The sequence below is a fragment of the Stegodyphus dumicola genome, chromosome 7 (genome assembly GCF_044657685.1).
Source record: "Stegodyphus dumicola isolate Sdum_Otavi_A_Nest chromosome 7, ASM4465768v1".
NCBI classification, from domain to species: Eukaryota; Metazoa; Arthropoda; class Arachnida; order Araneae; family Eresidae; genus Stegodyphus; species Stegodyphus dumicola.
The window spans coordinates 112,646,958-112,719,046 of NC_140774.1; the positions used below are offsets into that span (position 1 = coordinate 112,646,958).

Below are 72,089 nucleotides of genomic sequence, written 5' to 3' on the forward strand. Positions count from 1 at the left end.
AAACAATTATTGGTAACTTGATTGTTACAAATCTTATTAAAAGGATTTTTTGAATATGTAGCATTGAAAGATCTTCTGATATATAATTCAGAATAAAAAGGAAGTTTCTTTGTGTGTCTTACGTTCATGCTGCGTGTAAGCTAATAGACCCAGGGCTACGAATTTGGTACATAGATGCATCTAGGCAAGAGCCAGTGTACCTCGAAGCGAGTATTTCAAAATTGGAATATGTTTTTTTATCGTATGTGTTTTCATGAAATCGCATCAAATCGATAATTCTCTCTCATTATATCAGCAATAATGCTATTGTATCACTATTGCCATTGTTTATTGTATCAGGACTGTTGCTATTCGGAAAGATTAAGGCGAAAATTACCGTTTTAAGAGATTTTAATTAATATCTCTGATCTTTGCTATTTTTTTGAATAAAAGAGGAAGCGGAAAAGCGGACAAAAGAACGAACGCTAAACTACCGCTCCCATAAATATTCAAATAAATATTTTTGGGGGGTTTCTTGTGATACAAAACATAAACGTAATCCTCATGTATATATATAACCAAAGATTATTATTATTAAAACGAAAATTATGGGAAACATATATTTCAATTGAAAAAATACTTTCAAAACTTGATGTTTTCCTGGTTTTATGAGTGGAAAGCGCAGACTATCATGTTTACCGTAGACTCTCATGCAAAGCGTTTCTTCTACCTTTGGTTAGGTGAAAATGAATTTAAATATAAACACAATATAAAATATATAAAAATGTTTTTAATTCATTAATAGGCACGTATTTAAGATAAAATCAACTGATTAGCATAAAATTAACTTATATTAGCGTTATATTCTTAGTGGGAAGGTATTCATGCCTAGGAAGGCCTTTAAATGAAAACAACAATATGCTCAACAATATGCTTCCATACAAAACCATCACAAGACACAATATTCTGACATCATACCAGGCTACGACAGTCATAACAAACATTCTGAACATGGTAAACCGAGTGAATAGAATATAACGTTCCAATTCTCTACATTCCTCAAAAATAAGATATAATAATTTGAGTCAACATGGAGTGTTCAGAACGCCTACATTACTAAGGGATTCAGCGAAAGGATTTAAGTTCGCTCGTGCGATGGTCACTTTCTCATCCAACAGATTATGACTAGAGAGTGGAAGGGAGAAAGGGACTTATATGTCATCTTCGGTGCACGAACAGAGCTAAAATATTCGCCTGCTTAAAGCTGTTAGCTGAATATCATTCTAACACTTACACACATGCCTGAAAAAATTCATGAGACTTAAAATGGAAATCTTTATTAACTTTATACTACTTAGTGGTTCACAATCACAGAGTTAAGGGAAGTGGAAGTTTAATTAAACTTTTCTTTTGTCTCTCCTCTAAAATCTCAGAATATTATAGTGGATATAAAAAGTCTCACATCGCTTTTCCTCCTACTGAAACCCTTTGATTCTTATTAATATAAATAGTAATAATTGTTTTCCGTCACTACTTACCTGACATGAACGTATATGTAATTTAGGCACACGCACCCAACAAAATATCTAATTTCGATACCACACGAATTCCCTGTAAGGACTATTAATTTATAGACATTTCTGCTTCAATTGATTTGCTCCTGTGTCCTCGAATTTTAATTAGATATATATTTGTATTTCAATTAATTCAGTTCTCACTTCGCGGCGTAGCAAAAATCAATGGAGATTCAAAACACCTTCATTGAAAACTGTAAAGTATATAAAAATCTAAAACATTAAATGCAGTTAAAAACAATTTTTACAATTAAAATTAGAGTTTCTGCGTCCAAACAAGCAACTCAACCAACAAGTAGACAGACCAAAATTTTTGGTGTACAGTTTTGAAAGTTAATGTTTAGTCTACCTTTGCAAAAAGACATGGAATTTGGCGCACCAAATGATTTAATCAACAGTTCTAATAACAATGTCTGGCCTCGTTACGCCTACTATCACTTTTACATTGCTCATAATTCGAGAGCTATGGCATACACGAAAGGTGTAAAATCCATAACCGAAATATAAGAACAACATAAATCGACCTTTTAAAGGGTTAAAAGGCAAAAATGCAAAATTTATTAATATATAAGAACAAAAATACAGAGCTAAACGAGCCGGTGTAAGAAGACAGGAATATATATATATATTTATACATGTTAAAGTGACTGATTGCAAGGAAAAAGCGAGGAGTACAACTAGATGTTATAGCACTCCCGTATACTAAAACATTCTACGGCTACTCATTCTCGAGTTATTCGAGATACGTATCTCACGAAACGAAAATACTTGAAAATACCGAAAAATCTCTGTGCTGAATCTATTTTACAATCCGTTTTTATAAAAAAGTGCGCCATATATTTTATGTCCAGATACTATGCCAAAACAAGTCATTCCAATTGATTTAAAGCGGTAGAAATGAATACTTTTCTTAAAATCTGCTACCCTAAATTTTTCGCAACTATACTCGTAGTTCTTCATTTAACTCGTACAGGGAACTAGAAGGTGACAGTTTTGTAATTTCAATTCTGCAGAGGCGATTAACGGAATTTAGCTTGCATTTTTCATACCGAAAAAGCGCGTCTTATGATGCATCTTATTAATCTGTAATGATATTTTTAAATCAATTGATTAAATTAAATTCTATTAATATTGCTTAATAACGTGTTGGCGATTCTCTACCTAAATTGCATCCCTGTTCCTAAATTTTGGCGAAATCCTTTCTTTAGTATAAAATATATTAACCTGTTGGCGCCTGCCAAATCGCCAAACTCATAAATCTGTCATATTACATAAAGTCCTTAAGAACACTCCTGATGAGAAGATAGCGTCACCTCGTGATTTCAATTAATATCGCTGATTGGAGGAGCCTCGTGAAGCACACATATGTATAAGTAGGGCTTCTGCTCAAGGTACGCGGAGAACGCTTGTGAGATGGATGCTAAAATAAACCTACCACTTTATATTCCAAAATTTGTCTCATTCCTCTTGCCCCGACTGCACAAAACAAATAATGTATGAGAAATTACATTTCAGAAAGCCGGTAGGATACCACCTTCAAAGGGATTATCTAAAAAAGAAGATACCCCAAGGATTATACGGATAAAATGTTACGCACTTAAGATGAATTTGCCGCTGTGCGACTTCTATGTTTCTACATTTTTCTCTAGGCGTTCTTGCTTCAAGAGAATCATCCTTCTGTTACCTGTATTCTGGTATTCTGCAGATTATTTTACGTCCAGAGAAGCACCCTTCTGCCCCCTGTGATGCGTTATCTGTGTTTCCATCGAAAGTTCGTCGTTCATCAAATGTGCTCTTACCGTTGACCTACTTTTGAGGATGGAAATCTTTCCCTACGTCTACGGCGTTCTGTGTTGCTCTCGAGAGCTTTGTGCTTGTGTGGTGATTGATCGTGTTTTGCGAAAATCTAATTAAGAGTGCACAAAAATGTGTATTTTCGTGTCGACTTCATCACTCGTATTCTCTTCACAATAAGTCAAACAGAAGCAATTAGTAAAAAGATTGGCGATGCAAATGATATTATTACTATTGAATTATAATTACTGATTTAATAATAGTGGTTTTATTTTGAAAATTTTAAAACGTATTACTTTGGTATAAATGTATTTTAAATTTGGTATTTAAAGGATGTATTTTGGTTTTAATATTGTTTTGGGAAAATTTCAAGAGTATTATTTTTGAGTTAGTTTTATTTATGAAAGTATTATTAGTTTTATTTATGAAAGTATTATTAGTTTTATTTATGAAAGTATTATTAGTTTTATTTCTGAAAGTATTATTAAAAGAATAATGGCTAATGAAAACCTCTCTGATCCTGAGGATTCATTAAGGGCAGCTAGCGCTGAACCTGAAACAAGTATAATTCCCTTTGACGCGCAGAATGATATGGATATAAATTCATGGCTTGAGTACTTTATCAAAACTCATTTAGATAAAGATGAAACGTGGAAGCTTAATAATGTAGCTCGATATCTAAAAGGTAATGCACTTAGCGTATATGTTAAAAACTGCCATAAAATTACTAAATATGTGGAATTAGTCCAAATTTTAAAAGAAAATTTTTTCGACTCCACTTTAACTACGTTTGGTGATTTTGCCAATTACAAGTACAATCATAAAGAGGACATAACGCAATATTTTCGCAAAAAATTAGATATTGGTAAAAAATTAAATCTAACTCATGAAATGATCTTGGAGGGTCTGACGGATGGCCTTCCTATACAATTAAAATCCTTAATGACGGTCAAAGCACCTTCTGACCCTATGTCTTGGCTTACTCATGTCCATAAGCTTATTAAGATTAGCGAAAATCAACAAATCAAAAGTGCACCTCCCAGATTTGTTACTCCGATTGGGAACAGTCCCCAAGATTACAATCGAATTAATAGAAGTAGAATTTCAGCTACTGTGAGACAAGATTCTCCTAGACCCAACAATTTCCAACGTTTTCAGAGACCAAGTAATTTTTATAATCGGTTCAGTGGTCCAGGATTTACAAGCCATCATAATTATAATTCTCAAAATAGATTGCCATTGCCACCCAGTCCCTGTAGACTTTGCACCCGGAACGGAATCCCAAATGCTTTTCACTGGTTTAAGGTTTGTCCTTTCAGAGGGGAGAGATCTGATACACCTAATGTTACGCCCCTTGCAATAGAACCAACCCCAGAAACCCCTCACAGTAGTTGACTATTAAAGGTGTCGGGATATTTGTCCAATAAGAAACGTCTAGAGTGTGTTGTAGACAGTGGTGCAACCATATCGATAATTTCTTCCAAAACGGCTAGACAATTACGTTTAAAAGTACAAACAATTACGTTTAAAAGTACAAAGAGTTACGTCATTTTCAGTAACCCAAACTAAAGGAAACATAATCTTTAACAAAATATGTTGTATACAAATGAAAATTGGACGGATTAGTAACCAAATTACCTTGTTTTTTCTTGATAATAATTTGAATTATGTAATTTTAGGACTTTATGAATGCAAATTATTTGAGGTGAGTATTGATTGTATTAATTTAAAAATTAAACAGAGAGCTATTGTACTTGACTGCCATTTTGACAGCCGACCCATATCTCCACACCTCCAACTTCAAGGTGGTACAACAAATGTTTATCCATGTGTTAATAATGATGATGATGTAAGAAATTTTCCAACCTGTAAATATCGAACTACAAATCCAAAGGAATTAGTTTCTCAGTCTAACATTTATGTGAAAAATGCTGTTTCTAATACTGTCGATAACAAAAAGTATAACTTAAAAAAATTGTTAAATGATTATTCATCTGTGTTTTCTAAAAATAAGTATGATGTAGGAAAAATTAATATTGAACCTCAACGAATTAATTTAAATTCTGATTTCCCTGTATCATTAAGACCTTATAGAACATCCCCTATGGAAGAAGAGGAAATTAAGACCCAAATTGATCAATTATTACAAGCAGGTATAATTAAAGAAAGTTGTAGCCCATATTAGTAACCCGTAACTTTAGTATTTAAACGTGAGGAAGGTAAGAAAACTAGATTGTGTATAGATTATCGAAAATTGAATTCCCTGGCTAAAACAGATGCAAACCCTCTTCCTCGCATTGACACTTTGTTAGACAAATTAAGTAAAGCAAAAGTATTTTCTACAATTGATTTGAGATCTGGTTTCTGGCATATCCCGATTCATCCTGCAGATACTGAGAAATTAGCTTTTTGCACGAGTTTTCGATTATTCGAATGGTTAAGACTCCCTTTTGGTTTCAAAAATGCACCTGCAATTTTTAACAGAACAATTAGACGAATATTAACAAAAAATAAAATTAATTTCGCTTGCAGTTACTTTGATGATATAATCGTTTACTCTTCCTCTGAGAAAGAACATTTAGAACATTTAAAAATTTTATTTGAGGTGTTTAAAGAGGAGCATATTAAATTGAATCGAAACAAGTGTGTGTTCGCCAGAGATCAGATCACATTTCTTGGCTATGAAATAAAAAATGGTAGAATAATTCCCGATAACCATAATATAGAAGTTATTAAGAAACTTAAAAAACCCCAGTAACACCAAAGATTTACAAAGAGTTTTGGGAAGTGTGAATGTGTATCATAGATTCATTCCGAATTATGCAACTATTAGAGCTCCATTAAACAGACTCTTGAAAAAAGATGTCAAGTGGGAATGGGATGACTAATGTCAAAAAGCTCTCGACGAAATGAAAAGAATACTGATTTCCAAACCTGTTTTACAATTGTATGATTCCAGTAGGCCATGTCATATTTTTGTTGACGCTTCTCAAACTGCTGTTGTAGCTGTTTTGAAACAACCAGATGAAAATGATGTCCTTCACCCTGTATCATATCATTCCCGAACTTTAAGAAATTATGAGAAAAATTATACGATTACTGAGTTAGAATGTTTGGCCATAGTAGATGCCCTAGACAAATTCTATTACTATCTGCATGGACAAAAATTTGTTATACATACGGACCGTGCGGCCCTCGTTTGGCTCAAAAATGTTAAAAATTTAAAAGGTAGACTCTTCCGTTGGTTACTCAAACTACGTATGTTCAATTATGAAGTAAAGTATCAGAAGGGCTCTACCAGTATTGAAGCTGACATGCTTTCTAGACATCCTGTTTCACAGCACCTCCAACAGTATGTACATTTACTTGATAGAAATGTAATAATCCAACAACAAAAAACTGATAATGTCTGCGGAAAAAAATTACCAAGAAATAAATGATATTATGGTAATTAAGAAAAAGACTTTTTATAAAATTGTAGTACCTAAATCTTTAAGATTAAAATTGTTGAATAAAACCCATGAAAATTTTGGTCACCCGGGAGTTCAAATTATGCTTAACTTAATCACCCCTCAATATTATTGGCCTCATATTAGCGAAGATATCGCAAATTTTTTTAAACATCGTCATACTTGTCAACTTAATAAAAAGAAAAAACAGAAAAAATTTGGTCTTATGCAAGACGTACCCCCAACCGACAAACCTTTCGAATGTCTCTCTATTGACACTGTGGGAGGATTTAATTATTATAATTCTACAAAAAAATATTTACATATAGTTATTGACCATGCAACAAGATATGTCTGGGCTTTTCCACCGAAAAGTGTAACTTCAGAAACCTATGCCAATTGTCTAAAACAAATATTTCAAATACAAGTCCCCGAAAAAATTCTGAGTGATAGGAATGCAGCCTTCACTTCCTCTAGATTCAAAAAAATTCCTTAAAAAGCATAATGTTAAACAACTTTTAACTTCATCTCACCATCCCCAGACAAATGGTAAAGTAGAAAGAGTAAATCAATCAATATTAAGTCGACTAAAATGTAAAGTAAATTCTTCTTCTAAAAATGTACCATGGACTAAAGTGCTAGAGCAAGTTGTTTGTTATCGAATATAACAACTCCCCTCATACGGTAACTAAGTTCACCCCAGCATACTTACTATTTGGTAACCTCCCTTTTGAATCTCCAATTGATCAAAATAAATACCCTTCTTTAACATTCTGAGCGTTATGACCGGGTTTAGGCGGTCAAGACGGCCTACCTCGAAAGCGTTACGGACGCTTCTAGGCGGTCACTGGAAAAGTGTTCGAAAGCGTTACTGACGGTTCTAGGCGGTCAGTGGTGAAGACCTCGAAAGCGTTATGACCGCCTTAAAGCGGCCGTGCAGATGTCTCCTGCCCCCCTTATTTCTGGAACCCTGGAGATCTCTAAATGACAGTTCTCAGTAGGAGGCAAAGAGGGTTGCTCTTTTTCGTTTTAGACAGAATGTTTAATCGCCAAGAAAACGCTTGAGCATGTAGTGGTTTATAAAAACAAACAAACGTGGACATTCTTTGCGAAATAAAAAAGTAGCATGTAAGCATGTTTTTTCAATACTCTCTTTAAACAGATAACATTTTCATAAAATATCCTTTAGTTTTTAAATTGAATGTTCAGAAACATGCAAAATGCTCGTGAATTCAATTAAAAAATAGCATTAGGAAATATTTAAACAAATTTACTTATGGATATATAGATACATAATTAAAACCGATAAGTTATAAATTTTAATTATTCGAGCGAAACGAAGCGCATTTAATTACTGCATTTAATATGAATTATATATAATTACATGTAAAGAATAACATAATTAAGCAATAATTCAAATAAAAATTAGCCATCAACAGTAATTTATAATAAGCGTATTTTGAACGGGTTTATGAAGCATAATCTAATTTGATAGTAAAAATAATAATGGCGAATTATTTATTCATTTTGGAACAATATTCGTGGCTTATACTGGTTTGATGAAGTTCTGTTCAAATTCATTTCAAATATTCCAAATATTTTTATGTACGTTGATTTCAATGCGATTTTTATTAGAAAAAAATTCAATGAGTTTGATTTTCTTACATAATTGTAAATACATTGTTCAACGCAAAATAACTACAAGCAGAAAGGCAAAGGTGTGTTAAAATTTCTGTATTTTGCTATATAAATTATTAAAATAACCAACCTCCAGCCTAACAACTGAATGTCCGAAATATAACACGCAACTTTTCTAAAAGTAACAAATTTCAGTTAAAAAAACCGCAGTAAATAAATAAAATGAAATACTATTAAGAGAAGAAGCACGAAAATTTATTTTTTTATATTTAATTACTTTATGTTTAGTTCAAAGGGGCAATTTGCCCTGAAGGACTTTTAATTTCGCTTTGGCATTTTTCATTGAAAACTATAAACGGAGAATCACTTTTCAAATTGTTGCCACTAAATATTATCGCTCTGTATTATACTTAAAGAAATTAAATATTGAAGAATTTGCATGAATGTACGCATGTTTCTCGCATTGTGATAAAACAACGGTACCTAGAGCTATCCAAATTTAAATAACGTAATCTTCCATACAATATGGGCATGTGGAAGCCCTAATTTGAATTTGAAATTTGCTTTATTATCGATTTCATATTTTATAACTCTTCAACGAATTTTTGATTAAAAAACTATACGATTTCAAAGCGACTAATGTCAACACCGTACGAAAAAAATCCTATTTTTATCTCCAGCGCGAGAGACTCTAAGATACGGTCATTTTAAAATAATTTTGAGATATTGCTGTTGAACTGAACTTTATGGTTTGAGTACGTAGAACATGATATTTATTGAGGTAACACACAAAACGTTAAAAACGCTCCTTTGGACGTAGTTTAAAATCTGAAAGCTTTCATATTTTTATTTATTAGTCCAAAGGGACGTATTAGTATTTAAAACAATAGTCCGTGAGAGACTATTGTTTTAAATACTAATACAGTTTTCGTTTTTGCGATTTTACGTTGAATCACTAAAAACGGCGAATCACTTTTCAGACTGTTGCCACCAAATGTTATTAGTCCCGCATTACATTTGAAGTAATTAAATAATGAAAATCTGCGTAAATGTATGTATATTTCTCGCATTGTGATAAAAAAAAGTTTGAAAAAAGGCCATCCAAGTTTGAATGACGTAATCCTCCTACGAATATGGGCATGTGGAAGACCAAATTTGAAATTTGGAATTTGTTTTATTATCTATTTCATATTTCGTGAAAATTTAACGAATTTTTGAGTAACAATCTCAAAGATTTCAAACCAAGCAATAGCAACACTCTACAGGGGTGGAAACCTTTTTATCACTAGCGCGCGGAATTGTGTACCGGAAATTCTAAATATATGCTCATTTTAAAATTATCGACATTGCTATTGAATTGAATTTTATGGTGTAAGTGCAAAGAACATTGTATTTAATAAATAAAGGTAGCACACAAAACGTTAAAGAAATGTCCTTTTGGACGTATTTCTTTCTTTTTTTTAATTTTTTAATTTTTATTGTTTTTTTGAATATATGTTGTTGGCGAATGACGCAGTAGTAGTGTATAATCTGAATATATAATAATTATTTGTGCTATTTTTTATTTGAAATGCATAGAATTCTCTAAAATAGTAGCATTCTTAGATTGAATATTGTCTAAGCAGGTGCAATGATATTTTAACTTCATTACCATATCAAATACAGTTTCTTTTTAATTTAAAAACTTCGGTCTGAAGCACCTTTTTGAATCATAGTATGAGTTTTAATAAAATTTGTAGTAGTACGAATTTTTAAAAGTATGTAGAATTACTGAAATAAAAAAAAGCTAACCTTTTTAGAATTTCTTTATCAAAGTATTACATCTTAGGCCAGCAAGACTTGATTAGTAAAATCTGGGAAAGGATCTATGATTGTTTAGTAAGAAGTAAAGAAAAAGTACTCTAGGTCTAAGCAGTAAAAAAAAGCTTGTCCCTCTATAGAAAATTGTCACGTATGTTAGAAAAAATTTTCAAGACATTAATATTTTAGCTTAAACATGATATATTTTTTTTTAATTTAGTCTCTTGTTTTGGAGATGGTGTTCAAGCATTTTACCATAATTTTATTTTCACATGTGCAGAATTTTTATATTTTTTATTGATTGCTGTATTTTTAACTTCCATAGCATAAATTAAAGAAATACACATAGCAACTTCAGCCATAAACAGATGACTTAAGAGACATTTGTTTTGACATATTATGTGAAAGACTAAATAAATATTAAATGCTTTTGCATTTATATTTATTTACATGACATGACAGTAATGTAATGACATGTTACATGACAGTAATTAGAAAACAATAACTGTAGATGCGCAAAAAACCTGTACTTATAACCTTCTGCATTTTTAAAGAAAGTACAAAATAGTTCAGAATAGCAGATGGCTTTCAGATCATTCAGTAATGTCATCGTAAGTATATTCTCTTCACGTTTCGGAAGAACTGCAGTAGTTCAGATTTGCATATAGTTATAACAGCATAACTAAATAAGCCCATTTCGAAATATGGATGATATTGCATTCATTATTTTTAATCTGAAACAATATGATGTTGTTATTACTAGATAAAATGGCTTAAAATAAGCTGACACATTATAAGAAAATTTTTTTAAATGAAAATTGGATTCACTTTCTTTCACATAATTTATGACCAGTTCTTCCAAAATATTTTAAAGCTTACTTTACTACATAATAGAAATGTCTCCACGTTCGTTGTTTTTAGTTAGTTAGCAATTGTAATTGGGGCTGTTATATAAGTAGGCTATTTATCGTTGTTGTTGTGTTACATTATTTATTTTATTGTATAATGCAAATTTTGATCAATTGGTTAATTTTATAATGTATAGAGGAACTTCAAAAAGAAAAAAAGTAACTTCCACCGTTATAATATGTCCTTAAATGGTTCCCCCAATGAAAAAATAGTTAACTAAGTAGTATACTACATTATATTAATTAATTTACTAACCAAATAGCAAAAACATTTCAAATTCGAAATCCATCTTTTTACCAAGTACTTTTTGCAAAGTAACAAAAATTCTAATCCCTTTGCTGTTTAAGATTATTTCTCACATAGTTTCACAAATAAACTCACAAAATAAAGAACGCTTTTTTAAATTTTTAATTTGTAGTATGTTAGATGCTTTATTGAAGAATTTGATTCTGATTTTCATTTTATCCAAGTTCTGATTTTCATTTTATCCAAGATTGCCATTATTTTTTCCTGATGAGCAACTTGCTAATTATTAGTCCAATGTAGAGTCCTCCTTCTGTTTTCTCATAAAATCGCCTTTGTAAATTTAGAGTTTAATTTAGCAAAACGTTTTCCACCTAAGTGGTAAAATGTCTTCGTAAAGGATTCCCTAAAGAAATCTGCCTTGTATTTATGTTCATTTAGGGATATTTTCAAAAACACACGCTGCTGATTGTTATTTTTAATAGGTAAACAAACGAAATATATTTTTAAGAAAGAATATAACTTAACTGCAGCGCTATATCTTATTCCTAGATAGCGAAGCTTGATTACAAACTCAATTTTTAAAATACATTTAATTCTCTTTATGCTTTAAAAAATGCCTTGTCTGGTAATTGTAAATGCATAAATCACTTGTTTTTTAAAACTAAGTAATCCACTCTAAGTTGAATAATTACAAATAGCATAATATGAACGATTAATGAAGCTAGAACCGCCAGTTTATTCTTACGTAATTAATAAAAATTTCATTGTTTCAGCATCCTAGTATCTTTCTTCTTCCATAGTAAAGCTCACATAGAAAATAATCATATTTCTTTCAATTACCATCCCTCAGTCGAAACTGATGAATAAGAGTTTTCACGCATAACAAAGGTGTTTACTGGGTATTTGGACAGAAAAAAAAGTTCTCGAAAAATCTGAGTTGTTAATATATTTTTGGATAACATCCTGAGTGGAATTCATTAATAATAATAAAGCCATGAAACATGTAAACTCAAAACGTCCTTGGAAGGATCAAAATCATGATCGATTCAGTTATTTAAATAACGCAAAGCTGCGAGGGCTACCTGCCTATGAGGAAGGATGCCTTCGTGGAGGAAATTCTGAGAGAAACTAGCATATTATACAGGGGTAAAACCACAAGAACCAAACATGCAGCCGGTCAGTTCGCTTGTGATCGAACCCAAAACAGGTCAAACTGCCAGTATTCAGAGGTGTATCTTAACCACTGATGAGGCTTGGATCACAATCATGAATCTTCAAAATTATTCATCTAGACGACCTGTCAATTTACCTTACAAGGGCACCCCCCCAAAAAAAAGATCATTCCTTATATTCTCCTCCCTTAAGGACCGGGATTCGAACCACAGATCTTCCAATTTTACTAGCTGGATCTGCTACTACTTGCACCACCACAGGACGCAAGGTAAACCAGTAAGTCTTTATAAATGTACTAGCACGACAGCATTAATTATATGAATTGTTGGGCATTTTAACTTCGAAAATTAGATAGAATAGTATTTGAAAATGAATATTATGTTCATTTATTTTAAAGTTTGTTTGTAAACTGATCGTTGCCTTTCCAATTCAAAAAATTTCGAATCATATCTAGATGTTAGATATATCATTAAAACATTTACTTGATTTGGCCACCCACTTAACTTACACGTTGACCATTTAAATAGAGCACTACCAATTGGCACATTCGCATCTCTTTTCTGTTTCGCATCTCTTTCTCGGAAACAAATATACCTCTGTAGTAGATTAATGTATAGGTAGCAGACATTGTGTCACTGTCAGCCGAGCGGTAAAGTCGCTGAATAGTCGCACAATACCGAGTTCTGACTTAAGTTCGATTCTAGGAGAACGGACTGGCTGCATGGGCGTTTTCATAGTTTTCCGCATATATAACATATATACGAGCAGTTTTTTTAAAAAGTCCTGTGGCCCACCAGCGGCCGAGCGATAAAGTCACTGAACAACACTGGTAGTTCGGTCCAAGGTTCGAATCCCGCGAACGGGCTGGCTGCATGGCTGTTTTCGTGGTTTTCACCATGTGTAACGTGTATACGAGCCAGTTTCCCTTAGAAAGTCCTTCACAAAGCCATCCTTTCCCTTAGGCAGATAGCCCTCGAGGCTTTGCCGTGATTAAATAACCTAACATTTAAAAAGTCCTCCACGAAGAGACCCTCCTCTTAGACAGACAGCTCTAGCATGCTTTGATGTAGTCAAATAAGCCAAAACATTCTGTTGGCGAAAAAGCAAGATTGCATTTATCGTGAATAATTTCTAATGCAAAAGTTATACTTGTTACTAAGGAAAGAATTTATTTTTGTGTAAAATTCAGATTGCCTGAATTTTAACAATTCTCAGAAACGAAACACAAATAACAAGAAACTAAAAAAATATTTATAATTAATAAGGATATATAAACGATGTAATCATTAAGCATATTTTTAGTAAGAAAGAATATTTTGTAATAAATAAATGAAAAATATATTTAATATTAAAGAATCCTCTATATATCTCTACAAAGTATAAAAATTACAAATATTTTTCAAGGTGCATGTGTATATGTACCTGATAAAAAGATTTACATTGTTTATTATTCTAGCGATATTTTTAACCAGATGCATATTTTCCGGGAGGCATTTTCCGGAGATTTTTTTCACCGATATACATTTTCAGGATATTTTCTTGGCATTCGTTTTACTCAAGTGGTTAGATTAAAGTGTTATTTTGTATGCTGTGAAACCTAACTAGAATTTATTTTCATTCCATAGTTGGTTCACATAAATTTTCGATTTGATGTAATATTCAGTTTCATAATGGCATTTTGAGATTTACTATACTTTTCAGTTTTTTTTTATTAAATGTCGTCTACAACTACTTTCAATAAAATACTGATATATAATAGGGAAATATAACATACACGCGCACTCATGCTCACAAACATACATCACCATATGTATACACAGTGTTTTGTTCTGTGTGTTTACATATATATATATAGTTTACATACAAAACCGTTTTAATAATTCCTACGAAAAATGTGATAAATTTTTCACGAAATAAACTGCGTGTGCTTTCTATAGTTTAACATAGATGAAGATTTTAAAGTCTGAATTTAAATAATGATATTGTGTTTATATGTACTGTAATTACTGATGAAAGGATGTTTCTGAATTTAAAGCCAGGGTATCTTAAATTACTAACAGACGGCAAATACACAACTTGAAATCAGAGTCTTTGGAAGAAGCAATAAATTTAGAATTTACGGCAGCTCCATTTCTCGTCATAGTTAGCAAAAGGAACAAACTGAGAAAGATCAGAATTATAGATTGTCCTTGCACAAAGGTAATGGTCTCCCAAACAAAGTAGAAAATGTACAAAGGTGGTAAGCTTTTAGTTCAGTACCCCCTGGAAGTATATTTACGTTGAAGTCAACTTGAAGATTCCGCTATTAGGTGTTTTCTTTGAAAAGGATAATATCTTTTTCAGCACATAACCAGAAATAAGAGTTTATGTTTTCATTACTTAATCTTCAAAGCTGTATAATTTGGAGCATCTGCTCGGAAAACTGTTAACATATTTTTCATCATTTATGAAAAGAATACACACCTGCGTAAATGTCTTGGAGAAATAATATCGTTAACAATTTCGCTACAAAGATTTTTTTTTTTTTGGTTTCTATTAACATCTCGATAATGCACGTAGTATATAAATACTTGCATTGTAACTCTTATATAGTTAACTACAAGGAAATTGCATTGTAACTCAAACTATAAAATTCAGTTCAACAGCAATATCTCAAATTACATATCTTTAGAATTTCCGATACAGAGCCTCGCGCTGGAGATAATTTTTTTTCCCCGTACAGTGTTGCTATTGCTCGCTTTAAAATCGTTTCGTTTTTTTAATCAAAAATTCGTTGAAGGATTACAAAATCTGAAATCTATAATAAAATAAATTTCAAACTCAAATTAGGGCCTAATTGCATCCCTGTTCCTAAATTTTGGCGAAATCCTTTTTTTATCATTCGTAATAGTGACCTCGTTCTCTTTTCCAGTAGTCTTATCTACAGCAGACACATTCAATATGCCATTGGCATCAATATCGAAGGTAACTTCAATCTGTGGGACACCTCTAGGTGCAGGAGGAATGCCAGTTATTCAACCTTTCCAAGAAGATTATTGTCCTTGGTCATTGCACGTTCACCCTCGTAAACTTGGATCAAGACACCTGGTTGATTATCAGAGTAAGTTGTAAATGTTTGTGTCTGACGAGTTGGAATGGTTGTATTACATTTGATGAGCACAGTCATTACACCACCAGCAGTTTCAATTCCTAGAGACAGTGGGGTTACATCCAACAGCAACAGATCTTGCACTTGTTCAGATTTATCACCATTCAAAATTGCAGCTTGGACTGCAGCACCATATGCGACAGCTTCATTTGGATTAATACTTTTGTTAAGTTCTTTACCATTAAAGAAATCTTGCAGTAGCTTCTGAATTTTAGGAATACGAGTAGATCCACCTACCAGGACAATATCGTGGACTTGAGCTTTATCTAATTTTGCATCTTGCAAAGCCTTTTCAACAGGTTCCAATGTGCTTCTAAACAAATCAGCATTCAGTTCTTCAAAACGGGCTCTTGTTATGGTTGAACAGAAATCTACACCTTCAAAGAGAGAATCAATTTCTATGCAGGCTTGAGTACTTGAGGAAAGGGTTCTCTTAGCCCTTTCACAGGCAGTATGTATGAGAAATTAAATTTCATATATATAGAGAGAGATATGGAAGACAGATAAATTTAAACACCTAAAACCAATATTAATTTGGAATCAAAGCAAGGCAATTCCTCAACAATATTAATAATCGCAACCTCGTATAAGAGTTTTATCACAATTATAAAAAATAATCGAAATTAAAATAAGAATTAATAATTGAACAAACTCGAAAAATAAAAATGCGAAAGGGAAAATATACAAATTGTTAACATGTAAGAACTAATCTCGTTTTAAAGAGCTCGGTTACCCAAAGAAAGTTTTCTCAGTTACATGAAATTCGAATTCATATTACAAGAATTTATCAAGTAAATAATTCAGTATTTAAAATCATTCTCTGGGATTTGGATATACTTATGGATTACGAGGAAATGACGACGCCCTTATACTTGTAGACTCCGCCCTAAGGGGGTCTGAAGTCTCGTAATTTTGCCTGAAAGGGCAATATTTTATGATTCATGCAGTGTCTCAGGAATAAAGCTTTGAATATTATAATGAATCATAAATAAATAATAATAAACGAAAGTCCTTAATACAAATGAGATGAAAAGACGACTGATTCAAATTTTATTGGAGAGCCAAAAGTGTTAATTTTACACTTAATTTTGAATAAAAGTCTAAACATTATAACGCGTTCGAAATTTTTTTTGAAATAATAATAATAAATAAAATTGTAATGAAAAATATAATCAAAAATTTTTAAATAAGTAAATCAAGTTCAAAAATATAATAATAATAGTAATAAAATAAATAATATAAAAATTAATGGTAAGGAAAGTAAAATATTAAGAAGAAATAACTATAAAATGTAAAAAGTAACAATAAGAAAATACAAAAAACACAAAAGTAAATATTAATAAACAAATAAGTAAAAATAAATAGCATTAAAATTGAATATGATATAAAAATAGTAAAAAAATCCATTAATTGCAAAAATATACATAAAAAAGTTCTTAATCTTTAATTAAGGGCTTTAAGTTTGGCTAAAATGCACAGTTTAGTCGCATTCAAGCCGCATCCTTGGCTCCTCACTTAATGTCTTTTTTATTAAATAAATATAATTCAGCTTATGAGCTCAATTTTTTATCAGTCGCAGGTCCGTCAAGGAGGTCCCCACTTAGTCACTCACTGGTCAATCAGCGTGCAATTTTTTAGCCAGCCACTGGTCAATCATCGAGATCGTCATTTAGGAAGTCTCTGGTGTGTCAATGAACAATTTTGGTCAGATTGATGTCATTTCGAACAAATTTATGACGAATATAACCTGAAAGTATGTCAACTTAGCTCAGATCTTGATAGGTTGCTTTAAAGTGTTATGTTTATTTTTAATTTTCTTAGAGCAAAAATATTTGAGTAACGCTTTTCTTAGGTTTGAAAATGTGAAACGCCGGCTACGATGTGAGGAAGGAGGCTGAGTATTCTCGTCATCAACGTAGATAACAGCGACAGTATCAACGATGATATCAATAAGGCGTTCTTGAAATTCTTGAATTGGTTTCACTTCTATTCTGTCTACATGATCCATTTTGCCTTTTATTTCTATTTCATTATTTGTGTTGATGAGATTGCCGAAATCGATGTCCCCTTGTGCTCCAAGATCGTTATGCGATACAAAGCATTCAGCATCGAATGATTTAATAGAGGTATTCAAAATGAGTTCTTCCTGGTTAAAGGTGGTTGTAGCGGTATTCATGCCTGTTTGATTACCTGAGTTATAAGGTTTTGGAAAATCAAAATTCTTTTCTGTTTCTTGATGAAGGTAACTAAATTCATTTTCATCACTGAAAAGGTACACATCAGTGGGATTATTATCGAAATCATTTTGAAAAAGGTCGATGTGGTCAGTGGCACTATCGATATGCAAATTAAGATGGTTCTTATCAAAAGCTACGTTAGAAACTTGGAGGAAATCGGTGTCATTGTCTATATCGACTTCAAAGGAATCGTCATTAAATTCATTAATATCAGCATATGAGTCAAGGAAATCTACATTATGTACCTTCTTTCCGGCATTAAGGTTGCGTTCATTACGGTTAATGGTGTTTTCATCATTACTTTTCCGAGTTTTCTCTTCTCTTCGAGGAAACAAGAGGAAGGCAGTCGCAAAACAAATAAGTATGCCCAATAGGCTGTCGATAAACGGTGTTGGTATAAAAACGTAACACAGTACTGTCAAAAAAAAGAAGCCCATTTTAAAAATGGCCCCAATTCGATTTTAGCAATAAAAATAATACATTTAAGAAAATAAGATCCACACGTAAGATTTTAACACCACTAGATTTGATATCTCTAATGATTATGGTTTATAAGCATTGTTAAAAAAGTATTCATTAACTTTGTTGTAATTCAACAGAAGTTGAAAAACAATTATTGGTAACTTGATTGTTACAAATCTTATTAAAAGGATGCTTTGAATATGTAGCAATGAAAGATCTTCTGATATATAATTCATAATAAAAAGGAAGTTTCTTTGTGTGTCTTTCGTTCATGCTGCGTGTAAGCTAATAGACCCAGGGCTACGAATTTGGTACATAGGTGCATCTAGGCAAGAGCCAGTGTACCTCGAAGCGAGTATTTCAAAATTGGAATATGTTTTTTGATCGTATGTTTTTTCATGAAATCGCATCAAATCGATAATTCTCTCTCAATATATCAGCAATAATGCTATTGTATCACTATTGCCATTGTTTATTGTATCAGGACTGTTGCCATTCGGAATGATTAAGGCGAAAATTAGCGTTTTAAGAGATTTTGATTAATATCTCTGATCTTTGCTATTTTTTTGGATAAAAGTGGAAGCGGAAAAGCGGACAAAAGAAAGAACGCTAAACTATCGCTCCCATAAATATTCAAATAAATATTTTTTGGGGGTTTCTTGTGATACAAAACATAAACGTAATCCTCATATATATATATTATAACGTTGCGCGCCTCTAACTAGCACGCAACCTAGAGGTGACTGTGAAAGCTTGTATAAACCACAGAGTCTTATAAAGGGTTTAAGTCCCTTTTTATTCAACGTACTAAATTACAATTGCGTCCTCTTGACGCTTACAAACGGTGCCAACTCGGCAGTCAAAATAAAAATAAGAACCTGAAAAGAAAGTAAAGACAATATTCTAACTACGAGGCTCTCTAAAATAACTAACTCACCGCGTTTTACAAAAGCCGCAGCTAATTCAGCGGACTTGAAGCTCACTGGAACAATTGCAACTACTTCCCGCCAAGCACATAGGCCGCAACGCGGGGTTCTTTAATTCTCTAACTACCTCCGCGCTCGCTAAGTAAGAATAACTCTCTCTCACCGAACTTGTTTCTTCTATTTAAATCATACTACTTCCGCTGATAATTTGAATGCTTGCGCGTTCTACTCAAATTTACATATTCTGGCATTGGCAGTTCCAGGGGAAAGTAAGGATTGACAGGAAAGATAGTTTAAACTTAAAATAAATGTTAGTTAAAATAAATATAAACCCTACATTTGCCGCTGCCAGAATTTGGAAAACTTGGAAGCAGGTCCTACAAACGACCTGTTGTAAGTTTATCTAATTCTGAACTAACTGGCGAAAGCCTCGTTTACACAAAAATAATCTTATGTAACAATTAAAATTCTGTTACTCTTTACAAAGGTTTCTTCTTACAGCAACTTTTCCTGGACTTCATCAATCAATCTTGGTCTTTCCTTCCAGCATCTGGAAGGAATAAGTATCAGTATCTTTCTACATACATTATAATTTACACTTTCTTGACACAATAAATTTTTGTTTTTAACGTGCCGTTTTTCTTAGTTATTGCTTACTTCACATTCATTCAATTTTTCAAGCATTAATTTAACTTTACCCTGGCTCTCCACCGTGTGTGGTGTCAAAGGGAATATTCGTGTTTTAGTCTTACAACACTTCCCCTAACCACCATGATTTGTTAGAATTCAACAACCAAATAGACACACCTTACTCGACATTCTACAACTCAATGAGCTACTTTAATATTCTTAAAAATTCAAATGTAGGTGGAGAACCCTACAAAACACATTTATTCTAACTTCCCCCTCATTCATCTTTTAAACATGCAGGCTTTCGCTCTAAAGCATGACTTTACAGTTTAATACTTAAATTTTGACTTCATTGCTTTTAAGCATTCACTTTTAGCATCTACAATTTTATGCTTCTAGACTAAATTCTACTTTTACATAACATGCAAGTATTTACATACATTTACAAAAGTTTAATACATATGCTTTTTACAATTTACCATAAAATGAATAAGAGAAAATAAATTTTTACTCTACTCATCCTTCGCCAAGCTGGCGGCACTGAAACTAAAGTTCTTATTAGTACATACAAGAATACGAAGTTATTTTTATCTCCGGCCAAATTTTGGCTTTAACATAACAGAATTAGTCTTTCGACCAACAGAAAATGCTTGTTTTTAGCTTTTACACTTAAAGAAAATAATACTTTTGCCTTAGCTAAATAAAGTAAAACAAAACTAAGTCTCAACCGAGACATATTGACTTTCGTCAAAACATAGAACTTCGTACTTATGCATAACATTTCGGAACAAAAGAGAAAAATATTTATAGAAGGTTTTAACTTATCTTTGAGTTTTCGATGCTTGAAACTCCGTCATCCGTTTTTGACAAAATTGATCCCAAGTTAGAGGTGTCATGGATGTCAATCTTCTCCTTGTTGATCTCCAATTGTCGTCCCCGTTGTTCTTTCTTTTGCGTCCTCTACATGCTGGCCTCTTGACGGAGTAATCGTCTGGTTGTTGGCTTTTGCGTTTCTGCCTGGGACGGCTGGTCTTGACGTCCTCCGGTCTGGAGTCCTTGAATTTCTTCTGTTCCTCGTACTTCTGTGCCTCCTGTTGGCGTTTCAGTTTCCGGAACGGCGGCCTTGCTGGCACCTGACTCTGTGGCCGTGTGCGCGTTCTTCTTGATGTGTAATTCCTCCTGCCATCCTTTGTAGGTGGTGTTTTTCTTTTTACCACGGTTTCTTTACCCGGTTCATCTGTATTTTTGTTTTTCTTAAACGCCGGAGTTTGATAATCATTTTTTCTTTTTGATACCGACGTCCGGGTTGTAGAAGTGCTAGGTCTCTCTTCAGTTCTCCGTTTCTTGGGTGGTGGAATAGTTGTTGCAGTCTCTGGCCCTTCTATTTCGTTTAGACTTGAGTCCTGCAAGAAACTTTTAAGGATTTCAAAATCATTTGGATTATAGTATTTTTTCACCTGGTCGGGACTTGCTTTACAGATTTCCCCTCTCTCGTTTTTAAGATATAAAACTACTCCTTTGATTTCCTGAATTACATAGGGGCCTTCAAACTTTGGAGCTATCTTTGCCATAAAATTGTCTGGGGCACTTGATAAAGAAAATTTCCGTTTCAATACTTTATCACCAACTTTAAAATCTGCTTCACGGCGTTTTTTATCGTAATAAATTTTCTGCCTATCTCTTGCCGTATCCGAGGTTTTAAGCGCCTGATCAATTAGTTTTTGCACGTCCTTTTGTTTGAATTCCTGCTCTCTTTGTTGCACAAAGAATAATTTATCTAAAGGCGTAATTAACTTTCTGCCTAAAAATAATTCTGCTGGAGTTTTTCCCGTAGTATCATGATGTGCCGTTCTTAAAGCATAAGCTAATTCATTTATGTAGCCATCCCAGCGCTTGTGATATGTGCTAACGTAACTGCGAATTATTTTTACAATGTTTTTATTAACTCTTTCTGCTATGTTAGCCTGTGGTCTATACGGAACCATTTTGATATGGCGTATATCAAGTCCATTGCATATGTTTTCAAATATTTGACTAATGAATTGTTTTCCGTTATCGCTAATGACTTTTATCGGTGCACCGTATTTTAAAATGTATCTGTGTGTAAGAATGCATCTGCGACTGTTTTGGCTGACGCGCGTTTAAGTGGAACAATTTCTATCCATTTTGAAAAATGATCTACTATTACTAAAAGAAAACGATTTTTATTTAACTCGCTCTGGGGGAAGGGACCAAGGAGATCTATGCCTAAAATTTCATTCGGAAATGTAGCGCGAATGCTATTTAAGTACCCGGCCGGGCTGTAATTAATATCATTTATTAACTGACATTGATTGCAGGACCTGACATACGCCGTTACTATTTTGTATAATTGCGGGAAATATACCGCCTCGCGTACCCTTTTTAAAGTCTTTCTGACCCCGAGGTGGCCCGCTGTTTTTTTTTCGTGCAACTCCCTCAAAATGCTTAATCGAAGCGAGGCTGGGATGACTGGCTTATACTCAAGATTTTCGTTCGTTGTTTTCGTATAGAATAATAAATTATCTATTATTTCATAGTTTTTTGCTCTATTTCTTATCGCATCGATATCTGTATGCTCAAAGCCTTCGGGATCCTTCAAATAAGCATAGATATTTCCAAATTCAGGATCAGCTTTCAGTTCAGTAATAACCGTATCTCTAGAATCTAAAATTTTTGAAGTCAACACAGCGCATTTAAGTTCATTACCTTCCTCGTCCAGTTTTATACGAGAAAGTGCGTCAGCTACATTGTTTTCCTTACCCGGTTTATATTTTATTGTGATATTATATTCTTGGAGTTTTAAAGCCCATCTTATTAACCTGGGCGTTAGGTTTTTTCCCGAGTAAAGTCTACCAACAGCCGCATGCTCCGAAAAGACAGTTACTTGCGATTTGCCGAAATAAACTCGAAATTTGTGTACAGCCATTAATACGGCTAATGTTTCTCTTTCTGTAGCTGTATAATTCCTTTGTGTTTGATTCAATGTTTTACTAAAAAATGCCAGCGGATGGTTATTTTGCATAAGAACCGCACCCACCGCATAGTCTGATGCATCTGCCGCAATTTCCAGGTTTTCGTCCCCCTCAGGGAATTTTAAAACAGGGGCATTAATAAGCGCTTCTTTTAATCTTTCAAAAGCCGTGTTAGCTTCCGCTGTCCACGTAAATTTACTCTTTTTTCTTTTGATTACTAAGAGTGGTTCAACAATATTAGCGAAATCTTTTATGAAAGATCGATAGTAAGAACATAGTCCAAGGAAAGACGAAAGTTTCTTGGCGGTGTTGGGCGGTGGGAAATTCTTAATAGCTTTTATTTTTGAATCTTGCGTTTCTATACCCTTTTGCGAAATTTTATAACCGAGATATTTAAGTTCTTTAGTTGCGAACTTGCATTTTGAGGCGTTAATTGTAAGACCGGCCTCTTTTAATAATTTAAAAACTTGTTCGAGATCACTAATGTGTTGTTCCAACGTACTAGTCGTTATAATTATATCATCTAGATAAATTAAAGTTGATTTTCCTAGGACAGGCTTTAGAACAATGTCCATAGCTCTCTGGAATGTTGACGGGGCCCCACACAACCCAAAAGGCATGCGTAAAAATGCATAAGTGCCCGATTTTGTTATAAACGCGGTTTTATGTATATCTTCGGGTCTCATAGCTATTTGATAGTAGCCAGACGTTAAGTCCAAAGTAGACATATATCTTGTCGATTTGATCTGTCTAATGATCTCGTCTATAACCGGCAAAGGGTAAACTGGGAATTTAGTTATGCTATTTAGTTTTCTGTAATCGATAGCAAACCTCCAAGCCCTTTTATCCGAAGGAGGAAACTCGTTCTTTTTCCTACATAGTACGACTGGACTCGCGTATTCACTATTTATGGGCGTTATTATTTTATTCTTTAACATCTCCTGAATATGTTCTTCGATGATTACGTCTTTTTGTTTGTCATAGCGGTAAGGTTTAGTCCTACAAGGTTTTTCGGCATTTAATTGAATCTTGTGAGTTACAATCTGACAGTTTCCCGGCTTTTCTGAAAACAAATGAGAAAAATTACTCACCACTTGCTGTATTGCTTTACTTTCCTGGTCATTCAAATGGCTAAGGTCCAATTCAGGTGTCTCCACCGGTTCCACCACCCTCTGGTCCATCTCCAGCACCACGGAACTATCTTGAAAATTTAATTTGGCCCTCGCGGCCCTTAAAAAGTCCATACCTAAAATAAGAGAGTGTTGGAGGTGTTTCACCACAAAAATTAATACTTTGAGATTTTCCTCTTTTACCTGTACGTTTAATGCTACTTTCCCGATGCAGTGACATGTTTTTCCTTGCGCCGCTATAATTTCCGTATTTCTGGTTTTAAAGAGTCGTATCCTATAAAAATTCTTTTTGAAGAACTTTTCACTCATGAAATTGCCTTCTGCCCCTGTATCGATGAGGGCTTCTACTGGTACATCGCCAACCAGAACTTGTATAATTGGTAGCTGTGAGTTTTTTACGATGACTGTATTTAGATGTCTATTTGAGGGTTTTTCTAAAACTTCCGGGGTCTGGACCCTCCCTTTCACAGGCCGCTCTAGTCGTTTAAAGCTTTCCTTTCAATCTGTGTCTTCTGGGTACGCGGATGCTTATTTTCAAATTTTCTTTTTGGGCCTTGCTCTTCAAGTTTCGATGCGTTAGCTTGATAGTTCTTTCCCCCATATGAGCGATTTCCATTTCTTGTTTCCTCCTTCCTTCTGGTACTTTGAGAATATGTTTCCCCTCTCGCTCTTTCCGCGATTCTGCGATTTTGAAACTTCACCTCCAATTCGAAAAGTTCCTGCAATGTGGTTGGGTTTCTAATTTCAAAGTAGTCTTGGACAGCGGGTAACAATCTTGGTAATATTATTTCAATAATCTCCGCATCGGGTTTTTTCCCATACAACATATCCGTTAGCTTGATTTTTCGTAAAATAAAGTCCGTCAATTCTGCTGTATCCCGTTGATAGAAACTATATAGCTCGGCTTCCAGCCGTGCGCGATCTTTCACTATGGGGAAGGCCTTTACTAACGATTTTTTGAAATTTTCAAAAGTATACGTCGGGCTTCCAAATTCACCTAGAAGAAATTTGCCTATATTTTTCCACCATAGCGCGGCCTGTCCTCTTAGTGCTGATGTGGCGATAGCAACTTTTTGTCTTTCGGGCACAGGATAGAGCTGAAAGTGGTTTTCTATACCTTCTAAAAATACGGACACCGAATTTTTTCCGTCGAAATAGACGTTTGGCTTGATTGATGCTCTCAAAGTCTGGACCAGGTATCCAAATCCTTCTAACTGCGTTGTCATTTCTTGGTGTTGTCCAGCGGCTTCCATCCAGTTTTCGGCCATTTCAGTTCGATAAGTGTTCGGCGCCAATATAACGTTGCGCGCCTCTAACTAGCACGCAACCTAGGGGTGACTGTGAAAGCTTGTATAAACCACAGAGTCTTATAAAGGGTTTAAGTCCCTTTTTATTCAACGTACTAAATTACAATTGCGTCCTCTTGACGCTTACAAACGGTGCCAACTCGGCAGTCAAAATAAAAATAAGAACCTGAAAAGAAAGTAAAGACAATATTCTAACTACGAGGCTCTCTAAAATAACTAACTCACCGCGTTTTACAAAAGCCGCAGCTAATTCAGCGGACTTGAAGCTCACTGGAACAATTGCAACTACTTCCCGCCAAGCACATAGGCCGCAACGCGGGGTTCTTTAATTCTCTAACTACCTCCGCGCTCGCTAAGTAAGAATAACTCTCTCTCACCGAACTTGTTTCCTTCTATTTAAATCATACTACTTCCGCTGATAATTTGAATGCTTGCGCGTTCTACTCAAATTTACATATTCTGGCATTGGCAGTTCCAGGGGAAAGTAAGGATTGACAGGAAAGATAGTTTAAACTTAAAATAAATGTTAGTTAAAATAACTATAAACCCTACAATATAACCAAAGATTATTATTATAATTAAAACGAAAATTATGGGAAACATATATTTCAATTGAAGAAATACTTTCAAAACTTGATGTTTTCCTGGTTTTATGAGTGCAAAGCGCAGAATATCATGTTTACCGTAGACTCTCATGAAAAGCGTTTCTTCTACCTTTGGTTAGGTGAAAATGAATTTAAATATAAACACAATATAAAATATATAAAAATGTTTTTAATTCTTTAATAGGCACCTATTGATGATAAAATCAACTGATTAGCATAAAATTAACTTATATTAGCGTTATATTCTTAGTGGGAAGGTATTCATGCCTAGGAAGGCCTTTAAATGATAAGCTCAACAATATGCTTCCATACAAAACCATCACAAGACACAACATTCTGACATCATACCAGGCTACGACAGTCATAACAAACATTCTGAACATGGTAAACCGAGTGAATAGAATATAACGTTTCCATTCTCTACATTCCTCAAAAATAAGATATAATAATTTGAGTCAACATGGAGTGTTCAGAACGCCTACATTACTAAGGGATTCAGCGAATGGATTTAAGTTCGCTCGTGCGATGGTCACTTTCTCGTCCAACAGATTATGACTAGAGAGTGGAAGGGAGAAAGGGACTTATATGTCATCTTCGGTGCACGAACAGAGCTAAATTATGCGCCTGCTTAAAGCTGTTAGGTGAATATCATTCTAACACTTACACACAAGCCTGAAAAAATTCATGAGACTTAAAAGGGAAATCTTTATTATCTTAGTGGGTCACAATCACATCTTAGTGGTTACTTAGTGGGTCACAATCACAGAGTTAAGGGAAGGGGGAGTTTAATTAAACTTTTCTTTTGTCTCCCCTCTAAAATCTCAGAATATTATATTGGATATAAAAAGTCTCACATCGCTTTTCCTCCTACTGAAACCCTTTGATTCTTATTAATATAAATAATAATAATTGTTTTCCGTCACTACTTACCTGACATGAACGTATATGTAATTTAGGCACACGCACCCAACAAAATATCTGATTTCGATACCACACGACTTCCCTGTAAGGACTATTAATTTATAGACATTTCTGCTTCAATTGATTTGCCCCTGTGTCCTCGAATTTTAATTAGATATATATTTATATTTCAATTAATTCAGTTCTCACTTCGCGGCGTAGCAAAAATCAATGGAGATTCAAAACACCTTCATTGAAAACTGCAAAATATATAAAAATCTAAAACATTAAATGCAGTTAAAAACAATTTTTACAATTAAAGTTAGAGTTTCTACGTCCAAACAAGCAACTCAACCAACAGGTAGACAGACCAAAATTTTTGGTGTACAGTTTTGAAAGTTAATGTTTAGTCTACCTTTGCAAAAAGACATGGAAGTTGGCGCACCAAATGATTTAATCAACAGTTCTAATAACAGTGTCTGGCCTCGTTACGCCTACTATCACTTTTACATTGCTCATAATTCGAGAGCTATCGCATACACGAAAGATGTAAAATCCATAACCGAAATATAAGAACAACATAAATCGACCTTTTAAAGGGTTAAAAGGCAAAAATGCAAAATTTATTAATATATAAGAACAAAAATACAGAGCTAAACGAGCCGGTGTAAGAAGACAGGAATATATATATATATATATACATGTTAAAGTGACCGATTGCAAGGAAAAAGCGAGGAGTACAACTAGATGTTATAGCACTCCCGTATACTAAAACATTCTACAGCTACTCATTCTCGAGTTATTCGAGATACGTATCTCACGAAACGAAAATACTTGAAAATACCGCTAATCTCTGTGCTGAATCTGTTTTACAATCCGTTTTTATAAGAAAGTGCGCCATATATTTTATGTCCAGATACTATGCCAAAACGAGTCATTCCAATTGATTTAAAGCGGTAGAAATGAATACCTTTCTTAAAATCTGCTACCCTAAATTTTTCGCAACTATAGTTCTTCATTTAACTCGTACAGGGAACTAGAAGGTGACAGTTTTGTAATTTCAATTCTGCAGAGGCGATTAACGGAATTTAGCTTGCATTTTTCATACCGAAAAAGCGCGTCTTATGATGCATCTTATTAATCTGTAATGATATTTTTAAATCAATTGATTAAATTAAATTCTATTAATATTGCTTAATAACGTGTTGGCGATTCTCTACCTAAATTGCATCCCTGTTCCTAAATTTTGGCGAAATCCTTTCTTTATCATTCGTAATAGTGATCTTGTTCTCTTTTCCAGTACTCTTATCTACAGCAGACACATTCAATATGCCATTGGCATCAATATCGAAGGTAACTTCAATCTGTGGGACACCTCTAGGTGCAAGAGGAATGCCAGTTAATTCAAACTTTCGAAGAAGATTATTGTCCTTGGTCATTGCACGTTCACCCTCGTAAACTTGGATCAAGACACCTGGTTGATTATCAGAGTAAGTTGTAAATGTTTGTATCTGACGAGTTGGAATGGTTGTATTACATTTGATGAGCACAGTCATTACACCACCAGCAGTTTCAATTCCTAGAGACAGTGGGGTTACATCCAACAGCAACAGATCTTGCACTTGTTCAGATTTATCACCATTCAAAATTGCAGCTTGGACTGCAGCACCATATGCGACAGCTTCATCTGGATTAATACTTTTGTTAAGTTCTTTACCATTAAAGAAATCTTGCAGTAGCTTCTGAATTTTAGGAATACGAGTAGATCCACCTACCAGGACAATATCGTGGACTTGAGCTTTATCTAATTTTGAATCTCGCAAAGCCTTTTCAACAGGTTCCAATGTGCTTCTAAACAAATCAGCATTCAGTTCTTCAAAACGGGCTCTTGTTATGGTTGAATAGAAATCTACACCTTCAAAGAGAGAATCAATTTCGATGCTGGCTTGAGTACTTGAGGACAGGGTTCTCTTAGCCCTTTCACAGGCAGTATGTATGAGAAATTACATTTCATATATATATAGAGAGAGAGATATAGAAGACAGATAAATTTAAACACCTAAAACCAATATTAATTTGGAATCAAAGCAAGGCAATTCCTCAACAATATTAATAATCGCAACCTCGTATAAGAGTTTTAACACAATTATAAAAAATAATCGAAATTAAAATAAGAATTAATAATTGAACAAACTCGAAAAGTAAAAATGCGAAAGGGAAAATATACAAATTGTTAACATGTAAGAATTAATCTCCTTTTAAAGAGCTCGGTTACCCAAAGAAAGTTTTCTCGGTTACATGAAATTCGAATTCATATTACAAGAATTTATTAAGTAAATAGTTCAGTATTTAAAATCATTCTCTGGGATTTGTATATACTTATGGATTACGAGGAAATGACGACGCCCTTATACTTATACTTATATACTCCGCCCTAAGGGGGTCTGAAGTCTCGTAATTTTGCCTGAAAGGGCAATATTTTATGATTCATGCAGTCTCTCAAGAATAAAGGTTTGAATATTATAATGAATCATAAATAAATAATAATAAACGAAAGTCCTTAATACAAATGAGATGAAAAGACGAATGATTCAAATTTTATTGGAGAGTTAAAAGTGTTAATTTTACATTTAATTTTGAATAAAAGTCTAAACATTATAACGCGTTCGAAATTTTTTTTGAAATAATAATAATAAATAAAATTGTAATGAAAAATATAATCAAAATTTTAAAATAAGTAAATCAAGTTCAAAAATATAATAATAATAGTAATAAAATAAATAATATAAAAATTAATGGTAAGGAAAGTAAAATATTAAGAAGAAATAAATATAAAATGTAAAAAGTAACAATAAGAAAATACAAAAAACACAAAAGTTAATATTAATAAACAAATAAGTAAAAATAAATAGCATTAAAATTGAATATGATATAAAAATAGTAAAAAAATCCATTAATTGCAAAAATATACATAAAAAAGTTCTTAATCTTTAATTAACGGCTTTAAGTTTGGCTAAAATGCACAGTTTAGTCGCATTCAAGCCGCATCCTTGGCTCCCCACTTAATGTCTTTTTTATTAAATAAATATAATTCAGCTTATAAGCTCAATTTTTTATCAGTCACAGGTCCGTCAAGGAGGTCCCCACTTAGTCACTCACTGGTCAATCAGCGTGCAATTTTTTAGCCAGCCACTGGTCAATCATCGAGATCGTCATTTAGTAAGTCGCTGGTGTGTCAATGAACAATTTTGGTCAGATTGATGTCATTTCGAACAAATTTATGACGAATATAAACTGAAAGTATGTCAACTTAGCTCAGATCTTGATAGGTTGCTTTAAAGTGTTATGTTTATTTTTAATTTTCTTAGAGCAAAAATATTTGAGTAACGCTTTTCTTAGGTTTGAAAATGTGAAACGCCGGCTACGATGTGAGGAAGGAGGCTGAGTATTCTCGTCATCAACGTAGATAACAGCGACAGTATCAACGATGATATCAATAAGGCGTTCTTGAAATTCTTGAATTGGTTTCACTTCTATTCTGTCTACATGATCCATTTTGCCTTTTATTTCTATTTCATTATTTGTGTTGATGAGATTGCCGAAATCGATGTCCCCTTGTGCTCCAAGATCGTTATGCGATACAAAGCATTCAGCATCCAATGATTTAATAGAGGTATTCAAACTGAGTTCTTCCTGGTTAAAGGTGGTTGTAGCGGTATTCATGCCTGTTTGATTACCTGAGTTATAAGGTTTTGGAAAATCAAAATTCTTTTCTGTTTCTTGATGAAGGTAACTAAATTCATTTTCATCACTGAAAAGGTACACATCAGTGGGATTATTATCGAAATCATTTTGAAAAAGGTCGATGTGGTCAGTGGCACTATCAATATTCAAATTAAGATGGTTATTATCAAAAGCTACGTTAGAAACTTGGAGGAAATCGGTGTCATTGTCTATATCCACTTCAAAGGAATCGTCATTAAATTGATTAATATCAGCATATGAATCAAGGAAATCTACATTATGTACCTTCTTTCCGGCATTAAGGTTGCGTTCATTACGGTTAATGGTGTTTTCATCATTACTTTTCCGAGTTTTCTCTTCTCTTCGAGGAAACAAGATGAAGGCAGTCGCAAAACAAATAAGTATGCCCAATAGGCTGTCGATAAACGGTGTTGGTATAAAAACGTAACACAGTACTGTCAACAAAAAGAAGCCCATTTTAAAAATGGCCCCAATTCGATTTTAGCGATAAAAATAATATATTTAAGCAAATAAGATCCACACGTAAGATTTTAACACCACTAGATTTGATATCTCTAATGATTATGGTTTATAAGCATTGTTAAAAAAGTATTCATTAACTTTGTTGTAATTCAACAGAAGCTGAAAAACAATTATTGGTAACTTGATTGTTACAAATCTTTTTAAAAGGATTCTTTGAATATGTAGCATTGAAAGATCTTCTGATATATAATTCAGAATAAAAAGGAAGTTTCTTTGTGTGTCTTACGTTCATGCTGCGTGTAAGCTAATAGACCCAGGGCTACGAATTTGGTACATAGATGCATCTAGGCAAGAGCCAGTGTACCTCGAAGCGAGTATTTCAAAATTGGAATATGTTTTTTTATCGTATGTGTTTTCATGAAAACGCATCAAATCGATAATTCTCTCTCATTATATCAGCAATAATGCTATTGTATCACTATTGCCATTGTTTATTGTATCAGGACTGTTGCTATTCGGAAAGATTAAGGCGAAAATTACCGTTTTAAGAGATTTTAATTAATATCTCTGATCTTTGCTATTTTTTTGAATAAAAGAGGAAGCGGAAAAGCGGACAAAAGAACGAACGCTAAACTACCGCTCCCATAAATATTCAAATAAATATTTTTGGGGGGTTTCTTGTGATACAAAACATAAACGTAATCCTCATATATATATATAACCAAAGATTATTATTATTAAAACGAAAATTATGGGAAACATATATTTCAATTGAAAAAATACTTTCAAAACTTGATGTTTTCCTGGTTTTATGAGTGCAAAGCGCAGACTATCATGTTTACCGTAGACTCTCATGCAAAGCGTTTCTTCTACCTTTGGTTAGGTGAAAATGAATTTAAATATAAACACAATATAAAATATATAAAAATGTTTTTAATTCATTAATAGGCACGTATTTAAGATAAAATCAACTGATTAGCATAAAATTAACTTATATTAGCGTTATATTCTTAGTGGGAAGGTATTCATGCCTAGGAAGGCCTTTAAATGAAAACAACAATATGCTCAACAATATGCTTCCATACAAAACCATCACAAGACACAATATTCTGACATCATACCAGGCTACGACAGTCATAACAAACATTCTGAACATGGTAAACCGATTGAATAGAATATAACGTTTCAATTCTCTACATTCCTCAAAAATAAGATATAATAATTTGAGTCAACATGGAGTGTTCAGAACGCCTACATTACTAAGGGATTCAGCGAAAGGATTTAAGTTCGCTCGTGCGATGGTCACTTTCTCATCCAACAGATTATGACTAGAGAGTGGAAGGGAGAAAGGGACTTATATGTCATCTTCGGTGCACGAACAGAGCTAAATTATGCGCCTGCTTAAAGCTGTTAGGTGAATATCATTCTAACACTTACACACAAGCCTGAAAAAATTCATGAGACTTAAAAGGGAAATCTTTATTATCTTTATACTACTTAGTGGGTCACAATCACAGAGTTAAGGAAAATGGGAGTTTAACTAAACTTTTCTTTTGTCTCTCCTCTAAAATCTCAGAATATTATATTGGATATAAAAAGTCTCACATCGCTTTTCTTCCTACTGAAACCCTTTGATTCTTATTAATATAAATAATAATAATTGTTTTCCGTCACTACTTACCTGACATGAACGTATATGTAATTTAGGCACACGCACCCAACAAAATATCTGATTTCGATACCACACGACTTCCCTATAAGGACTATTAATTTATAGACATTTCTGCTTCAATTGATTTGCCCCTGTGTCCTCGAATTTTAATTAGATATATATTTATATTTCAATTAATTCAGTTCTCACTTCGCGGCGTAGCAAAAATCAATGGAGATTCAAAACACCTTCATTGAAAACTGTAAAATATATAAAAATCTAAAACATTAAATGCAGTTAAAAACAATTTTTACAATTAAAATTAGAGTTTCTGCGTCCAAACAAGCAACTCAACCAACAGGTAGACAGACCAAAATTTTTGGTGTACAGTTTTGAAAGTTAATGTTTAGTCTACCTTTGCAAAAAGACATGGAATTTGGCGCACCAAATGATTTAATCAACAGTTCTAATAACAGTGTCTGGCCTCGTTACGCTTACTATCACTTTTACATTGCTCATAATTCGAGAGCTATCGCATACACGAAAGATGTAAAATCCATAACCGAAATATAAGAACAACATAAATCGACCTTTTAAAGGGTTAAAAGGCAAAAATGCAAAATTTATTAATATATAAGAACAAAAATACAGAGCTAAACGAGCCGGTGTAAGAAGACAGGAATATATATATATATATATACATGTTAAAGTGACCGATTGCAAGGAAAAAGCGAGGAGTACAACTAGATGTTATAGCACTCCCGTATACTAAAACATTCTACAGCTACTCATTCTCGAGTTATTCGAGATACGTATCTCACGAAACGAAAATACTTGAAAATACCGCTAATCTCTGTGCTGAATCTGTTTTACAATCCGTTTTTATAAGAAAGTGCGCCATATATTTTATGTCCAGATACTATGCCAAAACAAGTCATTCCAATTGATTTAAAGCGGTAGAAATGAATACTTTTCTTAAAATCTGCTACCCTAAATTTTTCGCAACTATACTCGTAGTTCTTCATTTAACTCGTACAGGGAACTAGAAGGTGACAGTTTTGTAATTTCAATTCTGCAGAGGCGATTAACGGAATTTAGCTTGCATTTTTCATACCGAAAAAGCGCGTCTTATGATGCATCTTATTAATCTGTAATGATATTTTTAAATCAATTGATTAAATTAAATTCTATTAATATTGCTTAATAACGTGTTGGCGATTCTCTACCTAAATTGCATCCCTGTTCCTAAATTTTGGCGAAATCCTTTCTTTAGTATAAAATATATTAACCTGTTGGCGCCTGCCAAATCGCCAAACTCATAAATCTGTCATATTACATAAAGTCCTTAAGAACACTCCTGATGAGAAGATAGCGTCACCTCGTGATTTCAATTAATATCGCTGATTGGAGGAGCCTCGTGACGCACACATATGTATGAGTAGGGTTTCTGCTCAAGGTACGAGGAGAACGCTTGTGAGATGGATGCTAAAATAAACCTACCACTTTATATTCCAAAATTTGTCTCATTCCTGTTGCCCCGGCTGCACAAAACAAATAATGTATGAGAAATTACATTTCAGAAAGCCGGTAGGATACCACCTTCAAAGGGATTATCTAAAAAAGAAGATACCCCAAGGATTATACGGATAAAATGTTACGCACTTAAGATGAATTTGCCGCTGTGCGACTTCTATGTTTCTACATTTTTCTCTAGGCGTTCTTGCTTCAAGAGAATCATCCTTCTGTTACCTGTATTCTGGTATTCTGCAGATTATTTTACGTCCAGAGAAGCACCCTTCTGCCCCCTGTGATGCGTTATCTGTGTTTCCATCGAAAGTTCGTCGTTCATCAAATGTGCTCTTACCGTTGACCTACTTTTGAGGATGGAAATCTTTCCCTACGTCTACGGCGTTCTGTGTTGCTCTCGAGAGCTTTGTGCTTGTGTGGTGATTGATCGTGTTTTGCGAAAATCTAATTAAGAGTGCACAAAAATGTGTATTTTCGTGTCGATTTCATCACTCGTATTCTCATCACAATAAGTCAAACAGAAGCAATTAGTAAAAAGATTGGCGATGCAAATGATATTATTACTATTGAATTATAATTACTGATTTAATAATAGTGGTTTTATTTTGAAAATTTTAAAACGTATTACTTTGGTATAAATGTATTTTAAATTTGGTATTTAAAGGATGTATTTTGGTTTTAATATTGTTTTGGGAAAATTTCAAGAGTATTATTTTTGAGTTAGTTTTATTTATGAAAGTATTATTAGTTTTATTTATGAAAGTATTATTAAAAGAATAATAGCTAATGAAAACCTCTCTAATCCTGATGATTCATTAAGGGCAGCTAGCGCTGAACCTGAAACAAGTATAATTCCCTTTGACGCGCAGAATGATATGAATATAAATTCATGGCTTGAGTACTTTAACAAAACTCATGTAGATAAAGATGAAATGTGGAAGCTTAATAATGTAGCTCGATATCTAAAAGGTAATGCACTTAGCGTATATGTCAAAAACTGCCATAAAATTACTAAATATGTGGAATTAGTCCAAATTTTAAAAGAAAATTTTTTCGACTCTACTTTAACTACGTTTGGTGATTTTGCCAATTACAAGTACAATCATAAAGAGGACATAACGCAATATTTTCGCAAAAAATTAGATATTGGTAAAAAATTAAATCTAACTCATGAAATGATCTTGGAGGGTCTGAAGGATGGCCTTCCTATAGAATTAAAATCCTTAATGACGGTCAACGCACCCTCTGACCCTATCTCTTGGCTTACTCATGTCCATAAGCTTATTAAGATTAGCGAAAATCAACAAATCAAAAGTGCACCTCCCAGATTTGTTACTCCGATTGGGAACAGTCCCCAAGATTACAATCGATTTAATAGAAGTAGAATTTCAGCTACTGTGAGACAAGATTCTCCTAGACCCAACAATTTCCAACGTTTTCAGAGACCAAGTAATTTTTATAATCGGTTCAGTGGTCCAGGATTTACAAGCCATCATAATTATAATTCTCAAAATAGATTGCCATTGCCACCCAGTCCCTGTAGACTTTGCACCCGGAACGGAATCCCAAATGCTTTTCACTGGTTTCAGGTTTGTCCTTTCAGAGGGGAGAGATCTGATACACCTAATGTTACGCCCCTTGCAATAGAACCAACCCCAGAAACCCCTCACATTAGTTGACTATTAAAGGTGTCGGGATATTTGTCCAATAAGAAACGTCTAGAGTGTGTTGTAGACAGTGGTGCAACCATATCGATAATTTCTTCCAAAACGGCTAGACAATTACGTTTAAAAGTACAAACAATTACGTTTAAAAGTACAAAGAGTTACGTCATTTTCAGTAACCCAAACTAAAGGAAACATAATCTTTAACAAAATATGTTGTATACAAATTTAAAATTGGACGGATTAGTAACCTAATTACCTTGTTTGTTCTTGATAATAATTTGAATTATGTAATTTTAGGACTTTATGAATGCAAATTATTTGAGTTGAGTATTGATTGTAGTATATTAAAAATTAAACAGAGAGCTATTGTACTTGACTGCCATTTTGACAGCCGACCCATATCTCAACACCTCCAACTTCAAGGTGGTACAACAAATGTTTACCCATGTGTTAATAATGATGATGATGTAAGAAATTTTCCAACCTGTAAATATCGAACTACAAATCCAAAGGAATTAGTTTCTCAGTCTAACATTTATGTGAAAAATGCTGTTTCTAATACTGACGATAACAAAGAGTATAACTTAAAAAAATTGTTAAATGATTATTCATCTGTGTTTTCTAAAAATAAGTATGATGTAGGAAAAATTAATATTGAACCTCAACGAATTAATTTAAATTCTGATTTGCCTGTATCATTAAGACCTTATAGAACATCCCCTATGGAAGAAGAGGAAATTAAGACCCAAATTGATCAATTATTACAAGCAGGTATAATTAAAGAAAGTTGTAGCCCATATTCGTCCCCCGTGACTTTAGTATTTAAACGTGAGGAAGGTAAGAAAACTAGATTGTGTATAGATTATCGAAAATTGAATTCCCTGGCTAAAACAGATGCAAACCCTCTTTTTCGCATTGACACTTTGTTAGACAAATTAAGTAAAGCAAAAGTATTTTCTACAATTGATTTGAGATCTGGTTTCTGGCATATCCCGATTCACCCTGCAGATACTGAGAAATTAGCTTTTTGCACGAATTTTGGATTATTCGAATGGTTAACACTCCCTTTTGGTTTCAAAAATGCACCTGAAATTTTTAACAGAACAATTAGACGAATATTAACAAAAAATAAAATTAATTTCGCTTGCAGTTACTTTGATGATATAATCGTTTACTCTTCCTCTGAGAAAGAACATTTAAAAATTTTATTTGAGGTGTTTAAAGAGGAGCATATTAAATTGAATCGAAACAAGTGTGTGTTCGCCAGAGATCAGATCACATTTCTTGGCTATGAAATAAAAAATGGTAGAATAATTCCCGATAACCATAATATAGAAGTTATTAAGAAACTTAAAAAACCCCAGTAACACCAAAGAGTTACAAAGAGTTTTGAGAAGTGTGAATGTGTATCATAGATTCATTCCGAATAATGCAACTATTAGAGCTCCATTAAACAGACTCTTGAAAAAAGATGTCAAGTGGGAATGGGATGACTAATGTCAAAAAGCTTTCGACGAAATGAAACGAATACTGATTTCCAAACCTGTTTTACAATTGTATGATTCCAGTAGGCCATGTCATATTTTTGTTGACGCTTCTCAAACTGCTGTTGGAGCTGTTTTGAAACAACCAGATGAAAATGATGTCCTTCACCCTGTATCATATCATTCCCGAACTTTAAGAAATTATGAGAAAAATTATACGATTACTGAGTTAGAATGTTTGGCCATAGTAGATGCCCTAGACAAATTCTATTACTATCTGCATGGACAAAAATTTGTTATACATACGGACCGTGCGGCCCTCGTTTGGCTCAAAAATGTTAAAAATTTAAAAGGTAGACTCTTCCGTTGGTCACTCAAACTACGTATGTTCAATTATGAAGTAAAGTATCAGAAGGGCTCTACCAATATTGAAGCTGACATGCTTTCTAGACATCCTGTTTCACAGCACCTCCAACAGTATGTACATTTACTTGATAGAAATGAAATAATCCAACAACAAAAACTGATAATGTCTGCGGAAAAAAATTACCAAGAAATAAATGATATTATGGTAATTAAGAAAAAGACTTTTTATAAAATTGTAGTACCTAAATCTTTAAGATTAAAATTCTTGAATAAAACCCATGAAAATTTTGGTCACCCGGGAGTTCAAATTATGCTTAACTTAATCACCCCTCAATATTATTGGCCTCATATTAGCGAAGATATCGGAAATTTTGTTAAACATTGTCATACTTGTCAACTTAATAAAAAGAAAAAACAGAAAAAATTTGGTCTTATGCAAGACGTACCCCCAACCGACAAACCTTTCGAATGTCTCTCTATTGACACTGTGGGAGGATTTAATTATTATAATTCTACAAAAAAATATTTACATATAGTTATTGACCATGCAACAAGATATGTCTGGGCTTTTCCCTCGAAAAGTGTAACTTCAGAAACCTATGCCAATTGTCTAAAACAAATATTTCAAATACAAGTCCCCGAAAAAATTCTGAGTGACAGGAATGCAGCCTTCACTTCCTCTAGATTCAAAAAAATTCCTTAAAAAGCATAATGTTAAACAACTTTTAACTTCATCTCACCATCCCCAGACAAATGGTAAAGTAGAAAGAGTAAATCAATCAATAGTAAGTCGACTAAAATGTAAACTAAATTCTTCTTCTAAAAAAGTACCATGGACTAAAGTGCTAGAGCAAGTTGTTATCGAATATAACAACTCCCCTCATACGGTAACTAAGTTCACCCCAGCATACTTACTATTTGGTAACCTCCCTTTTGAATCTCCAATTGATCAAAATAAATACCCTTCCTTAAATGGTATAAGCGGTTCTTGAATATCCCTGAATTCTAATATGCAGTTCCTGTTGATACAAAGTTCGGCCATTCAACGTTTAATCCAGGCTTTCTTACCGCATAACCACTGTAAAAACACCCAGACTGAGGCATCGAAGAAAATTCCGGCAAACAGTTTTCGTCTAACAAACATAATCCACTGCTCTTTACAAATATATTTGAAGACTTATTTTCCGGATTATTTATTTCAATAACAAATTATTCAAAGATAATAAGAAAGGCTAATTAAAATTTTTATTATTTAAATAATAAAGCAGTTACTTGCTTAATTGTTTCTCATCAACTTTTTAATTATCTTTTATTTATTGGATAATAAAAGTTCTAATATTATATAGTTATATTCCTGATAAGCGTTTTACCCTTAATGAATAGCCTAAATGATCATATTCAGTATTTCATTAACATTTACTAGGCCTGCGTTGTTCCTTAGTATTACTGTTTTTTAAATTCTAAATCATTTCCTCTTCGTGCTCTTTCCTTTTCATATTAGATTTGTAACATAGTAATTTTAAAAGTTGTGCTACATTTTGCTCTATATATTGTAATCAGAATCCCTCTTTTCACAGAAGCCGAGCACTGGGTACCAAATAAACATAGTCTCTGACGTCTCATAAACATTATCTTTTTTTATACAGTCCGTTGGGCCAGACTGACAAGACTTTCGCGGAATTATTTACTAGACAACGTTGCATTCTGTATATCATATAGAGTGAACCAATATATAAACTTGGGAAAAAGATAGTCTCGAACATTCCAATCCCTTATCCTCTAATTCGTAACACTAGCCCATCAGTCTGGAAGCTAATTTTATTATCCTCCACATCACTTAGGCAGTTCCACTAATTAACTATCCTGCTTTGGCTTTCAGAAGATATACTAGCTCTTTTGTTTCATTCCAAGACTTCACATTGGTGTAGATGAAAGTGTCAAGCTATTTTAAAATGTTAGAAATAATCTTACGATTTGTTTAACTAAATAGTTAATAGGCTATCGTATTACCTCTTCAATGACGTATCTTTTAATACGTGTGACTCTAAAAGTTTAATTATGTTTGCATTCCTTTAAGATTGTAGGGAATTGTATGTTAATTAACCAGTTATTTATAATTTCAACCTTTAACATAACTTCTCTTTTCCGTACTCCTCACCAGAATACAATTGAGTAGCCGGTATTTAAAGTGAACCTTTTGGATTTTAAGACAGAGAATGCTATAGGCTTCGACGTGCTCTCTACGCGTTAGTTTGCTGCTAGCTCTGATTGTTGCAATTATTTGCTTTCCGTTTACTCGCTGAGGCATTTTAATTCTGACGTTCCGGTAGAGTACTCAGCCAGTTTCAAGAATAGTAATTAATTGTGTAGTCTTTAACTAATGTTCCACGTTTAACTTAAATTTGACTGTTCAGTTTAGTTACATCACCACGAATTATGGCTTACATTGTAACACAAAGAGTACCTTTTTATTCTAAATTCTGTTTAACCCGCGGGAAAGCGCGTGGTGTATCATACCCCAACTCTACAAAAAAGTGGAATATTCTTAACTTGTGAAACTTAAATTCTGTGCTGCATTCGGTTGCTGAGTTTCTAGTAACGGTTGACTTTCAGAACCACTTTTTTCAATCGCCAGTGTGTTTCACAAAACGATTTATCGGTATTTTATTGCAAATGGGGTATGACACACCCCACGCACCTGTCCGCATAAGTGTTTTTCTGACTGGATATTTAGAGAAATTTATTTCTAGAGTGTAACAGTAAATATTTATACTCGCAAACGATTTTAAAGTATTTGAAATTAAATTTTTAAAGATTTCTAAGCGCATTACCTCAAAAAGAATGACTCCCTATGAATTGGAAATGCAACGGCTATGAAATTTGTTAGAAATATTTGAAAGTGAAGAAGATTGCATTTTGGAAACTGAAGATGAATATAGAAATATTTTCTGCACTGTTCGGTTTCGAAAAGAATAAACATTAATTTATTATGTTTCCAAAAAAGGAAAAACTGTTCTTATGCTTTCAACATTACATAACGATGTTGAAAGCAAACGCCAGAAATTATGTTTTTATAATGTGACTAAGATAGCAGTTGATACTGCGGATGAAATGGCAGCAAGTTATTCAATTGCCAGAATAACAAGGAGGTGGTCAATGATAATGTTCTTTTCCGCACTGAATGTTTGTGCAATAAATGCTCGAAATATATTACTTTCAATTGCTAATCTACAAACCAGATATGAAGCAGATGTCTGTTTTTTGAAGATCTTAGCATTATAATAAAGAAAAAAAAATATATTAGACAACGATCAGAGATTAATACTTTACCAAGAGACTTTCGTACTGCATGCAAAAGAAGAGCAGGAATAATTCAAACGAATATATGAAATTCGAAGCAACTAAGTATAAAAGATGCGATGAATTGTTTGCCCTCGAGCCAAGGACAGAAGAATGCGAATGCGATATTTAAAATGTGGAAAATTTCAGTGCTAAGAACACATGAATGCATTTTGTTCAAAGTGTAAACAAATAAAATAAGCACTGTGTATTAGAGATGCAGAAAAACTTAGAGGTATGATGTTTATTTTGTTATTATTTTCATTTATCTTTACTTTAACTCTCTATAAGCGTATTTTGGAAATTAATATTTTGTAACCCAAGTATTATTAACGTATTATAAACGAAAAACAGCTTTAAAACTAAATAAAACTGTTTTTACCGTATTTTAAATATTTGGGTATGTGATACCCCATGTGCTCACTCTAGTAGCTTCTCTTGACGCGCCTTCCGCCGGGTTAAATAAAAAACTTATTTTTGACCTTTTTCCCGATTTTGTAGTTTTTTTAGACATAGCGGTAATTCGCATCACGTATGTCAATGTTAAAGGTGTAATTCAACATTACCAGATCAAATGTAACCCTACAGGTGGCGGCCGAAGAAATTATGGATCATGCTACAAAGCAAAGCAATATTTAGTCTACCCGCAACATGCCTGAAGGCTCTACTAGCACCCAAAGTCCAGTGGAAGGTTTCGGGTTCATAGCGAAGAAGATGCGGGCTTCAATGAAACCAGTAAATATTTCGATGGACGTTTGGAAGAGACCTTCAAGAATTTAGGTTCTGACGTTGTAGTTTATCCAGATGCAGAAGTGCAGAAAGTCACAAAAGCAACCGCCACGTTTCGAGGACAGGTACTGAGCTGGTACAAAGGCATTGGTAAACCATTCCCAATGGTGAATGATTGGGCGAAATTAGGAACGGAACATTTTGGTAGATATCAAATTAGGGTTGGAGATGTGACGGAGTATATATTAAGAAAAATGCAATTAATGAACTTATTATATGGTTAAAAACTCGATAAAGAGTTTATCCAAATAAAATTGTCTAGGTTGTTGCCTCAAATTCAGGATTTGTTTGAATTACGAACTCGAGGACAGTAGAGCAGTTATTTGAGCTAGCCGTGAAATTCGAACTTAGGCGAGTGTCAACGAGTACACGCACGATGGGATACGAACAAAGACCAAGAGTATATTTTTGTAGATCTGTATGGCGAAAAGGAATCCTTGGTTTGACTGCAGTAGACGTTTTGATAACCGGAAGAAAATTTTCTCCGCTATTTGTGATCGTAAAAATTAATCGCGAAAGACGGAACTGGGGAAGATACTGAGAATTTAAACTAGTCAGGGGTGCTGAAATACAGAGGGTACAGTCACACCGGAAAGAAACAAATCTCTCTCAGATTCAATTAAATACTGCATTGGTAAAAATTTGTTCCTTTAAGAGATTCAAATTTTGTTAAACAATATACCAGCATATGCATGATTGGATATAGGTGCACAAAGCAGCTTTATAGCAGAAAATATTTTTAAGAAAAACATTAAGCGATATAGAATTTTTAGTGTTAAAAGAACGAGAGTGATTGCCGCATGAGGCAAACAGTGTGAATGCGTAGGAAAAGTAGCCTTAACTGTGCATTCGAAAAATGAAACCAGAAGGTGGATATTTTTGTAGTGAAAATCTACAGGCGAATGCAATATTCGGGTTGGATTTCTTAAAGTCTGCGGGGCGAAAATTAATTTCCAGGAAACTACTGTGCTAAGAGTAAGCTGGTGGAAAAAGAAGTCATCCGCCGAATCTGCGCTTGAAATAATTGAATTGAAAACAGATGAGAGAGCAAAGCTAGAGCGGTTTGTAAGAAATTTTTCAGATTTATTCTAGGAAGCCCAGGGTTGATTTAAGTGTTAAATGGTAAACCACACTATAGAAACTGGAAATCACACCCCTTACCGAGAAAACCGCTACCGCTAAAAGAAGGAAAGATAGGTTCTATAATTAAATAAAGAAATTATGGAACAAGTTGGCAGAAATACTAAGCAATAAAATTATAATCCTCATAAATAGCCCTGCAGTATTATGTCGAAAGAAAATAATTTTCCACATACGGGTTTTAAAACATAGCGTTTTGCTAGGTGAGGCCAAAGTTATACATGATCAACACATATTACGGGCACGAGGTCAGAGTGGTTTTGGTTTAATAAAAGCGTCCCTCCCCCAGACGTTCGGAGCTCTGATGCATGTATTAGCTCTAAAATTGCTTCAGTTATCCAAGTGGTAAGATACAATCCAAGGAACGATAACTGTGTTAATCATTCACGATTTTGCCTTCATGCGCATGTACTTAGACTTGCATGGCTTAATCTTTGAGACAAACTTATGACTACTGGCAGGATCATCCATTTAACTCTCTTAAGTTCATAGAACATTCAAGCTACACGCAACTCGAATACGCCAATGACAACGCACACCATGAAAATGCGTTCGGAGCCGCTTATGATGGCCCCCTCGTTTGTTTCACAAGCACGGAATCTTACTTCGTGCTTTCTGTAGAGGTTAGCAACTCACTAAGTCCTCGAAGGCATCAGCGCAGGGAGATGAGCCTTCGTGCGCATCTAAAGGTTTTACTAAGTGGAACGCTGATGCAAACAAGTATATTTAGCATAGTAAATTATCCGGTTGACCCGGCTTTGCGCTTTCTAGCTGCCGACATTTTAATTCTGACGCTGAGGTAAAGCCAGCTTCTAGTATAGTAATTGAATGCGTAGTCTTTGACTGCTGTTCCATATTTAACTTAAACTTGACTGCTCTATTTACTTGCATTACCACGAGTTGTGGCTTATATTTTACTGAGGCACAAGAGAATGCATTTGTGTTCTGAAATACCAGTTTTTAAGTGCGTGCAAAATTTATTTTGAAATTTTCAAAACAACCGTGCAACACATATATGACATCATATAATACACAAAATGCGTGTGAGTGACATAGCAAAAATTGGATAAAATTCTGTAAAATGTTCACATTAACAGAAGTTAATTATTGTAACAACATTGATTTTATAATTTATTGCAATATGTTTTAAGCTGTAAGTGAAAATATATGTAACAAGCTATGACATTTAAAATTTAGCAAAGCATCAAACCTATTTATTTATTTAATTTTTGTAGATTTTGAATAAAACTATATTTATTCCTAGGGTGATTAAATACTTTGCTTTCTTCGTGAACAGAAACATTTGGTTGCTGTTTTGCTCAATTTAAAATTTCAATTTGATGTGTTTCTCTTCCAAAGCAATGAAATGTTAAATTGCCGCAAATCCTAATGCAAAGATTCTTACGAATTTTATCCACTTATTTATCAAAAGTCTCCTGCGACTTCTTGAGCAGCTTCTCCTAAACATCAAAACATGATTTCCTTAAATAGCTAATATTTTATTATTATACTAATATTTTATTATTATGTAATAAAAAATGTGCATAAATGAAATTCCCATAGAAATACAGATAATAATTCAAAAGATAAGAAACGCAATAATCTCAGTATCTCCCAACCTTTTTTACTTCTTCTCTGGAATAATCCAGAAGTATCAAAACCTCAAGAAGCTCTGCTTCAGAACCTGTGCTCTACATCCTTTTGTAGTGGGTAACTCACGTAATAAAAATGCTGCCGTTTACTTGTTAGGAAAAGTTAATGGCTCAAACTCTTCATCTGAACTAAGAGTAATTGCAAATTCAGAGAGAGATGAAATCCACGAAACATTTAATCTTCTTCAAATACCCGAATGCAAAATGAACACATCTACGAATGACTTCAAATGAATATTTTCCATTCATTTAACACACAAAGGACTCATCATTTCCTAATATTGCCGGCTTCCCTCTTCTAATTAACATTCTTTGCCCATCGTTAATTCCCACCCACACTTGGAATTCCCAAGTAAATGGTTGACATTAGCTATTGTTTGGCCTTATGAATACTTAATGTTATCTTTGAATCGGACTTTTCTGAATGGCCAATCCAGGAAATTAACTTCGTACGACTCAGAATAATGCGTTTATACAAGCTTTGGAAATAGTTGAGGAAACAGTTCGAATGAGTAGATTCATTAATTAACGAATACATTCACGATATTTTGATGGACATGCATGCGTAACTATATATTAATGATTTGAGAAAGCAGGATAACACAGTATTACAATTCCCTTTTCAATGCATTCAAATTAATACTATTAAACGTATATGAAGCTCAGTCGATATACACAACCAGACTCCAATAATATAAGCTTATAATAGATGTATAAGACTATAGGTGTGGGTAGTTTTGATAAAATAATCAGTTTGAAAATTAGGAAATTATAGTTCAGATTGCATAATTAAAAACAAGAATAGAAGAAAACTTCGCTAAGAATTAAAAATTAATTAATTCAGTGAGATATTTCTATCACAAACATGTAATTTTCAAATACCTTTATTTCCGTGTACGTCCATATTTGAAAATTAAATGTTTAAATTTGGTCATTTTCACTGAATTTGGTTATTTTCACAAAATTCTCTTACGTTACAACAATTAGTGTTAAAAATGAATAATTTGTTTAGTTTCCCTACAGTTAGCTTTTATACTTAAGGGTTTTGCTGAAATGAAAATTAAGGATGTAGGGATACCTAAATTTTTTCATGTCAGATGTATTTAAATTGATTATAAATTTTTATTAGAATTCAATCATTCTTAGCGTCATAAAACAAGCGCATATACTTTTGGCATCCAGCCTTTTTAAATAATAATTTTTAATAGATTATTTTCTCAGTTATAGATAATAATCAACGTATTTCTCTACTTTACTTATATTGCAGCTTATACCGTATGCTTTAAACCAGGGATGTCAAACTCATAGGTAATTTGGGCCAAACAAACAAGGTTTAACAAACGGGCCGCAAAAAAAAAATCAATATTCATAGAAACGTAGATTTATTACGAATAATACAATAATAAACATATATATATATATTTATATAGAAAAGAACAAGAAAAATTTAATGTTTACGTCCTGATACTTGACATCTCTTCTCTGCTATTATCTTTCCTATTTCGGGAGAAATTTTGTTTGCAGTGATAACTTTCAACGCTGACCCAAGGTGAGCATCATTAATACGGTTTCTAATAGGAGACTTATTACCTTTCATGACTGAAAATAACTGCTCGCACCGATAAGTGCTACCAAACATGTAAATAATTTCATATGCGAATTTTCGAGTATTTTCACACCTGGCTGGTAAATATTTGTAAAATTCAGGCACGCCCACGTCAATGAATTTTGCTTTCAAATTTGAGTTGCATTGAATCTCGATCGTTTCCATTTGCATATGGCTGGGTACTGAGTCAATACTTATTGAGAAAATCGAAGAAAACAAAAAAAAATTGTGTTCGAGGGAACTAAAATCATTAAACCTCGTTTCAAATTCAGTTGTTAAATTTGCAATTTTTTCTGCGTATTTTTGATACGAACAAGTATCATCTAAACTTGATTTGTTCATGCTGCACGTCGGGAAGTGCGTCAAATCTTCATTTTTAAGTTGTTTTTCCCAAAGAACTAGTTGACATTTGAATGCTTTAATTATGGCAAACATGTTCGTAATGATATGATCATTACGAACAGAACGATCATTAAGAAAGATAAATCTTGTATCCATATTGGATCGTAAAACAAACTTGCGTCTTGATTTTTCGTTTTTAAAAACTGACATATTTCTTCTTTCAAATCTCAGAATTGTTTGAGAATCTTGGAGCAAGATAACCAACGTACCTCGGTATAGTAGGACAAACCCGAATATTCACTATCTAACTCACTTAAGAAAGCAGTGAATTGACGCTGATTTAAACCTCGAGATTTTATAAAATTTATAACTTTTTTATATATGACAAAACATTCTCCATATTTATTACTTTCGTGCATAGAACTTCTTGGTGTATAATACAATGCATATGATGAATGTTTGAACCGTGAATTTCACTAAGTTTTTTTTTTCTTAGTAATGCTACGAAGCCCTTGTTTTTCCCGGTCATTGATGGAGCGCCATCTGTAGCTACAGAATTTAATTTTGCCAAAGGTAGATTCTATTTCTTCAGAAGTCCAAAAATACAAGTAAATATATCTTCTCCTGTGGTAGTACCAGGCATCGGTATTAGTTCCAGTAATTCCTCAAAAATGTTAAAATTCTTGTCACAAGAACGAAGAAACACTGCTAATTGAGCTTTGCCACTAATGTCCGTGCTCTCGTCACAGGCAATGGAGAAACTTTCGAAACTAGATGATTTTGCTTTGATCTGATCACTTAAATTCGCGGCTAAATCAGTAACTCTTTCCGAAACTGTATTTCGAGACAATGAAATTGATTGAAAAGCCTTCACATTTCCAGGACAAACAATTTCTGCAGCTTTCATTAGGCATTCCTTGATGAAATCACCGTCAGTAAGAGGCTTCCGAATGTTTAGCTATCAACTCGGACAAGACGTAGCTTGCATATACTGCCGCTTCACTTTATTGCAATACTTTACTAAACATGGACTGTAGCTTTTTCACTCCTAACTTGAGCTCTTTCAACTTTTCTTCTCTCATTAATCCTTCGTAATTGTTATATTTCGATTTGTGTTGTTCGTAATGACGTTTAATATTACATAACTTTGGTACATTAATAGTATTATTACATATCAAGCAGATTATTTTATCTTTTATTTCACAGCAAAAATATTCTAATTCCCATTTTACTTGGAATATTCTATGTTCGTCAGCGATTTTTCGTTTAATTTTACTACCACTTGGTTTTGATATAGACATACTGAATACAAAGGGCTAGAATAAACACGGTTAACGTTAAAAAGTTAACAAAAATTAATTCTTTCCACAAGAGATAAATCAAAATGCTGAAATATTTCTTCAAAAATATTCTAACAATATCACAAAATGTCAAACGTTTAGCAAAAATCAATTCAAAACAGAGAAACTAATTCTATCTCACAGCGACATCGCTACAAATCAATCACAGCATTAAGTAAACAAACAGTTCGCTAGAACTACAGCTACTACTGAGATGAGTTGTTTGCTCTCGGCTTTTATAAGCTTTATAATTAATTTCTCGAATATACTGGAAACATCTATAAATATCTGGATTTTTGTGGATGGCAACAGCAATTACGAGATATTTATTTATTAGGTATTAAATGCACGCGCTGTTCTATTTTTAACCTTCCAACGCAGCTGTCTTTTCAAAAATCGTCTGCGTTGCTAAGGCAACATGAAGCAAATCTAATTACAATTCTAAATAAAAAAAAAAAAACTAAATAAATAAATAACTATGAAATCCGTAACAATATATGAATTAAGTAATAATTAATAATAAAGCAAAGTGCATGCACATGCATGCACCAATATATCAATATATCGTACAAAACTATGATTGGAAACTGAGACCATGAGTTCGGCCACATTCGGCTATCGGGGAATGCGTACAAGTTCTGAGTGCACGTGTCCCCCAAAAGCCGGAGGTAGCTGAACGCAAGCTACTCACACGCATTTGTAATTTAAGTAGTGTGTGTGTCAGCTCGCTGTGAGTAATCTAACAACACTGAATAAATTACCGTTAATTACTTAGCAGAAAACATTTCATTTTTTTCTTCGTCGATATGTTATTTTATTATTATATATTTTTATTTGCCGATATATTGGCCGGGCCGCAAAAATATTTGTTGTGGGCCGAATGCGGCCCGCGGGCCGCGAGTTTGACATCCTTGCTTTAAACTAACACATTTGATTTCGTAATGTATAATGGTGTACAGCATCATTTTGTATATATGGCGAAAATGAAACGTTTAAAATTATTTTCGTATGCTTTGTTATATTACGACAAAGCACGCTGGGCTATTTGCAGGATATCTTCGGGGTGAACTTTCTAAGGGAAACTGACTCTTATACAACTTCAATCCCATTTTCTAAGTACTTTAGCCCGAATACCTTGTTGGCTTTAATCGGTTTTCCTAAATTAAAGCTTTTTCCAATGCTTCCGTGGTAAATTAATAATATATAATTATTTATTTAAAACGACAGCTCGTATATTCACCCAAAAAGGATTGGTTTCGTAATCTGTGTATAATTGCAAAATTCAATTCAGCTAATTAGTTCTCTTTTAATATTAGTTTATTTAAGTCAATTCAAAGGGGAGTAACAATAAGAACACATAATATCGGTAGCCGGGAAACACTGCTTGTTAAAATGAGTATTGGCAGCATTCTTATTGAACAAGTTTTATAACACAGAGTTTATCACGTTCTTATTTTAGAGTCTATGTTACTATAAAAGAGATTTAAAGATAAATCTTTGCATTAGGGCTTAAAGAAAGCTCTAAAAAATTCAAAAACGGACAAGACAAAATAAAACAAAAGAATCTTGGAAGTACAAGTATTAATTATAAAAGAAAAGTACATATTTTTAACTTTTATTAACTCCCAATTTAACACCTCTAAGGAGCATCCATGTTCCATAGATTTCTTTGCAAATGACTCTTTTCTAATAATGATATTTGGTCATCATTTGATACGATAATATGAAAGTTACTTCTATTTTAAAAAACTTTTACTGGGTCATATTTATAGCTTACATTAGCTATACATCTGGCTTTTGTACGTTGTGGAAAAGGAAACTATTTCCATACGAAACATAAAATATTAGAAAAAGTCAGGAGAAACAAATAAAATCATTAATCCAGAAAACTGAAACCTATGTAAAGAAGCATTTTTAAGTACTGCTTGACATAACGTTTACCAAAACGTAAAATAAAACATTTCGTTCTTGATTATATGTGATTATACAAATGATAGGGTTGATAATAATGGAGGATTTTAAATCTGTCAGTGTTCATTATTTCTTACAACTTGTTAGGTGCGAAATTGATTAACAGTGCACGAATCCTTCCCTTTTAATTATAGCAAGGCCTTGAAGTATGGTGGTTGTAGCCAGAGTCCCCTGTATTCTGCACCTTTCGAAGATTTAGCGTAAAAATAAAATTAATAAGCGCACACATAAACACGACAATAGTTACATTATTAGTAATAATAATAAGAATTACTTTTTTACATTACTTTTAACCACTTTACCATCATACAAAACTCAAATATTTTCTTCTTTTCCTTTTGGTCCTCCAGAGATTAGCCTTTTGAATCTGAAAAGGGCCTTAGACATATTTACTCCTCCCTTTCATCAGCTGTCAACACCTTAGAAAATTGCCTATTATTCTTCCTACTCAGCAGAAAAATTTACCTTAGTCTCTTATCTTAAAATTAAGAAAGATGGTCGCCTAAAGGCACGATTTTCAATCAGAAGTAGTTCTATTGCAATACGAGCTAAAGGGGGCCCGAAAAGTCATCCCTGTTTCCCATCTTTGTAAATGATGTAACCAATTAAGCCATCAATCTCCTCTTTTCATTTTGCTTCATTCTGTGGGGTTGCAAACACGAAGCAACGAGTGTCTGTCGCAAAGAAACCAGAAGCCGCAGTTAACTAAGACGAGTGTCTGACACTGCTAACGCCTGATGACAATTTTCAGTTCCACAAGTCTCTTCCGGGTGAAACGGTGAAGTGATTAAAATAAATCACATTAAATATATTCCTTAAATAGTCGTTGGCATTTGATAAGCCCTCTTGTTTGAGCCAAACAACTGTAGGAAATGTGATGGAAATCGCTATCTCCTAACGTGGTACGCAAAGCGCGGCTTTAAAGAGCAACTAACACATAGTACATTGTCCGCAAGTGTAGACAATTTATGTGTTTATGAATTGTACTGTACATATAAGTTATGAAAATGTAAAAAGAAGAAAGATATCAAATGATTTTAAAATCCAATGTCTTAATGAAAAAGTTGAAAGTTTCAGCTTGAAATGGAGACACCAAACAATAAAAATAAATTACGAATTACATTACAGGAACTATACCATATGGCGTAGAAAATGGACCTCTTTGTATTTATTGTCGCTATGGTCACAGGAATATTGATTTCATTAGTGAACAAAAATGGGAAGGTAACTGGAGACTCGATTTCCTAAAACGGAGTTTAAATAGTAAATCTCACTTGGACAACGCAACAAAATTAATAGAATAAAGTCCCTTGCTACCAGCAACAAGAATAGCCCGTTTATTGAATGAGACCCCGTATAACGTGAAAAAACTTCATTCCTGAAGGAGTTAAAATATCAACTGATGATGTAATACTAACAATTAAACTGAACATTTCATAATCGTAGGGCAAAATATGACAAAATTCCAGAAATTCCTTTTTAGTGCGAAAATTAAAAACGTAAAAATTATACTTTCACGTTATAAAAATGTATTAATTCCGTAGTAAAAGCCGACATGATAAAAATACACAAGGCATCTATCTAGTTTTCACACTTTAACTGTGCACGAAAGTAGTGACATTTCTATGACTAAATCTTTAAATACTCAAAATTTAGATTAGAAATTTAAAACAGAATAACTAGCATAAAGCTATTTTTGGTGAAATAATTTAATTAAAATTCTGTGATTTTTTTAATTGTTCCTTCAATAAAATAATTTTTGCGGAGAAAATAGGATTAATTCGAGAGTTATGTTTACTTCTTTGATGGGGCAGGTGTTATACGAGCTCTGATAAATGGAACAACACCAATGGTAAAAGAAAATACACAGCATCTAGTTCTACAACACTGTGCTGCACGTAGCGAGGATTTAGATATTTTCGATGCTTCAAAACAAGTTAAATTAATTAGAGATATTGAAACTTGACGAGAATGATACGAAACGTATTTTCTAGATTTGCAAGAAAGCAAGATAAATTTCAAGATGCTGCTACTGCCTTAAAAAATGAAGCTGTTATCTATTACTAAACTATTTAATGAAGTTATGTGGTTATCTAGACATTTTACACAGAAAGTGATAATTAAAAATTATGAAGCATTGATTAAATATTTTAAATTAGATGAAGCTAGTAATCCTATTTTAAAATACTATTTACAGAAATTAGAAAATGCTAAATTTCATATATAGTAATATAGTATGAACGAAATTTTTGAAAAATTTGTAGCATTGTGTAAAAGTTTTGAGCGGCGTGATCTAACACCCTTTGATGCACATCACTTTCTTCGTGGCAAAGTAATCTTAAAGAATAATATATAAAAGGATCGTTATTTGAAGTACTGCAGTGAAAATTCTTCTCCGTGAGGCCGAAGGAAAAGTATCTAAATTGACACGAATTCTATGCTAACGTCTATAAATTTACTTTACTCTTAATTCAAAGAAACAGTTCTTTGAAAATGAAATATAGAAATAGGCAGCAGTTGATCTGATAGCATTAAATGCATGTGATTTCAATTATGCCACAGTATCCGTCGAACCTTTATGCGTTAAATACAATAACATTATTTCATTACGGAATAAACTTCGAACTCTCGAAATTAATGGATACTGGCAGAATATGTTTGGTGAGTCTTATGTTGACTTTGAATGACGTTTCCCTTTAATGCATTCAATATAAAAATAAACAAAGAAATCTCTGAAAGAAGATCACCGACATATGTTAATGCAAATAAAATCGTATTTAAATCATAAAAACAGTAGAAATTTGGATCACATATATGCTGAACGAATAAATTTTAGAGATAGAAGAGAAAAGATTTAATATATACATTTATATAAATGGCATATATAATTTTTTCGATAAATCTGAAATTATTTCTATTAATATTATTACTAGAATAAAGCTATATTTTATTAAATAATTTTATTATGTTTACGCGTATATTAATATATTAATTTTATAATTAACGAAATTTTTTAAATGTATGTGTTTTTAAAAAAAGGAATTTTATTAAAATACACTACCCGACATTGAAAATGCATCATTAAGAAGCAGTGAACTGAAAATTATGCAAATTTCAGTGCACGTCACCGAGTTATGCAAATTATGTGAAATTCGCAGCTCTCCAGCGCACGTTGGAGAAGATAGAAGGAAAGGAACTTGCAGAATGTTCAATTTTCGTTCCATTATTTCTGCTAGGAAAATTATCGTAGAAAGTTTGTTCTTGTCTCAGAGCACGCGTGTAATAGCAGAGAATTCCAGGCTGTTGTCAATGGAAACAGTTTCAGCAGACAGACGATTTTACAAAGGCGATGGTGATTGGACTGAGATGGGCAGCTTGTTGATTACGGCAAATATCAGCTTACACACACCTAGACGCATCCATATTGCACCGGCCGTGGCGACGATGTTTAGAACAAGAAAATGTGCCAAGTTCGAGAGGTGCCGGTGCAGCCAAAGTGACGTCAGCACGCGTGGATCGTCGCATCCGCCAACAAACCGTGGTGCACTAGCAAGCCATTTCTACCTCCATTCTGCAGCATATTCAAGACACCCTTGGATGTTCCCATATCGACCGGGCCATTTGCCGTCGATTGGTGGTAAGAGGCCTGCATTTGTGGCGTCTGTTAAGAAGACTGCTAATTGCTTCAAACTTCTAATTGCACGATTTAACTGCAGTTAGCAAAATAAGATAATGTCGTTATAAGTTAATTTCAGACTAATAACTTCACAGAGCTAGGCGAAATAAATTACAAACTGTGATCATCACTGACGAAACTCTTATCTTTAAAGTTTTCTAAAAATTCTCCTTCTGATTTGCATCCTGATAAGGACTAACGAAACGGAGAAGTGAAAGTGTACATCCAACTCATAATAAAATGGGTTAATTAACATATGCCGTTCAATTTTATTATTTATTCTTGATTTACAGATTTAATCTGATGTATTAATTATTCTTTAAATTTCATTTCATTCTTTATGCAAATAAAACGATTGGAATTTGATTATACTTACACTATATTTAAGCATATTTCTAATTCTAAATAACAGATTGACATGCATAATGGAAATATTCAAGTGACTTTTATCATTATAAGGTTGTTGTTTTTTTTTCTTTTAATTTCTTCCCAGCCGAAAGGGCATTAATAGTATTAGCCCCACTGCGGCGGCGAAAGTGGGCTAATGCCAATACTACTAGCATTAGCCGAGAAGGGTTATTAATTTCGTTTTGGCATTTTACGTTGGTTCATTATAAAAGTTTGAATCACTTTTCAAATTGTAGTCAACAAATATTAGAGCTCTATACTATATTTAAATAAATTAAATAATGAAGAATCTCCATGAATATATGTATGTTTCTCGTACTGTGAAAAAAAAAAAAAAAAAAAAAAAAAAAAAAAACCAACGGTACCTAGAAACACCAAATTCTGAATAACATAGTCCTCTAATCGAATGTGAGCCTCTCGAAGGCCTAATTTGAAATTTGGAAGTTAATTTATTGTCTATTTCATATTTTGTAACACATCAACGAATTTCTGATTAACAAACTCAGCGATATCAAAGCGTTCCATTGGCATTAACATGGCGTGCATCTTCAAGCACGGATATTTTATGTGGGAGGTTTCTTTACTTTTCTCACTGGTATTATGTTGATAGCGTAGCGACGCAGAGACGTTACAATTTAACCGTATTTTGTGCGAATGACTTTCAGTGTCTGTATCACATTTTAAATCCTGTTGTAAATCTGCCGTGAAAAAAAGTCCCTATTGGGCGTATTATAACATCTGAAAGCTTTCGGGGTTTTTTTAGTCCTAAAACTGCATTTTATGGTGGGACACTATAAAAGGCAAATCAAAATGACAATTTAAATTGTTTCCCCCAAATATTAAAGCCCCGCATTATATTCAAAGAAAATAAATAAACATTCGTTAAAGTGTTTTTCGCATTCTGAAAAGAGAACGACACTTAGAAAATAACGAATAATTTTATCCTCCACCCGAACATGGGCACATGGAAGCGCGAAATTTGGATTTAGAATTTCTTTTATTATCAATTTCATATTTCGTAAAACTTTAAAGAATTTTTGATTAACAAACTCAACGATTTCAAAGTGAACAATGGCAACACTGTATGGGGGGGAAACACTTTTATCTCCAGTACACGAGATGTATGTATAAAAAATTCTAAAGATATGTTGTTTTTAAATATTTTGTGATATCGTTGTTAAATTAAATTTTATGTTGTTTAGATGCGAAGAACACGGTACCTTTTGGCGTAATATAAAATATGAAAACTTTCAGATTTTTTTAGTCCAAAGGGGCAATTTGCCCAGAAGGACTAATAATTTTGTTTTGGAATTTTGCGTTGATTCACTACAAGCGTTGTTTCACTTTTCAGACTGCTGCTACCAAATATTATCGCCCTGTATTTTATTTAAAGACATTAAATAATGAAGGATCTGCATAAATGTATATATGTTTCTCGCATTGTGATAAAACAACAGTATTTAGAGCCATCAAACTTTGAATAACGTAAACTTGCAACGAAGATAGGCATCTGAAAGTCTTCATTTGGACTTTGCAATTTTTTTGATTATTGATTTCCTATTTTGTAACACTTTAACAAATTTTTTACCAACAAACGAACAATTTCAAATTTTTAACAAATTTTTGAACAACAATTTCAAAGCGAGTAATGGCAATACTGTACAATACAAAAACATTTTTACCTCCAGTATACGATACTCTGTATCGGAAATTCTAAAGATATGCTTATTTTAAATTTATTTTGAGATATTGCTGTTGAATTTTATGGTTTAAGTGCGAAGAACATGATACTTAATAAATACAGTGAACACACGAAACGTTTAAAAAACGCCCGTTTGAACGCCCGCAATATAAAATCTGAAAGCTTTCCGATTTTTTTTTTAATTATTAATGTAACTAAAGAGCTATAAATCTAAGCCTTGTTGCTTTCTTCAAAATTTTATTCTCCTCCTTTAAAACTAACATTCACTGAAGTTAATGTATTATAATAGAAAACTTTATTGCTAAAATACATTCACTTTTTATTATTCACATCAAGAAAGAAAGAATTATCGGTCATGGAAAAGCCTAAAGTCAGAGAAAAAACATTCACAGAACTCTAGTCCCATCGTTGACACTTATCCTTCACTGTCTGTCCTTTTCAACATCTTTTAAAAACGTTGTTTATACTTCTATATTTTGACGGTTAACCGTTTTTCTAAAAAATGGTTTTCTTTTATTAAACTTTTTTTTTACAGGTGCCATTTTTCATTTTTTGAACTCTGAATTCCTGTGACAATGCGCTTGAAAACCGTTGGTTTACATTGCATAAATTTATGTAAAAAAAAAAAAAAAAAAAACTTTAAGGCGAATTATGCATTAGTCAAAATAATTTACGTGAAAGTCTTTGCATACGTGAAGCATGGCAATATTTAAAATTCCTACATGTGCGTTTGATAGGAACATCATAAAATTAAAAAAGACTTTCCCTTTTCTAATCATAGCATTTAGTTCCTAGCTTCTTTTTCTGTACATTATTGACTAAAATGAGTGTATAATTATTTCTAATGCAAAAACAAACTATCAAGATGCATCCCATTACAGCCAGATTTTTAAGACATTTGTCCTTTTCTTTTCAAATAACGAGAATAACATGTATAAATGCTTTTTAAATTTCAGAACTACATCTGAAAAAAATACCGAGACTTTATGTATATTTATGTTAATTTATACAATTCAGGACATTTGAAAAATTTAATTTTCAGCTTTGTTAAGGGGCATTAATATTCTACTTTAAATTAGACAATAACTGTCACTTTTTTCCAGCCTTTTTAAGAGCTTTACATTTCACTAAAAAGAGGAAACAAAACTATATGCAGTTCAAATTTTATTTTCTTAGAGATTCTTTCATAATAACTATAATTAATGTAATTATCTAATTATCCTTTACCTCATTAACGTGCTCTTATAGAAAATAAAAAAAGTCCTTACCTCTTTTATCTCAGTTATAGTACCAAGAAGTTTTCCTCAGAAACAAGCACACGACTGAAGCAATTCTTTAATCGTAACTCATTCTACCTTTTGTTTGTCGCGAAACTAATTTAGCAACTTTTGTCAAGATAACAATTATGTTTAAGAAACAAGCTTTATTAACAACGAAAAACTGGAAAATAAAACAAAAGAATCTCATCTTTTCACAAAGTGGAATGTACTTTTCCCAAGAGTGAACTTCAGTAAATGATCCACGGTGATATAACGTCAAAAGAAAATAAAGAAACGTTAACAACATCCTACTAACATTTTTGTTTTATAGCGTCGTAAAAAGTGACGTGTACTAATTTTCATAATGATGTAGAACTGGAGTTTGTAACTAATTTTGTGGTCATTGTTAAGGAAATAACAGGCCAAATTTTCTTCATTTCTGAACGAAATAATTTCCTCTGTTACTTATTTCCGTTACTTTACAAAATCTTTTCTAAGTTAACGAAATAACGAAGCGCATTTGTTTTCACTGCATTCATATTGCTGAAGCTTGCAAAAGTGAAACTCCCAGTAATGTTGTTAAATAATCTGATTAGATTACCAAAATATTATCAGCAATTTTTTCAAACTTTGGTTTAACAAGCAACAAATAAAGTGTTGACAGCAAATATTATGAAACATTGCACGTCAAAAAATTTCATAATTTTCTGAAATTTGGAGAACACAAAATATATGATTAAAGAATGTTATTTAGAATCTATGCATCCAGAAACTGTGTGCTACTGTTCTAACATATTTCGTTTAAATATCAATGTTAAAAATATTCAATATATGTTTAATACAAGGAGCATATTAGAAACAAAGAATAGTTAAATCTCTTGATATAGGTGAAAGTAAATCTGTGTCTCCCCCACAACAGGTTTTTAACATTAGCTTATTCCATGTCTTCCGCAGTATATTCATAACTCCATATTCACTACACAAAAGGCTTGCATATTCTAAGTAATTCTCAAGCATAAAATATGCATGAATTAATTTCAAGTAAGTGCTACAAATTTAAAAAATTATAAAAGATGCAATGTTGGATACATAAAAGAAAGTGTAAATTAAGTAAACGAATTTTTCTTGAAGAATGCATTACGAAGATAAAAAGTATCTCTATTGTGCAAAATTAATTAACGCCTGAAAACAATAAAACTAAATATGCAGAGGTAAACAGATAAGAGATATCTCCAAATACTATCTGTGAATTCCAGTAAAGGAAGAGCAAATTACCCAAATTTTTATGAAAGAGAAATTTAAATTTAGAAACTAGCTAACTTCCAAACAAGGAATATATATATGTGGGTTCTTTTGTTTGGCAATCACAATTCATGTTCAGACGAAGCACATTTAATGAAACGTTAATACATCTATAATATAGTTCATCTATTAATACAACATCTATAACATCGTATATATTTATTAACACAGCATCTATAACATCGTATATATTTATTAACACAGCATCTATAACATCGTATATGTATTAATGCAACATCTATAACATCTTACATCTATTAATATAACATCTACATCATCTTACATCTCCTCTCATAAAACAAAGTGGCAAGAGTTCTATCAATTTCACTCGTGCAGTTAACAGCTAAAAATTAGACAGCGCGCAATAAAATATTAAGCTATGGATTTAAAATCAAGCATTTATATATGCGTGGAGAAAGACGACTCAGAATCTAATAGCAATATATGGCCAGAAGTTACTTATACGCAGAAAACATAAGAAATGAAAGGACACTTAATTGAATACGTCAAAGTGTTTTCCATGAAGTGAAGTCAAGGAAAGTAGTCAAAGTGTTTTCCATGAGCTGTAATGCATGTTTTATATCTCCAACTCATGGAATTCCGAATGTTCTGGAAGATTTAGGGCATATTTGAGACTTTCCTAAGAGTTACTGTGATGCATGCAACCAGTTCCTCAGCGCCGAACTTCTGCGATAACTTTTATATTCCTGAAGTTGAAGTAATCAAGGTATGACAGGCAAGGAAATCAAGGAGGCAAATGCAACGTACCAACATGCCCAATCCACTGTTGGCTAAGCGTAAAGTGGTTACGAATAGTATGGTTGATATGTGTGCAGACACCCAACACGCTGGATCCACAAGTCACATCGATGCAGAAAGCTGCTCGTCATCCAGACATTATAGCCAAACTTTATCCAAAGTCAAGTAATTCTTAACGGCCAAACGCAAAGATACCTGGTAAGATTCGCTAAGCAATTCCTCACAATGCCCAAATACTTACCGCCAAACGTCTGTGTGTCGACTCCTTTAAACTGCATGGGAGCTCGTCAAGTGTTATGCGAATTGAATATTCCTTCCCTTGTGTAGTACTATTCATTGCTGCTCAGCACAGAAACAAGAAAAGGAAGATTTGTAGCCCGGTGTTGCCGAAATTATTGTACAAAAGCAGTCCGAGATTAGTATAATCATCCGTGTGAAGTACTTGATAAGACTGCAATTCATTTTCTGGAAAATATCTAGACGCTGCATCTAGAAACCCCGTTTCCATACGCTTCAGCTCGTATGTTCGAATTTGAAGTATCCTGTTCATGAGGCATCTTTCTGCTCGATGTCCGGAGTCCATGGCGATCGTTTCCGAGTCCGTGTTCGACGAAATGTCGTGGACTGCCTTCAGCACCACAAAAATCACAAAGGCTATTATTTTGTAAATTCAGTCTTTTCAGGTACGCCGGGAAGCGCTCGTGTCCAGTAACTATTTGATTGTAATCAAAATCGGACATCATTCTCATATTTTTAGAAACTTCAAAGTTCAACAAATAAGCTTTCCTTTTTCCCGAAACATTCCATTTTTCTTTCCAGCAAACATAGTAGAAAATTTTGATTTTAAAATAACAATTATTTTTTATGCTTGAATATCGAATGCATCCCCGGTATTACCCGTAGAAGACTCTCCGGCCAGCATGTCTGCCCTCTCATTGTCTATAACACCAGTATGGGCTTTTACCCAGTTGTTCACTTCATGTATTTTCTCAACTTTTACAAGGGTGTCTTTTATATATGAGACCAAAATATTAGTGTTATCAACATCTGCTAGTGTTTCCAAATCAGATAATGAGTCTATATAATGTTTTTGCAGTCAGGTTTTTCATCAATCCATTTAAGAGCAAATATGATAGCAGCCATTTCGGTTTGCAAAACCGAAATGGAAGGTTCAAGTATAATTATGCCCGTAGTCCATTTCTGTACTAAATAAGTAAACCACATATGCTGCACAAATTCCATTGTCATAACCCGAACCGTCAGTAAATATGTCCAGTTCTCCTATGCAAATATTTGTTCTCCGATATTCCAGTGCTTATCTTAATGCAGGATGACATTCAAGACCATTCAAGAGAGAAAACATTTATTATATGGACAAAAACTTGCGTAAGTAATAAAATTAGCATTTTGTGAACGTAATTTAAATTTATTATAATAAAATGTCGAGAGGGGCGGCATACCGGCCAATATGCAAACGACTTCCATCGAAAGAACCTTATTACATATTATAACGTTAATTATCCATGTAATCTTAATGGAAAGCATGTGTTTTTAATAAATAATTATAATATGAATTGAGAAATAAGTTACTGGCAACTTATTTCTCAATATTTTTCATTTCATTTGTTGTTATTGTAACTGCGTCCTTCGTAAATTAAATTATTCGCGCAATTTTCCCCTCTCGATTTCCGTAGAATAATATTAGTAAAAAATCTGCTGTGTACACTACATGACTTCCTTGTACCGAATATTAAATTATATGCAATTTATTTGCATTTCATTTAAACATATTGAATTAACAATTAACAAATTTTGAATTAAATCTACTTCTTGGATAGCCCATAAACCGCAATAGAATAAATGCACTCTTTAAAGTTCACTATATTTATTTATCATAGCGACACTTCGGCACTAGGTTCACTTAACAGCATTACATCTCATTCATTTTATAACTCAGAGTGCACAAAAATTATATCATCTGAAGAATTACCACAAGTTCTATTCAAATACTATAATAAATCTAAAACAATACATAAAAGATATTAAACAAATAAAAAAGAAACAGTTTTTCGCAGACGATTCAGCGCCGCTTACCTAATGCCAAGCGCTACTAATTAATTCAATTCTCACTTCGCGTCAAGGCAAAAATACATGAAAATTCAAAATAGTTTCATTAAAATTTGAAAGATGTAGAAAAATATAAAACACTAAGTACAGTTAAAACAATTAAAAAAACAACTTTTATAATTAAAATTACAGTTTCAAAGCAAAAACCAGCTAACAGCTTAAATGATAATTCCAGAATGAATTAAGCATAACTTAATTCGCAATAATAAAAGAAGACGTTACTTTGCTGTTGCAAAGTTTCTCTAGATTGGCAAACAAATCCACTATACTGATAAGTTTTAAATGTAAACAAACATGGCGGCCATGATAATCAAAAATTAGGCTTAGAGGCAATTAAAAAACTTTTAAATTGTTGGTAATACCACAATTATTGCATGCAGATTAACTAAAGGCATAAAAATCTTAACCAGAACAACATAATTTAATCATTTCTAATTCAAAAAATGCACAATTTAGAAACATATAAAAATAAAGAAACTGAGATCACTAACCTAGTAAACACAGTGCATATATATTTATACATATATTTATATACTTTTGGTGCGGCCGATTGCAACCAAAATACGAGGTGCACATCTACATGTTACAGCAGTTCTATATACAAAACTTCAACGTTCTGAGACAAGTTGTTTTTGAGTTATGTGAGAAACGTACGTACGTACGCACAGACAGCACGAAAAATTCTCTTCATAATTCATTTTAAATCAGTTTTATGATTTTTTGGGAGGAAAAGAGTTCTTTATTATGTCCTTACGTACGGATGTCACTCAAAAATATCGTTAAATTGCATTCGATAGCGGTCAAAATGGATATATTGTTGAAATAATGATGCCTGAAGTTTTTCGCGATTACAATACTTCCTTTTTACTTCGCCCAAGGAAGTAAAAAAGGAAAATATACGTGAAATAAATACGATACTCAAATTGATAAAAGTTAGAGCAAATTTAATGGATTTTCTTTGCATATATAAAGTGATTACTATCATTAAATATTTTGTCAATAAGGAGAAATAGACAAACACGTGAAAAAAGCAAAAGATTCAGAAACAGGTGCTTTAAACGCAGTTTAATTACATTTAATCAAATTTTCTTATTTAATACATCTATTTAAGACGGAATATTGTTTGTTAGATACATGTATTATTACTACTTTTATTACCTATTAAGATTAAAAATTAATGTATTTAAAATAATAAAAAAATATTAATATTATTAATAATTCTATCACAAATTGTTATTTAGATATTATTTATTATTAATGTCTATATTTTGGTAGCATTAATATTAAATACTGTCATATTATATATTGTTTTAAAAGATAATTGTCATAATTTGGGAGTATGTTATGCTATAACTTGAGTGTCAACTTTTAAGTTAGATTTTTTAATATTTCATAAAAATTATCATTCGAATACGCCTGTTTACTCATTTAAACACTAGCTGAAAAATCGGATAAGATTAAAATAAATATTTATTATTGAATTTCTAAAATTACCAAACTTTCTGATTTCGCAAGCATAACAGAATAAGTTATATAGATGAGCTACCGAATTTTATCAACCAATGCACCGATAAAAATGCAAAGCTTTTATTATTTTAGCATGATATGAAAAGAGTTTGATTATTTGATGTTTGCAGAAAGAAACTTGCGCAAAGCATTCACAGATAATCGTCCACTTAAACATAACTCTTTATCACTACGGCTGAACTTGAACGTATACCCATTGTACCTCTGGCAAAATGCTTTTTGATCCTTTAGACTTGAACAGTGTACTATGCATCATACTTTATAAGTATTATCAACTATCATTAACTAAAAAGATATGCTTAGAAGTTCAATTGTACTTGAGCATAAGGCGAGATATTTAGAAGAGTTATAAATATATTTTTGACCTAAAATAAAGAACATATCTTCAATATACACACTGTCTGTTAGAACCTCATTAAGATTTTTTCAGGCACGCGTACTGCTGCATTTCAGTAAAATATAAATAGTATTGGAAAACCATATTAGAAAAGAAAGTATTAAAAAACATTTTAAAAAAACAATTAAGAAAACTAAAGTATTAAAAAACAATTTTATTTCTTAAAATGAAAATGTAGTAATGCACAGAGAAAAATGTAGTTAAATCAAGCTATCTCTGCATTCAAAGTGTCTACTCAAACATTTTATTGAAAAAAAGCATGATTTTTTTTTTATTTTAAAGTTCTTAAGTTTTAAAGAGAACATTTTAATGCCGTATTTAGCGATTGAAATTAAATTACATTGTAAATATTATAAGCTTCGGCAATTCATGTGATGTCTTAGAAAGTGTTCAAAACAACCACATTTCATATCTAAACATATTCATGTTCTCTTACACTCAGAAAAGGAGAATTATGATTTAGAATAAGCTTTAAAACTAATACAGAGTATATAGAACTAATTAAGAAACATTAAGAAACCTGTTTGTAAAAATCAGTTTCATTCACAATTTCTGTTTTAAGCATCTAAATGTACCATGTAATTTTATGTTTTCACTAATTTTGTAAGGAATAATTTCTGCAGCAGGTCAAAATGTAATCTGATGGAAATATTTGGTGAACTAATTGGATAGATATTTATCCAAGATTGGCGATTTCCTGAATAAATTTGGCATCAAACGTATCTTTGCCGACTGAAGTTTGGGGAGCTTAATTGTTTACTGTTCGAGTCGTTAGGTTTATCGAAACAGGAAACATAAATACGTATCCCGACTGCTCGTCGGAGATGCTTCCATTTGCACCACGAAGGCACATGTTACAAAGGGATAAAATAAACACCTTACACTTTTCTCCATTAGAGGGTGACTAGGCAAACTCATGCTCAGCAGCTATATCTTATACGCAGTTTTTCGGTAAGCAGAAGCTTAAACTAATAACATCTATTCTTCATTTCGTTTAAAACTCAAACCGTTATTAGTCTCTGCTATAATAAATTCGACTGAACGATTTCGGATTTCTCTTTCCCTTTTTGTTATTTCTAAGTTTTTAGCCTAAAGGATCGTTAGCTCAGAACGGCTATTAATTTCGTTTTGGTATTTTGCATCGATTCACTATAAACGGCGAATCAGTTTTGAAATTCTAGCCACCAAATATTATCGCCTCGTATTATATTTTAAATAAATTAAATAATAAAGAATCTGCATAAATGTATGTAAGTTTCTCGCATTGTGAAAAAACAGCGGTACCTATAGCCATAAAATTTTGAATAACATACGTCTCCACCCGGAATTAGGCGTCTTGAAGCCCAAATTTGGAATTGGCAATTTGGACTTTGTTTTATTATCAGTTTCATATTTTGTAAAGCATTTATGAATTTTTGAATAAGAAACTCAACGATTTCAAAGCGATCAATGGCAACACTGTACGGGGGAATTTTTTTTTTTTTTCCTCTAGCGCGCGAGACAATGTAACGGAAATTTTAAAGACATGCTCTTTTAAATATTTTGAGATATTGCTGTTGGATTGAATTTTATGGTTTAAGTGCGAAGAACGTGATATTCAATAAATAAAGATAACACACAAAACGTTAAAAGAAACGCCTCTTTGGGCGCAATATAAAATCTGAAAGCTTTCAGATTTTTTTTTTTTTTATTTATTTTTGAAAAATCGTTTTACATTACCATTATTATATTATTGTGCTTGTATCTACTAGTCTTTATCTACATAGATATTTCACCTTATAATTTCTCCTGACGTTTGTAGATCACAAAAGTTTTGAAAATTAGGTAAGAAATCGGAAATCAAACTTTCATTAATATAATTAAGACACAATAACACGCCGAATTTGTTGTTTGATTTCTGAATTAGTATTTCATTAATATGTTTAAAATATTAGAATGTTGGAATTTTTGAAAAATTGTTGCATTTTTCTGTTCTTTGAAGGTACTTTATTTATGTAAAGAACAATGATCGATCGATACTATATACCCCGTTTTGTTCTATAACCTTTTGCTTTTTTTTAATGAGCTTCATAATTCCTCATTCGTAAATGAAGCTAGCTTTTTCAATGAAAAGCTGAACCGAGTGCTGGTATATTGCCTTATTTTAAGAATTATGAAAGTTTATAGAAGCAGAATACATAAAAAACGTGCAAATCCCTCGCCCGGAGTCGAGCTACTGTCCTCCCGATTGCTTACTGGATGTGCTTCCAATTTCACCATGAGTTCACGTGGTATGAAGGGAGAAAATACCTTACAGATTAACTTGAAAGTTGAAACTAATCTCTCAATATATTTTTCAGTTTCATTTTTAAAAACTACAAATGTCACAGAGCATCAAGGACTTAATATCTTAAGATTTATTCTCCTGCGCAATACACACGAAGCGAGTTAATACTGAAAGAATTTAGTATATTCATCATTCATCTTGACCGAATATATTATTAATTGAAACAAGTTGCACATTGTCTGAAATTTGCAAACAATTTTGTAATTACTTTGCGTTATGTGTTAAGACGTAATACTTATCCATAATTGGCTGTAAATGGCTCTGCGTAGCGAAAGTTTTACGGCCGACGGGATAATACGTAAGTACTTTATATTTTATCAAAGCACACTAGGAATGTGTTTAATAGTAGATGGTGTAATGTTTGTGTAAAAGACTGTGTGAGTGAGACTGCTGTGTTCAAATCGTAACAGAAGCTTCAATAGAAATAATTAATTGTCCCTGATACGGAAAGTTACAGAAAAAAAAAATTAGCAATGATAATGGTTTAGATAATAAAATAATAATGGGGAAATAAACTACAAATAATTTCGAGTGCTCGTTTTTTTAATTCTTCATCAACTTATTAATTTCCATCATCTCATACGAAAAGGTCGATTATTAAGTAACTGGTGATGCGTTATGACCAATGAGTTAATAGAGAAAACAATAAGTGTAGAATTAAATCAGTATGGAGCTTAAATGTTGCACCTATTAGAACTTGTTCTGTATTCCAAATTTCATTTCAAACTCCAGGCCAAATCGCGCTAAAAAACAGCTTTTATATGAACTGATTTGAAAACTGTAAGCATTAGCCATCTTTGAAAACTGTAAGCATTAGCCATTAATTAGTTAATTTAAAATCCTTAATTAGAAAATAACTATCCAATTCATTGTAAATATTTTATAACATTGATATTGAAGTGAAAAGTGGGTACGTAATTTAAGTTAATTTTGATTCCAAAAAAAAAAAAAATGTTAAGGTCATCATATTTCTCTCTCCGGGAAATGGTTACAAAAACGAGTAAATGTGAAAAAAAAAGTGTACAAATGAGAATGGAATTGTTTAAAGATAATTACAGAACTTGAGTCTATAAAACTCAAATTGCAATAAAAATACCATCAAAAATTAATCTCCTCTATTTAACGCCTCGTACAGAACTTGTGAAGGCAAAAATGTTTTGAAGCCTTAAACTAAGTTGATTAAACTAAGTTGATTTCAAACAGCCCAATATTTCATTATTATAAACATTTGAATCAAAGTTTGATTTCAGTTTTCTTTCCTAATTTCAAAACTTCTGTGATCTACAAATTTCAGGAGAAAATGTAAGAAGAAACATCGATTTAGCTAAAGACTAGTATATACACAAAAAAAAAATAACAATAATAATAATAATAATAATAATATAATTGTAATGTAAAAAGAGTTTTCAAAAATAACAAAAAGCTAAAGAGAAATCCGAAATTGCTCAGTAGAATTCATTATATCAGAGACTAATAACGGTTTGAGTTTTAAAAGAAATGAAGAAAAGATGTTATTAGTTTAAGCTTCTGTTTTACGAAAAACTGCATTTTAAATTAAATTTAATGTTTCGAAGCCGGTACCCTTTTTTGAGCGTATGTTTGAATATGAAAGTTCTGAATTTCAGAAATTTAATATAAAATTAATAAAAAACAAGCAAAATAAAGTTTGTAAAATTAAACAGATTTTCAGAACAGAACTTCTTTTTCATTTTGCTAATAAAAGAAAGTGTAACGTGTCTTCCGTTTTCTCTTGATATCTAATAACATCTAAATTAAATACGTAAGACGTATATGAGGGATATTGAAAAATGAATTTCTGATGCCATCGATTATTTTCAAATTTACGAATAAATTAAATGGAGAGGGATCTAATTTTCTTTTTCAACAGAAAAAGTCTTTGATTACAAAGTAATAAAATAAATCGGCATTTTAGTAATTGGTTTTAATTTGTTAATAAAAATACTATTATTTTAATTAGCAACTTGGAAGCTCATTATTTCAAAATAATTAATATAATGAAATTCCCAATAATTGATACAAACAACAAGTTGAATATTTTTGTACGAGTATTCAGCCTGTCATTCTTGATTTCTTCTGTTCGAATGCCTGCCTTTTATTCTGCATCAATGCTCAGTCTGTTTTTCTGGCCTGTTTTTGATTTAAGAATTATGTTAAGCAATTATATGCAAAATGTTCAAAAACAATTGTGTCATCACATTCACAAAAATTGAACTTTCGTGCACTTAACACCTGTGATTTCGTTTCCGAAAATACGTTTCTGTTTGTAAACTTAATAATAATAATAATAATAATAACCATTTTTTTTAATTCTTTGTTCGTATTTTTAGCCTAATGCAGTTGTTCTATGACTTTTTAGCCCATGCTCCCCTTTCATCCTTGTTTGATTATTCCACTTTCCTTTCCAAAACTCGAAAAGCACATACATAAATTCATTTAAATTTAGATTATTAACTTGTTGTGTATATTAAACAACAAAAAAGCATGGAAAATGTTAATAAATACCTAAATTTGAATAAAAGTTGTATTTTATATTCCGAAAAGGGTAACTAAATACTTTAACAGATAAATAAAAGACTAACAGCATAGATATAAAATTCTCCTTTAAAGGAAAATCTCTCCTGGTTGAACTCTTAGTTCAATGGTTATCTTTAATTTGTTCATGTGCAATTATTTATGCCATGATTATATTGTATGCTGTATATTACAGAGGAAAATGTAAGATGGTAGATGAAGAAAATTATCTTTATAAAAGGGGTTGATGCAAGAAAAATGTAGGGAATCCTTGCTCTAATTGTACGAGCATCTAGAAAGCTCTTTTATTTGTTATAGTTTAAAGCAACTGCAGTTAATGAAGCGACAGTTCATTTTGTATAAAGAACAAGGAAAGTATCAAAAGTACTTTTCTTTCCCTTCCGTTGTGTTTAACCCATTAACCGCCAAAACTACAAGGAATGTTTCTTTTGTCATGAAAATAATAAAAAATATTAAATTAAGCATTTGTAACATAAATTTACATTGAAAATTAAAAAAATGCTCCTACCTGTTGAAAACGCGAGTGTTGCGTTCGCGCAACGTCAGCGGAATAAACTACGGATGTTGAGTGAGTAGGATTGTACTCGTGTGATGTTTCTTTTGAGTGGAGCGCAGGATTACGCTTTAGCTGTATAACGATCTATAAATCTACAAATCTCTTAACTTGTAATTAATTTAATATTAAAATATACATTGTATTTCTTTTACAAATACAGATTATTTCAATTGAAAGATTCAAGCATGAAAAGCTTGATTACAATCATGATGTAAAACTACATTACATACTTTGCATCTACAAACAATCTGGCTATGGTACTCTTTACAACAAAGTCTTTTGTTATCAACGGAATTTACGATAAAATGTGTACCATCTCCATGCAATGGTTTTTAAATGCTGAATTTACTAGGTCTTCTTGTTGCTGATCTATTTCTGGCTGATTCTACACTTTCAATAGGAGTTTGCAAAAGGAATAATGCTTTCTCGCGTCTGAAATCTAAAAGAGACTTTATATTTCCAGTAGTAAAAAGTGGTGATATTTAGTAAGTTTAGATACGGTCTCACCTCATATAATTTATCATTATTGTCAATTTGACTGTTGTCAAATGCAAATTCTGCTTCATATTCCTGTACTGCAAACGTGATATCGATTCTCGTACAACAGGAATAGAAATGTCCTTATCAAAAGACCAATACATTTTTTCTTGAGGTAAAGAATGATATCCTGTAAGCAATAATATTCCAATAAATCTTCTCATATAGGCTTCAGACGCAATAAATTCTGGGCGCTTTTCTTTTTCGCTGAGCGTATGTATTTATCTGTTCAACGAGAAGAGAGTAAATGTCTAAACCAAAACGAAAATCGAAAATCTGTGCACTAGTTTTACCTTGTATTTTGTCTTTTATAATTTATCTTCTATCTCTTTTTTCATGTTCTTCCTGAGACATAACTAACAGTTCCTTTTTTATCCACTTCAAGATTTCAGTCTTCTGCTTTTTAAACTTTTTACTATGACTATAACTGCTTTTAGAAGGCTGAAACCTACTTCTTACGTGAAATTCAACTTCCCCAGCAGTATCATTTGGTAAAATATCATTATCATTATTTAAAACATTGCCATTCCTTTCTTCTTCGTCACTAGATTCTGCAATTTCTGGGGAACAACAACAGCATCAGTTTTCAAACATTCTGGTCATTATTAACATTATCATCATCTGTTTCTTCATCAAAAAATCTTTGAAGGGCTTCTTTTAATGTAAGATACCTCTTCTAGGCATTTTTAAACAACCAGAACATGAACCAGAACATTGAAAGGAATGAGTGAAAAAGGAGACTGACTACCCGTTTCCTGCTGACGTTGCGTCAACCCAACACCTGTTTTTCCTTCCTTGCCAGCACAAATATAAATATCTGACTGGTGTAATGTTCTGATAAACGATGACCTTGACTAAAAAATAGATCACTCATAAAGACGGCGATTCTTTCGTTAAATATTTTCAGCAAAAATACTCGGTCGAAAATTTTGCTTAAAGTATGAGATTAATTATTATAAACAAAATGATTGCTGAAGGCAAATTTTTTTACAGAAATAATCTTCATAATATTCCCTACGCAAAATCTTCTGCTGGTATAAAATATCTTAGGTAGTTATATTTATATACGCATTTATTTTGACCGTTGCGTCAACGCAACACCAGCGGCTAATGGGTTAACGGAGAAAATGTACATTTATTTAAAAAAGTCAATTCACTTTCAAAAGTTCACAAACATAAAACTGTGGTTTCTTAGGTAATTATAGCAAACCTGCGTAATTAAACCGCCTTTCTAAGCTCAATCCAATATCGTCTTTAAATTGCTAAAAGGGGGAAATACTATATTGGAAAAGAGCTTAAATTGTTTCTCCACTCTCATCTTCTGCTCGGCGTGCATAAACCGAGATTAAATGAACATCTACTAACCTAAATTACATTCTCTGCTGATATTGAAATGCTTCGAAAAGAGAGCATGTTTGGAGTTCAGTTTTAAATAAGGTTGGATGTAAGGAGACGGAGACAAAATTAAATCTTTCATTAGTTGTTTAAGGAAAATACTAACATGTAATGCAGCAATAGGCTTCGAAATGCTTTACATGTCTTTTAATTTTAATAAGCTTTTTTTTTTTTGTTTGTAAAGGCTTTGTACTTTCAAATACAAATCATAAAATAATACCCAGACGTATTACGTACAAGCATTGTATGACTTTAAAAAATTAGCTATTTATATTATTTATATTAATGCTTCATTTTGATATAATTATTTATGAAATTATTTATGAAATTCTGCGGCAAATCCACACATGCTATAAATCGTTGTCATTGAAAATTATTCATTGTAGATGAAAACTTTTCCGTTTTTCTCCGTAGTATTGCTCGGCTGGAAGATTAATATTCCAAAATATTATAAAAGTATTCGAAGTACAGAAATCCATTGATAGCATCTGAGATAGAAAATCTAGAAGGAAAAGAATATGAATATTTCATCATATGGAGGAAAGCTAAAAAGAATTCTTTACATTAGAACACGAATTTTTTGCTTTCGTTTGCGAATGAAGTAGTGAATTGAATTTACAATTTCTTTGCGTGTATTTACGTGTGTATGTATGTATGTGTGAAGGCAAGCCTCATCTATATATATATATATATATATACAAAACCCTTCAACTTTATCCATGGTGAAAGGCTTTCAAAGCAGCATATCATAAGAAGAAACTTCAAATTTTTGAATACACATCTCTCTTTTTCTTCCCATATATAGATATATATATATATACATATGCATATACATATATAGACACATGCAATAGATATCAAAATAGAGAAAAACATCGTGTAACATAATATAAATAAATATTAAAAATATTCGAGCAATGCAGAGTCTTATCATAGGGTGAAAACACGTTTCTTTTTAATATTTTGTGTTTAGTAAGAAAATCCTTTATTTATTAAAAGCATTTAATAATAGTTTAATAGTTGCAGTTTAAAAACATGAAGAGACAATTTTTTCAAATTTATTTTTAAAAAATAAAATAAAATTGTTAATGTAAAGATAAATGAAAGATTTTTAAACACGTAATGTGAATATTATAAATGTGAATATTATAACTTGTGTATGAATGATTCCACTAAATGCTACTAAAAATATTCAGGTTCAGTTCCCGAGGAATTACTCGGGTGTAATGGAATTTTCGTGGTTTTTTCTTGTGTTATGCCGATACAAGTTAGTTTCCATTTAAGGCAGATTTATTCTACTATGTTTACTACTCAATACGTTGTTTAAATTTGGTTCAGGGATCGATGGTTTGACATATTTTACAAGTTGGATTGATAAAGGTACAAATTGTTTAATAGATCTTTTGTAGTTTAAATAAACTTTTTATTTAGAAAATTTATGCCATTATCAATTCATAAAGGCTTTTTAATTTGCTTCTCTCGACACATCAACCTCCAGATGACGATGTGCCGAGAAATGTAAATTCTTTGTAACTTTTTATGCATTTTTTTATCATTTCCACTA

General features: G+C 32.6%; 1 protein-coding gene and 1 pseudogene across 1 annotated transcript; both read right to left on the reverse strand.

Moving 5' to 3' along the window:
- Positions 1–15,387: 15,387 nt before the first annotated feature.
- Positions 15,388–16,166, reverse strand: LOC146996317 (heat shock cognate 71 kDa protein-like; annotated as a pseudogene).
- An 11,954-nt stretch (positions 16,167–28,120) lies between these two features.
- LOC118200540 (heat shock cognate 71 kDa protein-like) lies at positions 28,121–28,894 on the reverse strand (the record flags this gene model as incomplete). The annotated part of the gene is made up of 1 exon (XM_085821416.1): positions 28,121–28,894. A coding segment is annotated over one exon (774 nt), but the record flags the coding sequence as incomplete, so codon positions are not given.
- Between the last annotated feature and the right edge of the window lie 43,195 nt (positions 28,895–72,089).